The 72089-nt window shown below is 39.1% G+C and overlaps 1 protein-coding gene across 3 annotated transcripts; it reads left to right on the top strand.

The window, feature by feature from the left end:
* Positions 1-19454: 19454 nt before the first annotated feature.
* Positions 19455-65156, top strand: IWS1 (interacts with SUPT6H, CTD assembly factor 1). Of its 3 annotated transcripts, XM_057745666.1 has the most exons (15): positions 19455-19733; positions 21776-21891; positions 39087-40158; positions 41313-41505; positions 42053-42110; positions 46926-47023; positions 48190-48340; positions 49825-49907; positions 51258-51387; positions 52272-52389; positions 55111-55222; positions 55814-55870; positions 58590-58701; positions 59165-59322; positions 63529-63593. In XM_057745666.1, exons 1-14 carry the CDS (start codon positions 19700-19702, stop codon positions 59291-59293), a joined length of 2463 nt encoding a protein of 820 aa, XP_057601649.1. In that variant the 5' UTR covers positions 19455-19699; the 3' UTR covers positions 59294-59322; positions 63529-63593. The 3 variants fall into 3 exon arrangements, 2 of the variants coding, with proteins under 2 accessions (XP_057601649.1, XP_057601648.1); XR_009055105.1 differs by lacking the exon at positions 59165-59322 and having other exon boundaries at positions 55111-55236; positions 63529-63553; XM_057745665.1 differs by lacking the exon at positions 59165-59322 and having other exon boundaries at positions 63529-65156.
* Positions 65157-72089: the final 6933 nt, after the last annotated feature.

Here is a 72089-nt window from a genome sequence, read left to right as displayed (position 1 = left end):
TCAAGGAGCTCACATCCTGTGGCCTTGGGCAAAGGATTTTACTCTCCTTCATCTCAATGTCCTCTGTTGTGAAAAACATCCTACAATTCCTGCTGTTCCCCCCTGGAGGGCTTGTTGTGGGGACTGAGGATGTGGAAGCAAGAGCCTTCATAAGACAGGAAAAGCACCAAGTTACATGAATGCAGCCAGGAAACTGGGTGTCACCCCTGCAGGGAGTTGTACCCCCTTCCCCCACTGAGGGCCTGGTCATGATGAAGTGGGGGTGCAGCAGGATCCAAAACTCACACAGACAGCTTCCCTAGGAAGAGGCAGCGAGGGCCAGCTGCGCAGCTCCTGGCGGGTCCAGGGTAGGGGGGGTGAGTAGAGGGAGTGATACTGATCTGAATGGCTCTTTTTTTGGCCAGCAAGCCGGATCTTATTTCCCCAACCAGAGATCAAACCCATGCCCCCTGCAGCAGAAGCGGGGCATCTTAACCACTGGACTGCCAGGGAAGTCCCTGAGCTGAGTGGTTCTGAACAAAGATTCCTTGGGGGCTTGTGTTCCAGGCCCAGAGCGTCACACGGAGAGTTTTGGTTTTCTTTGAAATAAAATCCTGAATGGAGTTCAAGGGATTGAAGGGTTGGAACAAAATCCAAGTCCAGAGTTACAGCGGAGGCCGAGGGGGAGGCCTGGTTGTGGGGTCAGGAGGCTTCGGACGGGGTCCCACCCCTGCCCACTGCCAGAGCCTTCCTGTGTCTGTGTCCGATTCCCTCCCCTGGCAGGTGGGGACGGCTGCCCACTGTGCTGACAGCTTAAGGGAGGAGCCCACGGAGGTGTCCCTCCTCTCGGCCCCCCGGCCCCCCACAACCCAGCACCCCACCCAGGGGAGGCCTTGAGGCCTGACGGGCACGTTCCTTCCTCACCCTGAGGCCCAGGCCATCCAGAGGTGACTGACACACTTGTCCACAATTGTCCAAGAAGGTAGGTGGTGACTCAGATAAACCCAGGCCTTGGAGGCGAGGCCCCCTTGGCTTCTTCCTGCGGGCACTCAGCTCCCGTGGTCCTCAGTCTCCTTGTTGGTGAAACACCAGCGTGCAGTGAGATGGCACATGTGGCACAGCTGATGTTGCCAGGTGCCCAGTCCGCAGCGCCTAGGCTGTGCTTCACGCCCCATGGGGCCACCCTGAGGCCCTCCTGCTGGGACAAGGCAGCCCTGGCACCTGCCATCCCCCCCACTCTTGAGTCTGCCTTCCTACTGCAGAAGCCCGGGATACCTCGCTCTCCTCCTCTTCCAGCTTCTCCTGCTCAGCCCCCACAGGCCCTGCAGCTACCGAGGTGGATCTCTGGGCCAGGGTTCTGGTTTCCAGGCCTCTGCAGGGGCTCTCCAGCGCTCTCCTGGTCATGTGGACAAGGCTTTTCACACCTTGTTTCCTGCAGGGCTTCCCCAGGTTTTTCCCTCCCAACCCACCTCCTACCCAGAGACCTTCCTCCCGGGAGGTGCTTCCTCTCCCATCCCACTAGCTGGCAGAATGCAGGCCCCGGGCACCTGGCACACAGACAGGGCCCGGGAGCTCCCTTACCTTGTCGGGGTGGGGATCCCACTGACCACCTTCCCCTCCGCCCTTGGCACTGTGAAAGAGCAGGGCAAGGAGGCAGTGCCAGGGCTCTGGGTGTGTCGGAGAGCGTGAGAGAGCAAAGAGGCGGAAGGGCCCCAAGAGAAAATGGTAGAGTCCTCTGGGCCCACGTAATTTATTACAGGACTTTGTCCTTGGGCTCCAGGCACACCCACTGCCACATGGCTCCTGCCGCCCCACCTAGCAGAGCTTCACGGCAGCCTGATCTTTAACCCCAGCCTCTTCAGCAGAGAGTCCCCACGGGCCATTAGAGCCTGATTCCACACACCTGTTGCTGGCTGCCAGCCAAATCCCATGGTGACCATCTACCCAGGGAGCCGAGCATCTTTCTGAGCATCACAGGGACTCCAAGGCAGCCCATGCGGGAGCTCATCTCCCCAACACCCCATGTCTTAATTGGGGGCACACACAGGAGATGCCAGGAAGTCTTACATCAGAGCTAAAGGCCTTCGGGGCAACCAGATTCCCAGTAGGGTCCCTGGGAGCAGAGGGAATGGCTTGAGCTGGGACTTGAATGCAGAGGGTATTTTTGCTATGAGACAAATACAGATCCTTCTAAAGGAAAGGGCATCAGGCGATGTGTCCTGGGAGAGGACAGGCAATCCCTGGAGGTGAGGGTGAGGGGTTTGTAGGTGGGTCAAAAATGAGTCCACAGGAGATACCTGCTGGATTGCAACGCTTTCCCTGGGAGAGACGTCGGGGGTCCTCACCATTTGCCCAACTAGAGCCAGTCAGGTTCTTTCCCTTTCCCAGAACTTGGGAGGGGACCACGGGCAGAGGTGTGGGGACTAGCTGTCATCTTTTAGATAGAGTTGAGGCCACAGCAGGGCAGCAAGCCTGACCCTGGGCCTCTATGGGGTTCGGGAACCAAATGCTGGTGGGAGAGAGAAGGGTAAAACAGAAGAGCCACAGGAGTAGAGACCACTCGGCCCCGGAGAGAGGTGGCGGCCACTGCTGCCTGAGAGCTTTCAGTGCTTCCTGCATGGGCGCCGTGGAAGCTTCCTTCGGCTACACATTTCACTGTTGAGATAGCTTGATGGAGTTTCTGTTCCTTACAACCAACCAGCCCAGGACAAAAGTAGGGAAGCGAGTTGGGAGGTGACTTAAGGAAGGGCCATTTGGAGGGAGCGTGGGCTCTGAGGCTTTCAGCCATCTCCCCACCCACTCCTTGCAAGTGCTGTGTTCAAGTTCCACTCGGCTCCAACTAGCCTCCTGACCCCTGAAACCTCACCCAGTTTCTGGGTCAGTGCTTGCTTTTAGGGAGCTTCACACAGCAGGTGGCTTTTCTGGTTTAGAAAGATATCCTTTCTTTCCCACAGGACTGACACGACTGATCCTGGCAGCTCCTGGAGATGGCAGGCCCCCTACCTTGGGACTCCTGGGACCAGGCGAGGTCCTCTATGGCCCTTATTCCACTGTCCCCTTGCAAAAAAAATAGTGGAACAGAATATGTGTGTAGAACAAAATGACTCATAGGACATCTCTATCCCGATCCTGTCTTAAAATTTGATAGAAACACATTTTGGATACTTACAAACTTGTCTCCTGCTTTTTTTTTTTTTACATTTGACATTAAATCATAAACATTTTCTTGCACTGTACCAAACTTTAACCACTAGTCTTTAAAGACAGCATGGTGAGAGAGAGATAAATATCATATGATATTGCTTATACGTGGAATCTAAAAAAAATGGTACAAATGAACTTATTTACAAAACAGAAATAGTCACTGATATTGAAAACAAACTTGTGGTTACCGAGGAGGAGAACGTTGGTGGAATAAATTGGGAGGTTGGGATTGACTTATATACACAACTACATGTAAGATAGATAACAAATAAGGACCTACTGTATAGCACAGGGAACTCTGCTCAATACTCTGTAATTGCCTATATGGGAGAAGAATCTAAAAAAAGTGGATATATGTATACGTATAAATGAATCACTGTGCTATACAGCAGAAACTGACACAATATTGTAAATCAACTATACTCCAAAAAAATTAATTAAAAACAAAAAGACAGCATGGTGGTTCAGCCTCCAAGTGCTCCATCATTTGTGTAACCATCACCCCTGGATGGACATCGAGAGACAGCCTGTCCATTGCTATCACCCACAACACTGCACGGTATGAGTCTGTGCTCACAGCTTTGTTTGTATTATGTCATTACAGGGATATTCCAGAAGGGAATTTATTGAAACAAGGGGTTTGAATGTTTTGTTGCTAACCTTTCTCAAGAGGCACGTCAAGTCCTCCCTCCCAGCAAACAGTGTCCATGTAACTTCAAGGACCTGGCCTGACTGCTGTGTCAGCTGTCAGGGCTCAAAGGGGACACCTGAGGGGCAGTTCTCCAAGAGCCTCGGGTTTTCTGTTGCGGAGCTACCCCAAGCCCTGGAAATCAAGAAGAGTGGCTGGGAAGTCAGGGCAGCCTCTTCCCTGTCCCAAGTGTGGCCAGACTGGGCTCTCCCACAGCCTAGAGCTACTTCCACAATTCTCCTCAAGGTGCAAATAGTCTGCTAACCTTTAAGTATGTGTTTCTTACTTGAGCCAAAATGCCTCCATGCAACAACCTACTTTCATTCTGTTTCTGTCCAATGATCAGAACCCATTGTAGTGTCACCATAGCAACTAAAACAGAGCACAGCAAGTATTTCATTTCAGCTCTGCCAACACATCACAGAGCAACCTGAAGTGGCTTGTTTCCTGGTGGCCCCGATCTTCCCATCCAGCCTACAGCAACCAAGTTATCCATTAACACTATAAAATACCACAGCAGTAAGCATAGACCTTTGTGACTGAGTTACCGTTTAGAGGATTTTACAATTCTCAGTCTCCAAGAGAATGAGCATTTAATGAATGCTTTCTGTGTACCGGTTCATTGCATATGAACCCACTCAACCCTCATCAAAAACCCTACAAATCAGGGGTGTTTATCCTCATTTCACAGTAAGGAAATTAAAACAAAAGAAGTTAAGAAACTTCCTTAGGTCACATGGCTAAAAGTGGCGGGGGCAAGATTCGAGGCGAGGTCTACCTGACTCCAGGGCCATTGCTCACTGCACTACATCACATCTCACCAACCCTCAAAAAAACCTGGACTCCCTCTCCTCCCTCAAGCATGGATAAGACTTCCATTTTTAGAGATTTTTCAGGGAAGGTGCTTTTCCAACTTGCTTACCCTAGCCCAGGATCTGAAGGGCCTTTCCCCTTTCATTACTGTGATCTCCAAGGTGCTATGACAGAGAAATATCTGGGAAGAAGAAGGGTTTAAATACTTCCCTGGAAACACTTATGCACAGTACAGAGTGCATGTCACAGAAAACATTCTATCCGGGCAGTTCAGAGTTTCTCAGTCTTGGCACTCTTTTCACTTGGGACCAGATTACTCTTTATGGGGGTGTTGGGAGGAGCTGTCCTGTGCACTGTGGGATTTCTTAGCAGCATCCCTGGCCTCCACCCACTATATGCACTCCCCTGGTGGTGCAATCAGTTGTCTGCAAATATTTCCAAATGTCTCCTAGGGGGAAGAATCAGCCCCCATTGAGAACCAATATATAGCTCATAGGTCCAAGTGCAGTTAAGGCCGGAAAAATGAGGAGGCCTGCAAGGGCCAGAATGGAATGTATTCTTGGAAGAGGTGACACCCACATTGGCCTCTTTGAATGGCAAGAGGATATGGGTCAGAAGATATGGGGGGGAGGGGGACAGGGAAGGGGCTATTGTACTGGTGCTCCCTAGAGGATCTTGGTTCTGACACCAAGGAAATGCCTGTATCACCAGAGAAGCCTGAGTACTGCATCCTCCCTGGATAAGCAACTGGGAGGTAGACATTGCCAGACTGGGCAAAGCTCGGATCCAAAGTCCTGACAGGCCGGGGGGGGCGTCCACGATCTCTGTCCAGGAGGAACGACTCATTTCTGATTGTGTTTTATCATAACCCATCTGAGGGACCCACCCGGGGGTTTGTCCAAGGGTCAGGGTCAGGGTTAGGCAGCAGGAGGAGCACTGTGGAGCTGCACCCCGAGGCCTCTAAGGGCTGCCCTTGCCCAGCTTTACGACCAAAGGAAGAGCCCAGAGTCAGTGAAAGAGACATCAATGGTCTAACGGATTGTGGAGTCTGAAGCAAGCTCCTGGAGCAACACCCCACTGTGTGCCTTGAACGGTAGGCAGGACATGCTGGCCCGTTATAGGGGGAAATTGCTGTCAGTTTGGCTCATTAGTTACCAGGGAAACCAGCAAAGGGACACGCCCCTCACTGCCTTTTTGATAAGAACAATCACTAGCTGAGGCCTGGGGCAAGTATGTAGGAAGGTCAGTCAGGTGGCTAGGGTTTAGGTGAAGCAGGCACTGGTTGGGCAGGAGATGTACAGATAGCAAGAGAATAGCCGTCTTGAGTGGCCTGACCATACAGGCACAAAATATAAGAGTCATTTTCCCCTCTCTGGAGAACTGTGGGCCATCCAGTGAATAGATCTCAGTCTCGGGCCCTGGCACTTAAGCCCAGGTCACTGGTTGTACGTACACAGGGGGACCTCTGCCCCATGACCAGGATCAATAGCATCCTGGTGACTAACATGATTGCCCTGGGGAGGCTGAAGTAGTGGGAGGGGAAAGCAAAACCTGATTATGTGGCAGCTCAGTAACCAGCTAAATGATGCTGATGGTGCTGATTGTGATGAAGATAATACTTTGTCCAGCTCTTGGAAGAGGTTGAGGGTGAGCGGCCCACTGCTAAGAGCTTCATTTCTGAAAAGAGAAGCATTAGGACGCTGGCTGAAATGCTCTGTGTGCGCCAAGGTCGGCTTCTTTTCCTTCTGGTCCCACAGCTGGGGTACTCTTTTCAGCCTCACTCATAATCAGGATCAGCTACGGAATGAGAGTAAATAATCTGCTTCACTTCCAGGCCCGGCCCGTTAAAACCTCCTATGCCATCCTGCTCTGTCTCTCTTCTCCCCTCTGCTGGTGGTGTGCAGAGCACGCAGGAGTGGATTCTGAGGCCCTAGGGGATGGTGGAGCCACAGTGTGGAAAGAGCCTGGGTTTCTGAATGACTTCGGGATGCAGAGTACCACCACTGACTCCACTGCCCATTTGCAAGAGCAAGAAATAAACTTTTTGTTTCAAGCCACTAAAATTTGGTGTTGTTGTTGTAATGTTTAACCTACCATAATTAAAACATGATCCATCTCCCACCCAAATTGGTCTTTATATTTCAAATACCAGCACAAATACTCCTCTCCCAGGTAGTTGGCACTGACTGCTACAGTTCACTCTAGCTCCATCTTTTAATTTCTAAGGCACTCATTACTCAGATCACATAATTTACCTGTTACCATGTATTTTGTTTCAGAGTAGGACTTCCTGATGGATTGTAAGTTTCTCAAGGCAAGAATCATATGTTAGATTTTTTTTTGTATCTTCACAGTGCCTGATAATACTAATGATAATATCTGTGTGTGTATATATATATATACATATATATATGTATATATATATATAATGTCCCAGGAATCATTATTTATACATAAACATATTTAATCCTCATAACAACTCTGTGAGATAAATACTACTAACAGCTCCAACTTATATATGAGGACGTTTAAGCACAGAGAGGTTAAGCAATTTGTCCAAGGTCACAAGCTAGAAAGTGACAGAGCCAGGATTCACACCTAGAATGTTGAGTAATGACTGAGCTTCCAGTAATTATACGATCTTAACCATAGTTTTTTCAGGATTGTTAGCTTATACATCCAGTGAAACTGTAGCTGCCTTTGGGCAGGGAACAATGGTATTGATCTGATTTGTTCTAATACATGAAGCTGGAGAGGTACAGAGGAATTGTCACCCACCACCTGCTGGTTGAGGGAACTGCAGGCCATCTTGAAGCAAACTGACAAAGGATTAATCTCCAAAATAGATAAGCAGCTCGTGCAGCTCAATATCAAAAAAGCAAACAACCCAATCCAAAAATAGGTGGAAGACCTAAATAGACATTTCCCCAAAGAAGACATGCAGATAGCTAACAAACACATGAAAAGATGCTCAACATCACGAATCATTAGAGAAATGCAAGTCAAAGCCACAATGAGGTATCACCTCACACAGGTCAGAATGGCCATCATCAAAAAATTTAGAAAAAAATAAATGCTGGACAGGGTGCTGAGAAAAGAGAACCCTCTTGCACTGTTGATGGGAATGTAGATTGGTACAGCCTCTAAGGAAAACAGTGTGGAGGTTACTTAAAAAAACTAAAAATAGAATTGCCACATGACCCAGCAATCCCACTACTGGGCATATACCCTGAGAAAACCATAATCCCAAAAGATACATGTACCACAATGTTCATTGCAGCACTATTTACAATAGCCAGCACATGGAAGTAACCTAAATGCCCATCAACGGATGAATGGATTAATAGGACGTGGCACATATATACAATGGAATGTTACTCAGCCATAAAAAGGAATGAAATTTAATTATTTGTAGTGGGGTGGATGGACCTAGAGTCTGTCACACAGAGCGAAGTAATAAAGAGAAAAACAAATACCGTATGCGAATGCATATATGTGGAATCTAAAAAAATGGTACTGATGAACCCAGTGGTAGGGCAAGAATAAAGAAGCAGATGTAGAGAACTGACTTCAGGACACAGGGGCAGGGGGAAGCAAAGGGAAAGCTGGAATAAAGTGAGAGAGTAGCAATGACATATATACACTACCAAATGTAAAATAGCTAATGGGAACCTGCTGCATAACACAGGGAGATCAACTCGATGACTGGTGATGACTTAGAGCCGTGGGATAGGGAGGAGTTGGGAAGGAGTCGTGGGAGGGAGGAGATTTGGGGATACATATATAAATACAGCTGATTCACTTTGTTGTACAGCAGAAATTGGCACAACAGTGTAAAGCAATTATACTCCAATAAAGAGCTTAAAAAATATTATCGACACTCGGGTTATATTAAAACTTCTTTTGGCCACACTGTCTTAACACTTTCTGTTCAAGGCTACTGTCTTCCCAGTCACTGCTGTGCAGCTGTGAATGTGTTACATCATTCATTTGTAACTGCAGTGTGAGCAAAAATGGATGCCCCACTTGTGATTTGCAGGAAAGAAGAGCAGTGTGCAGTGATTTGTTTTTTGTGGTCTGAGGGTGAACATGGTGATGTTATTTATTGAAGATTTTGTGTGCAGAATGGAGAAAGTGTTTTGTCATGAAGTGTGTATGAATGGATAGAGAAGTTCAAGGAAGGTCGCACAAGTGTTAGCCATCAAGAAGGAGCTGGACACCTGTCCACATCCACAGCTGATGACAACATTGAGTGTACACGTGAAATGATTCTGTTGAACAGACAAGTGACAGTGGGTGTGGCAAATCATTTGCAAATCAGCCATGGCTCAAAGACTCAGCAATCAACAGTGCTCGTTACAGTGAGATGCTTATTGAAGAACTGAAGCCTAAACTTCAGATTAAACGCAGAGGACTGCTATCCAAGGGCGTTGTGATCTTGCATGACAATGCACGTCCACACACTTCCGCCCACACTGTCGACACTCTGAAAAAACTTTGTTTTGAGGTGTTAAAGCATCCTTCCTGTAGTCCTGATCCTGCTGCATTGGACTTTCACCTGTTTGTTCCCCTGAAAGCAGACCTACGAGACAGAGATTCACTTCTGATGAAGAAGTGAAGATAGCAGTACATTTGTGGCTTGCAGCTCAGCCTAAAACATTTTTTAATGAAGGAATATGAAAGGTGGTTGACAGATGGACAAAATGTATTGAAAAGCAAGGAGATTATATTGAAAAATTATGTATTTGTCTTTCCTAAAAGTTAATTAAAATAAATTCTACAGCCAGAGTGCGGATAATTTTTGACCCACTCTTGTACCAGCCAGAGCCCTGGAAAAGATGTCAAATAATCCAGGAAAATTCACTCACTGCTACTTTAAACTAGTTTAGGGAAAAGCAACTTTTTTTTTTCTGTATAGTCCCTAAAACTAGAGATTACAGGGCTTCCTAGGTGGCGCAGTGGTTAAGAATCCGCCTGCCAATGCAGAGGTCACGGGTTCGATCCCAGCTCCAGGAAGATCCCACATGCCGCGGAGCAACTAAGCCCGTGTGCCAAAAAAAAAAAAAAAAAAAAAAAAAACTAGAGATTACAACTCCTAGTAACTTCTCCTAAATCTTTTAATTTGCATTCCCTGTTAAATAAACTCAGACTACTAGAGCCAAAAGGAAGTCCAGGGTCTCCAGGTAGCCCATAGTGAAAGTGTATTTGGAGATAGGACTTTTAAGGAAGGTTAAACAAGGTCATTAGGGTAGAGCCCTATTCCAATCTGACTGATGCCTGTATGAGATTAGGACACAGACATGAAGAGGGGCATGGCAGAGACAGAGGGAAAAGGAGGCCATCTACAAGCCAGGGAGAGAATCCTTAGAAGGATCCAACCTTGCTGCCATGTTGATCTTGAACTTCCTGCAGCCAGAACTGTGAGAAAATAAATCCCTGTTGTTTCAGCTGCCCAGTCTGTAGTATTTGTTACAGCATCCCTAGCAGACTAATACACCAAGTGATCAAGTTTAACATCTGTGATAGGTCATATTCACATGCTGTGATGAGAAGGGTATTTCACCTCTGTGGTATTTTCCCCCCAAACCCATAACTCCAGTCTAATCATGAGAAAAACATCAGACAAACCAAATCAAGCGACATTCTACACAATATTTTTCCAGGATGCCTCAAAACTGTCAAGATCATGAAAAACAAGGGAAGTCTGAGAAACTGTCATAGACCAGTGGAAACAAAGGAGACAGTTAAATGCAAAGTGGTATCCTGGTTGGGATCTTAGGACAAAGAAAGGACATTGGTAGAGAAACTGTCAAAATCTAAATCAAGTTTGGAGTTTAGTTAATAGTATGTATCAGTGTTGGTTTCTAGCTTTTGACAAAAGTAAAGACAAATAGTAAAGTAAGTTGTTAATATTAGGGGAAAATGGATGAGGGATAGATGGAAATTAAACTATCTTTGCAAATTTTCTGTAAGTCTAAAATTATTGCAAAATTAGAAATGTATTTTTTAAATTTATTTATTTATTAATGAATTTATTTATTTATTGGCTGCATTGGGTCTTTTTTGCTGCATGCAGGCTTTCTCTAGCTGTGGTGAGTGGGGGTTACTCTTTACTGCGATGTGTGGGCTTCTCATTGCGGTGGCTTCTCCTGTTGCAGAGCACAGGCTCTAGGCACTCAGGCTTCAGTAGCTGTGGTGCACAGGCTTAGCTGCTCTGCAGCATGTGGGATCTTCCCGGACCAGGGATCGAACCGTGTAATCTGCATCGGCAGGCCAATTCTTAACTACTGCACCACCAGGGAAATCCCTAGAAATGTATTTTTTATTTTTTTTCTTCATTTTATTTATTTATTTATTTATTTTGAGGTACACCAAGTTCAATCATCTGTATTTTTTAAAAAGGAATCCATTTGAGCCCCTGCTTTCAATTCTTTGGGATCCACACCAAGAAGTAGACTTGTTGGGTTATATTGTAATCCTATGTTTAACTTTTTTGAGGAATAGCCAGACTTTTTCACAGTGACTGCACAGTTTTATATCCCCACTGGCAACTGTATAAAGGTTTCAATTTCTCTATATCCTTACCAACACTTGTTTCTATTATTTTGATTACAGCCATCCTAAGTGGTGTGATATGATATCCACTGTGGTTTTGATTTGCACTTTTCTAATGACTGATGATGCTGAGCATCTTTTCACATGCTTATTGGCCACTTGTATTTATATCTTCTTTGGAGAAATGTCTATTCAAGTCCCTTGCCCATTTTAGAATTGGGCTATTTGTTCTCTTGTTACTGAATTATAGGAGTTATTCATCTATCCTAGATACTAAGGTCTTATTAGATGTATGATTTGCAAAAATGCTCCCCTATTCTGTGGGTTGTCTTTTCACTCTCTTGATAGGGCTCCTTTGATGTACAGAAGTTTTCAGTCTGAACGAAGTCCACTTTTTTGTTGTTGTCATAGCCTATGCTTTTGGTGTCATATTTAAGAAACTATCACTAAATCTAAGGTCACATAGATTTGCTTGTATGTTTTCTTCTAAAAGTTTTACAGCTTTAGCTCTTACATTTAAAATTAAGCTAAATCTAAAATTTGATCCATTTTGAATTAATTTTTGTGTATGGTATAAGATAAGGGTCCAACATCATTTTTTTTGGTATGTTGATGTCCAGTTTTACTGTCTCCATTTGTTGAAGAGACTGTTCTCTATCCACTGAACAGTCTTGGCACCCTTGTCAAAAATCAGTTGGCCATAGATGTGATGATGTATTTTTGGATTCTCAATTCTATTCAGTTGATCTATATGTCTATCCTTATGCCAGTGCCACAGTTTGATTAATGACGCTTTGTAATAAGTTTTGAAATCAGGAAGTGAAAGTCCCCCAACTTTGCTCTTCAAAATTGTTTTGACTCTTCAGGAGTTCCTTGCAACTGCATATGAGTTTTAGGACAGGCTTTTCCATTTCTGAAAAAAAACAAAAACAGAAACCAAAAACCACCATTGGGATTATAATAGGGATTGCACTGAATCTGTAGATCATTTTGGGTAGTATTACCATCTTAACAATGTTGTCTTCCAATCCATGAACATGAGAAAGATTTTTATTTATTTATATCTTCTTTAATGTTTTTTAGCAATATTTTGTATTTTCAGTTCACAAGTCTTCTACTTCCTTGGTTAACTTTATTCCTCAGCATTTTATTTTTTTTATGCTCTTAAAAATAGAAATGTTCTCTTAATTTTCTTTTCAGATTGTTCATTACTAGTGTATAGAAAATAATTAATCTTTGAGTATTGATTTTGAACTGCAATTTTGCTCTTTCTAGCAGCATTATTCACAGCAGCCAGAAGGTGTCAACTATTCAAATGTGCATTAACAGAAGAATGGATAAACAAAATGTGATATATACATACAATTGCATATTATTTAGCCATAAAAAATGAAGTCCTGACACATTCTACAACATGGGTGAACCTTGAAAATATGCTAAGTGAAATAAGCTAGTTACAAAAGGGCAAATATTGTATGGAATATCTAGAATAGGCAAGTTCATTGAGAAAGAAGGTAGATTAGAAGTTATTAGGGGCTGTGGGTAAGGGAAAATGGGGAGTTATTGCTTAATGGGTATAGAATTTCTGTTTAGGATGATGAAAATTTTTGAAAATAGTGGTGATGGTTACATAACCTTATGGATGTTATTAATGCCAGTGAATTGTACACTTAAAAATAGCTAAAATGACGTCTTATGTGATATATATATATATATAAATATATATATTTTACAGGTTAAAAAAAGTCTGTGAAGGTCATTTGTCCAAACATGGTTCCAAAGCTGAACCACTTTATGACACACTGGCAGTCTCTGCTCCCACACTTCCAGTGATGTGGTGCTTACCACAAACCAAAAGCAAAACAAACTAAAACAAAAAAACAAAGAGTCCTTTTGTAACTCAAATAATTATTCAGACACACACACATAACTGTGTGTTGAAAAGGCTTTGCTCAGGACAGGGCACACATCTACGGTTTCTATACAAGGCGAGACCAGAATCCATGAAGATAGATAGCTCTGCCTGGATCATTGGGCCTGGAGATGGGGTCCAATCATAGCAGATCAGTCTGGGTAACTTCCACACCATTGGCAACTGGAGACTGGCACTTATGGTTTTCAATTTATGAGCTGTGAGCCCATCAGTGGGCTGTGAAGTTAATTTGATATGCTGACCTAAAATAATAAAACAACCAGTTATTTTACCAGCAAAATGGGTTTACTTAGGAACAACAAAGAATTGCAGTTCATGAACTGCAATAGATCTATGCAATCTATACAACAAACTGCATAGGTTGCACCATGCAATCTATAGTGAACTGCAGGCACGTTCAGAGAACAAAGGAGAGGACCATTTTCTTTATAGAGAAGGGGGCGTTGGGAGGGGCTGTTAAACAGAGTCCATTGGAGGAAACTGCGGGTTTGAAGTGTAGTGGCTTTTCATTGGCTAAGTTGTGACCCTTTCTCATTGGCTGGCTGTTGCCAGGCAGGGAAAAATTCTTCCTTCCTCCTGCTGGGTAGTAAAGCAGTAATCTTCCTGTTGGAGATGCAAAGCTACTTCTTTCTGTTGGGTCTGTAACTGACGTGGAGCAGTAGGGCATGAGAGCTCCCCTTTCTAACCTTATTTTTTAAAGTTAACTAACTAATTAATTAATTTATTTGACTGTGTTGGGTCTAAGTTGCAGTGTACATGGGCTTTTTGTTGCAGTGTGCCAGCCTCCCTCTAGTTGTGGCACGTGGGCTACAGAGCACTGTGGGCTTATTTGCCCTGCAGTGTGTGGGATCTTAGTTCCCGGACCAGGGATTGAACCCACATCCCCAGTATTGGAAAGCAGATTCTTAACCACTGGATCACCAGGGAAGTCCCTGATCTCATTTTAAATGAGGCTTCTGCTTATCAATTTTCACAGATATGACATGACAAAATTAAATACAGTTGTATGAGTTATCACGTGGAGCAAGAGTAAATGTTTTGTGTTTATTAAAAACCTTAAAAGCTTATTCCCACCCTCTTTCCTTGTCCTCTCTTCCCCCACAGACCACCAATATTTTTTCATGCAATTTTCAAATTTAAAAAATATAGTTACAAGCAACAACAAATATATGTTCTCCTCCCCTTTTCACAAAAGATGGCATAATCTGTTCTGCACTTTGCATTTTTTTCACAGCTTAGAAATCTTTTTATATATCAGTACATAAGAGTTTTCTTGTTTTTTGTTATAGCTACATGGTACAGATGTATCATAATTTTGTGATCATTCCTGCTTGGACATTTAGGTTATTTCCAGTATTTTGAAAATAGTGCAATGAATCGTTTTGTAGATACATTATTTGTACACAGTAAAGTATATTTGTAGGATACATTTTCTGAAGTGCAATTGCTAGGCTAAAGGGCATATGCATTTGTAATTTTTATAAACACTGTTGACTGCTTTCTGTAGAGGGGTGCACTAATATACTCCCACCAGCACCCTGTGAGAGGGCCTCTTCCTCCATAGCCTCATCAATGGAATGTTATCAGATTTTTGCAACCCGAGAAGTAAAAAATAGTATGCCAATATATTTTATTCAATATATTTTAATTTGTTTTTATCTTATTTTAGGATATCTTTTCATGTATCTTAGAGCCATTAAAATTTTCTCCTTTGTGAATTGTCCTATCCTTTGCCCATTTTTCTATTGCGTTATTAGTCATTGATTTCTAGGAGCTCTATATTCATTAGGGAGATTAGCCCTTTAGTCTATGAGTTGAAAAAAAATTCTTTTACTTCATAATCATTTTTCTTTTGTTTTTGATAATGGTGCTTTGTTTTTGCCATGCATGTTTTTGAACTTATTTTATTATTAAGTTTTTATTTTTTATTTTATTTTTAAAAAATATTTATTTTATTTTTGGCTGCGTTGGGTCTTAGTTGTGGCACTTAGGATCTTCATTGAGATCTTAGTTGTGGCCTGCGGGCTTCTCTCTAGTTTGTGGCACTCGGGCTCAGCAGTTGTGGTCCACGTGCTCAGTAGTTGAGGTGCATGGGCTTAGGTGCCCTGCGGCATCTGGGATCTTAGTTCCCTGACCAGGGATTGAACCCGAATTCTCTGCATTGCCAAGGTGGATTCTTAAACACTGGACCACCAGGGAAGTCTCAAGTTTTTATTTTTATGTAGTCAAAATTTTCAGCCTTTTGTGGCTTTTGGCTTTTCAATCTTTGTTGGAAAGTTCTTTTCCCTCTTTTTTTATTACGGAATTCTTGGGGTTTTGTTTGCTGTTTTGGTTATTCACATCAATAAAGTTATAACATTTATATTATTCTATGACTTTTAAAATTTTATTTTATTTTTCAATCTTTATTGGAGTATAATAGCTTTACACTGTTGTACCAGTTTCCACTGTACAGCAAAGCAAATCAACTGTATTTATACATATATCCCCATATCCCCTTCCTCTTGAGCCTCTCTCCCAAGCATCCCTCCCACCCTCCCTATCCCACCCCTCTAGGTCATCAGCAATCATTGAGTTGATCTCCCTGTGTTAGGCAGTTGCTTCCCACTAGCTATCTACTTTACGTTTGGTAGTATATAAATGTCAATACTACTCTTTCACTTTGTTCCAGCTTCTCCTTCCCCACCTCCCCAAGTCTTCAAGTCTGTTCTCTACATCTGCATCTTTATTCTTCCTCTATCACTGAGTTCATCAATACCATTTTTTTAGATTCCATATATATGAGTTAGCATACGGTATTTGTTCTCTTTCTGACTTACTTCACTCTGTATGACAGACTCTAGGTCTATCCACCTCACTACAAATAACTCAATTTCATTCCTTTTTATGGCTGAGTAATATTCCATTGTATATATGTGTCTATGACTGTTTTGTTCACTTCATATATTCTGGACATCCTTGCATGGGAGAGCTAAAAGTTCAATTCAATCGTGTTAGTGGCGGTGTGTTGTGCCATGGTACTGATGTTTAGTGATTCATTACCCATTATTAATGGGCTTTCAAGAGAGTCCCACTTTTCAATATTACATATGACCTGGCAAGACAAATCTTGCATGTGTCCTAGTGAGTGGTGAGGCTGGAATGTGAGAACAGTGCACAGAGCTGGGGAACAGGCTTAGAACACACTTGTTTCATTCGTTTCTTCACCAGCAGGGCTCTCTAGTGGCTCAAGCACAAGAAGGCGGGTCAGACTTGGAGACTTGTTTCCTCTGACATAGAATAACGAAACTAAAGGACCTTGAAATCTTCTGATTCAACTGCCTCATTTGACACAATAAGCTCAGAGCTTGACCCAGAACCTGGATCTCTGAACCCCCAATTTGAAACTCTGCCAGTGCCAGGCTGTTCTTTATATTGTGTGACATTTCACTCCCAGACGTGTTCAGCAAGTTACAGTGTCTCAAAAGCCTGGCTGGATAAATCTTGCATGTCTCTGGGTTATCAGTCAAGGGAAAGAGGTTCTGGACTGCTGCAAGCTCACTTCTCCCTTCCTCTCTTCTCTGTCCTTAGTATCCTTGGTGGGAAAAACAGCCTCCCCTCTGAGTGGCTCTCTACCACCACCAGCGTGGACCAGATGTGCTGGGACTGGAGTGAGGAATGAGGATTGGAGAGATGGTGGTCTCCAAAATGCAAGGCAGCCAAGGCTCAGAAACGCACATCTGTGCTGCTCCAGGATTTCTCCACTGGGGGCTCTGAAGGACAGCCAGCTGGTGAAAAGTGGCTGGAAAACTTTCCTGGAGCTGTGTTTGCATGTACAAACACAATGCTCTAAGACTCTATATTCATTTCAAAAAGTGTGTCCTGTCTCACTAAGTTAATGGCTTCTTGAGTACAAAAAAAAAAAAAAAAAAAAAAAAGATCTGACACTTCCTTATAGCCTTCTGGGGCTCCGGATATTTCTGTGTGTTCAGTCTGCTTCTATTTCTCCATTCTCCAAACCTCCAGGACTGTTAGAATCTTTAGGTTAAAATTCAGTAATTATCCTCTTGTAGTTGCACTGCTTAGCCCAATTACATTCATGGCTGTTGGTCTTAAACATTGGTGAAATTACAAGATCTTTATTGGCAGGATTTGCACTGGGTTCCCTTCCACTGAACCTCTTCCTGGACTTCTGCCAAATTTACCTTGCCTTATTACCCAGGTACATTACCTTACTCATCCACTCTCTTTAGAAGAGAGCTTAGATCCCGGGGCATCTTCTATTAAATGGAAGGAAATGAATATTTTAATTTTGCATCTTTGGTTCCAGGCACCATTAATCCCTTTCTCTTATAATTCTCACAACAGCCTGCGAAGATATTCTTACAGCTGAAGGAGCAGACTTGGATTTCAAAGCTGGTCTCCACTATACAGGGCAAAGAATGTCTATGAACTCTCTCCCAAGAAAATGACAATTTTCCAGAGAAACCATCCCTCTCTCTTCCTTCCCTTTTCACATCCTTTTCTGGAGCCTAGAACTGGGTTCTGCAGCATATTCTGACTGGCTAACAAAGGGTTCCAGGATTAACAAGGCTGGAATCTGGGTTCACTTAAGGACATTTTGAGAATTCTTAGCATAGCCAGCATCAGAGAATTCACTTATCTCAACTCCAAGGTAGGAGATGGACCTTTCAGGGCACCACGTGAGACCTTACAGCAGGCTAGGCAAGCCCAGAAATCCAGTTCAAGATGTATGCTTCGTCAACTAACAAAAGGCCCTATTTCTGCAAATCTATACCTGCTGGGCAACATCTGCATAAACCTCATCTGGCCCTACTCCAATCAAAAGTTACTTACATTGGTCCTTTTTTTTTTTTAATAAATGTATTTGTTTATGTATTTTTATTTATTTTTTGGCTGCATTGGGTCTTCGTAGCTGTGCAAAGGTGCTCTCTAGTTGCAGATAGCAGGGACTACTCTTCAATGTGGTGCACGGGCTTCTCATTGCAGCATCTTCTCTTGTTGCAGAGCACGGGCCCAGGCGCACACTTCAGTAGTTGTGGCATGTGGGCTCAGCAGTTGTGGTGCTTGGGCTTAGCTGCTCTGCAGCATGTGGGATCTTCCCAGACCAGGGATCAAACCCATGTCCCCTGCATTGGCAGGCGGATTCTTAATCACTGCATCACCAGGGAAGTGCTGTCCTCTTTATTTAAGACAAAAGCAAACAAGCAAGGAAATGGACTTTATTTGGGGTATTGCAATAGGGAAAGCACACCAGACATGAAGATCAGAGTGTCCAGGCAGGGTGGTTTTGCCTTAGGCTTTCACAGGGAGGAAGGTGGGATGATTTACAGTTGGGATTGATTTGCGATGAGAAGTTTGAATCAGTCAAGAGAACAGAAAATCTTTATCTCTGTATCTAGCTAGTTTAGGGGGCAAAGACTTCAATAGGAAGTTGGAGGATCTGAGTCCGCACTTATGAGCAGGCTCAGAAAAATGGGGAAAGGTCTTTGGCCTTGTCACAGGTCAACAAAGGGGTTTTCTGTAAGTCTTACAGTATTCAGGAAAAAGAGTGGAGAGTGAGTTTTACCTAAGAGTTCTTTATAGTGAGACGTTCTGGGAACACTGACAGGTCAGGAAGTTTCTTAGTCCTTGTTGTTTCTGGGGAGCATATAGTGCTCAAGTGAAGTTTAACAGTGTCACTTCCTCTAGATTTCAAGGGGGGAGGGACGGGCGACTCCTCTGGAAGCAAAAACCTGTAATTCGTATTGCTGACCAAATGGTTTTCTAAAATTAAAGTTAAGTCGTCATTTTAAAAAAGAAAGGAAGAAAAATGCCTTGAAAAGAGGCCCCTTTGATCATGCCACTTGGTAACGCATCACAGCTCGCTAGGCTTCGAACTACAAATCCCAGAGGGCAACGGGCCACTTCCTTCCCCACCTAAGGGCGGGAATCAAGTGCCTCGCTGCGTGATGGGAACGATAGTTAATTTCCGTATGATGGAAAATTTAATTTTAGCTCCTCTTCATTTTTCGGAAGAGTAACTCAGAAAGTCCTCAAACAAGGCGCGGACGGAGAACCCACACAGCAACATTACCATCTCCATGGGAAACGGACCTGGTTCCTCCAAGGGAGGGTTTTAACTGCAGCCGGGGCTCCCGCTCAATTTTCCCAGTAGTCACCTTTCCGGTCGTGTCGTGCGTTATTACCGTTGCGTCTTCTCATTGGCCGGGCGACAGGTGACGGCGCCTGCGCACTGAATTCTTTTGAGGGTCGTGGGCAGACGCCATTTTGGCCCCAGAGGTGCTTCTGGGAAGTAGACCGCAGACCCGCACGCTTTGCCTGCGTGCCGGTTACGGCCTCTTATTCTGCCGGGGCTTCTAGGTCGCGTCTGCCTCTGTTGCTACTTTACTCTCCGCATCCTCCGAACCCTCTAGTTGGGCGTGAGCCTCTGAGCCCCGGGCCGTGCCGTCGGTGGTCACAGCGCCGGGAAGGAGGTGACGGGGGCGGCGCGGGGCGCAGACACTCCCCGCGGAGAGCCGCCTGCCATGGACTCGGAATATTACAGAGGCGACCAGTCAGGTGGGGCCGGGACCTAGGGGACAGGGCTCGGGGGCGGAGCGGTTACTCGGCCGGGCTTGGCCTCGCATCCCCGCGGGGGAGGGGAGGGACGCCCTGGAGACGTTTCCTCCCCGGACTGGGCCTGAAGGTGGACTGAGGCAGAGCGCGGAGAGCCCGCCGACCGACTGCGGTCCCGAAGTTAGAACCTGGGAGAGGGGATTCTAGAGGGAAAGCCGTCTTCTGAATCGGCGGAAGATGTTGCTGAAATAGGGTTCACTTCCATATAGCAAACGTTTACTGTGTGCAAAGTACTAGGGAAGGTCTCTCCTGGTAGGGGATTTTTTTTTTCAGTAGTTGAGAGTGATTTTCGAGAATCCAGGGGAGTTAGCCGTTGAGTGGGGGTGCAGGATCTTACCTAGACTTTTCACTCGGAGTTGGGGCTAGTTTGATCTCGCCTGCAAACTCTTTTCTCCCATTAAAGAAAACGTAGGACTCGTATTCGAGTTGTATACGTATTTTAGAATTAGGTGTGTACCTCTGGGGCTTACTAGTGATTTTTGTACCTTTCGTTCACCTTGAGGTCTTTCCACTTTCTCCTCACTGAAGTTCTCCTTTCTTTTCCTGTTTCATCTGTAAACACGAGACCCCACTCTGCTAACACCGTGCTAGGTACCGGCGATCCAAAGGCGAATAAGGCAGAATAAAAACGTGGAGAATAAAAACGTTGCTTTTGCTGTCTTCTTGTGTCCTAGTTCCATTAAGTAGTCTGTACCTAAAGTGCTTAAATAATTTTCTAAGCATTAACTACCGTCTTTTTTTGAGTTTACTTCGATTCCTTATTGTATGACAGTGAATAGTAGCGACTGCAAACACGTTTCCAAACATATACTGCTGTTTTGCTTTAAACGTTTTCCTAATGTTCTCAAAATAGTTGTCAGTTCATTTGTGTTTTTAAATTACTTTTAAATAAGTAATCATATGTGGTTTGTGTATATAATGTGCTGAGAGATATGAAAAGTTAGCAATTCCCTAACTTTTCATTTTTTTTAGCCGTCTTTGGATGTTTATCCATGTATTCCTTATTTATGCGATCTTGTTGCATCATTTTTAGGCATTCTGTAATGAGTTCCTATTATGCTAGGACAGGGTTTTAGCCTTTTCTGTGCCTTCTTCTCCCCCCCATTCTAACCATTGAAGCATAATTTTTCGTTACACTTCAAAATTTTTTATTATGACTATATAATAAGAATATTAAATACATATATGCTTTACTCCTTAGCTAAGTAGAGTAGCTCATTAGTATGATAGTGATTTCATTCTTACACTTTTTTTTTTGGTTTTCCTGTAATTGGTTCATTTTTAAAAACTTACTTTTATTGAACTTCTAACCAAGGCTTCCCATATCCTCCAGCAGCTCTAAATTCCTCTCAGTACAATTTTACTTTGTATTTTTAAAGTATTGGTAAAGGATAGGTAGCAGTTCGTTTTATAATAGTACAGTAGTATATGCTTTACTTTAAGTAGTTTACACTACTGCTGGACAGGAGTTCCTTGTGCTCTTCATTCATAAACAAATACTATACCAGACAGCTTTCTGGGCTCCAGGGATTCAGCACTGAACCAAAATCCCTGCTCTTTTGGCAATTTTCATTCAAGTGAGGAAGGAACCACGTTAAACCAAAACTAACTTGGAAGGTCACATAGTACATTAGAAGGTGGTAAGTAAGTGCTGTGGAGAAAATAGACACAGTTATTTTAACATAAAGTTGAAATAAAGTGCACACTATTAGAGTTTGTTGACTTGGTCCTTAGTGATGCTTCTTAAGCTTCACATTCCTTTAATGATGTATTTTCGCTGCCACATGTGTCAACAATACAAGTTATGATTGTTGGTATTTATGTAAGTATTATACTGTTGTCATGTTCACAAATTAGCATCGTTAGTTATGCTTCATCAGTGGTAACCTTTGCTCTTACATTAGTCTTGATTCATTGTGTTCATTTCAGTTGTAGATGTCATCCATCTTACGCCTTAAGTGGGTTTTTGTTTTATTTTTAAGCAGATGATGGTGGCGCTACCCCAGTACAGGATGAACGGGATTCAGGGTCAGACGTTGAGGATGATGTAAATGAGCAGCACTCTGGATCAGACACTGGAAGTGTAGAACGTCATTCAGAGGTATTGGCTAAACAACATCTTTGGGGAGGCTTTTCCCTTGCATATTCTGAGACCTGTTTTATTTAGGAGTTGTAGAGACCCTGTTACAGGGTCTAAGCTTCAAATCCTTCAAAGATAAGAGAGAACTGCTTTAAAAATAAATAAATAGGGATAGTCTGGTTACTTATAAAATCACAGGGAAATAAGTATTGACTGAGTCCCATTTTGGATAGTAGGCAGTCTCAACTGTGCTTATGAATTCAGAAAATAGGCCAGGCCTTTGATATTTGACTAGGCTTCCCCATTCCCAGAATGATGTCATAGTGGGGCAGTGAAGATTTGCAGTCTGAGGAAATATCAGTTGAAATAGAAAGTTATGGTGGTTATCACCATAATTTGCTTCACTGGTTGTACAGTTTGTACTGCACAATGTTAGCAAAATAAAATTGGGACTTTTTCAATAATTCAGCTGTAAGTTTTTGGTAAACAAAAACTGAAACATAGGAATGATAAAGATGGCCAGTATGCCATATATTTTGCTTGACTACACATGCACAGAAAATTGTCCAAGTTTAAGGGTTAGATGCCGTTGTTAGAGATTGTATTATTGACTTTGTCCTTTGATGTATCACTAGTATATTCATATATCCAACAAATATTCACTGAGCACCTGCTGTGTATCAGGCTCTTTTGACACATCAGTGACTAAATGAGGGTCCACTGCCACGAAAATCCTTCTCTTCTTGGATTTATGTCCCAGTACGGGGAGAAAGACATTAAACAATATACATTTTTTAATAAAAATTGTGTAGTTTGTTAGAAGGTGAGATAAATACTATGGAGAAAGAAGGAAGTTAGAACAGAGTGAAGGGTGCCAGGATGGAGGGCAGGCTTTGGTGTTAAATAGAGAGCTACACAAAGCCCTTATTAAGAAAGTGACATTTGAATCAAGACGTGAAAGGAGGTGAAGGAATAGCGCGTGTCTATGTAGGGGATGACATTCCTAACAAAGATCTAAAGTGGGAGCCATTGTGGCTAGAGTAAATAGGAGGCAGGTGAGATCAGAAGTGGGCGGGAGGCTTATCTTTTAGTTATTTTGACATCATTCAGTTTTTTGTACACTTGTACGCATTTAGACTAAATTCTAATTAATATATAATTGATAGGTAGAAATTATTTGATAATGTAAACATTGTTACGGTGTATTTAGTGTGTAATATCTTACTTTCCATTTTGGAAAATAGCATTAGTAGATTGACTCATGGCTTCATGCTTCAGTTATAAATGTAAAAATGTATTATAAATGTAGTGTTGACTTTCTTGTTTTCAACTATTTCTTTTAATGAGATGGATTCTAAATAAATAAATGCTCATGTTGAAAATTTGGAAATCATATAAAAGTTTAATGAAGAAAATTAAAGTCAACATACTCCTGTCACAGAAACGACTATTAACTTTTTTACATTATTTCTCCTGCATTTTTATTGTCCTTATATAGAACGTATGTATACATTTTAAGTTACTTGCAATTTTACTATATATGTTACATATCTACATAACATTTTTACCCCTTCACTTAAGATTATACTTAAGTTTTTCCCCATGTCATTAAAATTCTCACTAAGTATAATTTTTAATGATTGCATAATATTTCATGGATGGACTATTACATTTTCAACAGTTTCCTAATTATTAACATTTAGACTGTTTAGCTATTATAAATGAAGTCTGCCTGAACATATTTTTATGGTTTTCATAGATTTTCCCCTCCAGGAGGGTTATCCTAATTTGCTAAGCTTCTAGTAGTTTGAGTTCCAGTTGTACCCTTGAAAAAGTACAGTTATATTAAATGGAGCAATGCAGATTATAGCCCCAAAACTTAAAAGATGTGTGTTAGTTTCATGTTGCTGCCATAAGAACCTGGTACAAATTTGGTGGCTTAAAAAAACAGAGATTTGTTTCTTAAAATTCTGGAGGTCAGAAGTCCAAAGTGGATCTCACTGGGATAAAATCAGGGTGTCACCAGGGCTTGCTTTAAGGGAGAATCTGCTTCCTCGCCTTCTCCAGCTCTACAGACCACTTGTACTCATTGGCATATGGCTTCTTTCTCCATCTTCAAAGCTAGAACTATAGCATCTTCACATCACTCAGACCTTTGCTTGTGTCCTCACATATCTCTTACTCTGACCCTCCTGCCTGCCTCCCATAAGGACCCTTGGGCCTACTCAGGTAATTCAGGATAATCGTCCTATCCCTAATTATATCTGCACATCCCTTTTGTGTATTTACAGGTTCTGGGGATTAGGATGTGTACATCTTTTGTGGAGGCATTGTTCTGCCTGCTGCAGGATGGCACTTACAACGTGATTTTTCCAAATAATGTTTTTCCCATTTGCATTTTGGAGTTCAGGGTAGTTGGGGGGGGGGGGATGTTTTTTTTTTTTTAATTCATTTTATCTATAGTGCTCACTCTGCAGGTGTTTCTTGATCTCTAAGGAAAGTATTGAAAAAGGTCAAGATAATATTTTAAAATGTAAAATTAATATCAAAATCTTAACGTCAGGATCAGTAACTGTGCTTTACTGGTCCATATTGAACCTGAAACAAAAGGAAAAATCAGTAATATGTATCCTAGTACTTAAATTTTGATATTTGTTCATCATGGATTTTTGTGTGTCAGATTTGACCTTTAAAAAATCACCTTTTTTTTTGAACAGCTTTATTGAGGTAAAGTTACATACCATACAATTCACCCATTTAAAGTGCAATTCACTGGTCTTTAGTATATTCACAGTAGTACAGCCATCACCATAGTCAATTTTAGAATATTTTCATCACATCGAAAAGAAACCCTTTAGCTATTACCTCCTTATCACCCCTACCCCTCAACCCCTCCTTGTTCTGAACATTTTATATGAATGGAATTATATACCTTGTGGTCTTTTGTGACTGGCTTCTTTCACTTAACGCTTTCAGTGTTTATCCAAGTTGTAGCATGTATCAGTACTTCATTCCTTTTTGTGATCAGTAATATTCCATTCTTTGGATATACCACATTTTGTTTATCCATTTGTCAGTTGATGGACATTTAAGTTGTTTCTGCTGTTTTTCACAGTTGCTGCAACAGTTTACATTCCCACCAACAGTGCACAAGTGTTCCCTTCCACATCCTCACCAACACTTGCTATTTCTTATCTTTTTGATAAGAGCCATTCAGACAGTTGTGAGGTGATATTGTGGTTTTGATGTGCATTTCCTTGTTGATGTGTGATCTTTTCATGTGTTTGTTGGCAATCTGTATGTCTTCTTTGGACAAATGTCTATTCAGATCCTCTGTGCATTTTGTTATTGGGTTATTTGTTTTTTTAATGTTGAGTTGTATGAATTTTTTGTGTATTTTGGATATTAACACCTTATCAGATATATTTTTTGCAAATATTTTATCCCATTAAGTAGGCAGCCTTTTTGTTCTGTTGATAATTTCCTTTGGTGTGCAAAAGCTTTTTAGTTTGATACAGTTCTGTTACCGAGTCTAAGCTCGCTCTGCTCACCACACGACAGGCCAGTGAATTGGAGACAAGGTGTTGAGGCGAGGAATATAACTTTATTTGGAAAGCCGGCAGACAGAAAAGATGGCAGACTAGTGTCTCTGAAAAAACCATCTTATTGGGGTCTGGATGCCAGTTTCTTTTATAGAATCAGAGAGAGGCGGCGAGGAAGTAAAGTAGAAGGGTAGAATAGAGAGGGAGGGGCTGTGAGGAAGTAAAGTAAAACGGGAGAATAGAGAGGGAGAGGTGGCAGGGAAGTAAAGTAAAAGGGCCATCAGTCTTGCAAGACATCTCTGGGAATGACCAGCCTTGGTGAGGGGATGTGTTAATTTCTTCTTGCAGCCACTCACAGGTGGGCAGGGCAGATTGCCTGCCTCTGAGCTGAACAGAGGCACTTTAGTTTAACACTAGGCAGAGGGGCAGGGTTCCCTGAGGCAGGCCATCATGTATGATTATAATAACAAAAGCAGTGAAAAGCAAAGGTTAAAGTCAAAGAAACAGATTGAACATGGAGTCCTATTTAACTCTTCCCTGTTACCTACAGTCCCCTTGGTTTATTTTAGCTTTTGTCTCCCTTCCCTGAGGAGACATACCCCCCAAAATATTGCTAAGACCAGTGTCAAATAGTGGACTGCCTATGTTTTCTTCTAGGAGTTTTATGGTTTTAGGCCTTACATATAAGTTTCTAACCCATTTTGAGTGTATTGTATATGGTGTAAAAGTAATCCAGTGTGATTCTTTTGCATGCAGCTGTCCAATTTTCCCAACACCATTTATTGAAGATACTGTTCTTTCTCATTGTATATTCTTGGCTCCTTTGTTGTAGATTATTTGACCATATATGCATGGGTTTGTTTCTGGGCTCTCTATTCTGTTTTGTTGATCTATGTGTCTTTTTTTAATGCCAACACTATACTGTTTTGACTACTGTAGCTTTGTAACATAGTTTTTGATCAGGGCATATGATGCCTCCTGCTTTGTTCTTTCTCAAGATTGTTTTGGCTATTCAGGACCTTTTGTGGTTCCATACAAATTTTAGGATTTTTTTTTCTAGTTCTGTGAAAAATGCTATTGTAATTTTGAAATGGATTGCATTGAATCTGTAATTTGCCTTGGGTAATATGGTCATTTTACAGTATCAATTATTCTAATCCATAAGCACATAATAGCTTTCTTATTTACTTGTGTGTTGTTTCTTTCATCGATGTCACAGTTTTCACTGTACTCTCCTTGTTGGTTAAATTTACACCTAGATTTTTTACTCTTTTTGATGCATTTATGAATGGGATTTTTTCCTTAATTGCTCTGTTTAATAATTCATTGTTAGTGTAAAGAAGTGCAACAGATTTTTGTATATTGATTTGTATCCTCCAGCTTTACTGAATTCATTGATTAGTTCTGTCAGTTTTCTGGTGGTGTCTTTAGGGTTTTCTCTCTATATTATGTCATCTGCAAATAATGACAATGTTATTTCTTCCTTTTTGATTTGGATACCTTTTATTTCTCTTTCTTGCCTAATTGCTAAGACTTCTAATACTACGTTGTATAAAAGTGGTGAGAGTGGACATTCTTGTCTTATTCCAAATCTTAGAGGAAAAGCTTACAGCTTTGTGCCATCGATGTGATGTTGGCTGTGGGCTTGTCATATGGCCTTTATTTTGTTGAGATGTATTCTCTCTTTTGAATTACTTTTCTTTTTTGCATCTATTGAGATGATCATGTGATTTTTTTAGCTTTCATTTTATTAATATGGTATATCACATTGATTGATTTGTGGATGTTGAACCATTCTTGTATCCCTGGAAGAAATCCCATTTGACCATGGTATATGATTCTTTTAATGTGTTGCAGAATTTGGTTTGCTTATAATTTGTCAAGGTTTTTTGCATCTGTGTCCATCAAGGATATTGGCTTGTAATTTTCTTTTCTTGTGTTCATGTCTGGTTTTGGTATCATGGTAATGCTGGCTTCATAAAATGAGTTTGGAAGTGTTCCCTTCTCTTCAGTTTTTTGGCACTGTTTGAGAAGGACTGGTATTAATTCTTCTTTAAATGTTTGGTAGAATTCACCAGTGAAGCCATCTGGTCTTGAACTTTTCTATGTTGGGAAGTTTTTGATTACTGACTCAATCTCTTCACAGTAATCAGTCTATTTAGATTTTCTGTTTCTTCATGATTCAATCTTGGTAGCTTGTATGTTTCTAGGAATTTATCCATTTCTTATAGATTGTCCAATTTCTTGGCGTACAGTTGTTCTTAGTTTTTATGATTCTTTGTATTTGTGTGGTATCAATTGTAATGTCTCCTCTTCCCTTTATAGTTTTATTTTTTTCTGTCCCCCCTTTTTTTTTCTTGGTAAGTCTAGCTAAAGGTTTGTCTATTTAATATTTTGTAAAAAAACAGATCTTAATTTTATTGACTTTTCTATTCTTTTTAGTCTCTGTTTCATTTATTTCAGCTCTGATCTTTGTTTTTTCTTCTAATAACTTTCAGCTTAGTTTATTCTTTTTTCTAGTTCCTTGAGGTGTAAAGTTGTTATTTGAGATATTTCTTTTTTCTTAATGTAGGTATTTATTAGTATAAGCTTCCCTCCTAGAACTGCTGTGCTGTTTTCCATAAGGTTTTGGTATGTTGTATCAATATTTCCATTTTCATTTATCTCAAGATATTTTAATTCTTCTTTGACTCATTGATTATTTAGTAACATGATGTTCAAGCTCCACAGATTTGTGAAATTTTCAGTTTTCTTCTCATACTTCTCATACTCATAGTCATTTCTACTTTCATACTATTGTCAGAAAAGATGTTTGGTATGATTTCAGTCTTCTTAAGTTTATTAGGACTTACTTTATGGTCTAACATATGATCTGTACTGAAGATTGTTCCATGTGCACTTGAGAAGAATGTGTACTCTGCTCTGTTGGGTGGAATGTTCTGTAAATGTTCAGTCCATTTGGTCTAACGTGTGGTTTAAGCCCACCATTTCCTTATTGATTTTCTGTCTGAATGATCTGTCCATTATTGAAAGTGAGCTATTGAAGTTCCCTACTATTATTATGTTGATATCTTATTTCTTTCTTCCTTCAAGTCTGTTAATATTTAGGTGCTCTGATATTGGGTGCATAAATTTTTACAAATGTTAAGTTCTCTTGTTGGATTAACTTTTTTATCCGTATACAATATAATGACTTTCTTTGTATCTTATTATAGTTTTTGGGTAAAAGTCTGTTTTCTCTAATTATAAATATAGGTACCTCTGCTTTTATTTGGTTTCCATTTGCATGGAATATTTTTTTCTATCCCTTTTTTTTCAGTCTGCATGTGTCCTAAAAGCTGAAGTGAGTCTCTTGTAGACAGCATATAGTTCAGTCTTTTTTTTTCCTATCCATTTAACCATTCTGTGTTTTGGTTGAAGAATTGAGTTCATTTGTATTTAAAGTAAATATTTATAGGTAGGGACTTATTGCCATTTTGTTTGTATGTTGTATTGTGACTATTTTGTTATTCCTTTTTTCCTTTTCCTGCTCTTTTCCTTTGTGGTTTGATGATTTTCTGTTAGTGGTATGCTTAGATTACTTTAAAAATTTTTTTTCCTATATCTGGTATACCTTTTTGCTTTGTGGGTTACTGTGAGGCTTTCTTAAAATGTCTTATACCAGTCTATTTTAAGCTGATAACTTCGAGTACATGCTACAGTGACACATTTTTGCTCTCTCCTTCTCCACATTTCATGTTTTTGATGTCACACTTTGTCTTTTTCCCTAGTGTACCCATTAACAAATTATTGTAGTTATAATTATTTTTAAGACTGTGTGCATTTTAATTTCTTTAATAATATTTTCACTGTTTTTGTGGTTTGGTTTTGTTTTTTTTTTAGTGGTTGCTCTAGGGTTTACCACATATATTAACTTAATCAGAATCAACTTCAGATTTAGGGTAGCTTAATTCCAATGATATGTAGTAAGATTAGTGCTATGTAGCTCTATTCTTTTTCTCTTTTTGTAATATTATTGTTACACATATTATGTTTATTAATGCTAAAAATCCAACAATGCATTGTTATAAAAGTTATTTCCTTAGTGTAATACAGCTTTGTTCCCACCCATCTTCTTTGTACCATTATTGGCAATATACACATATTATTATCCTTATGTATTATAGGTCCAACAATACAGTATATACATATTACTTTATGCAACTGTTATTTAAATCAGTTAAATTAAGAAAGGAGACAATATGCATTTATCCTGTGTTTCATAATTACACAGTTACCTTTACTGGTGCTCATTGTTTTTTCATGTGGATTCACTGAGGTCACTTGCTTTCAGCCTGAAGAAATTCCTTTAGCAGTTCTTGTGTGGTGGGTCTGCTCAACAAATTCTTTCCTCTTTTTGGTTGTCTAGAAAAGTTTTCATTTGTTTTTTGTTAATTCTTTACTTTTGAAGGATAGCTTTGTTGGATATAGGATTCTTAGTTGACAATTTTTCTTTGAGCAATTTGAATATGTTATCCCACTGCTTTCTGGCATCCATTGTTTCCATTGAGGAGTCAGCTGTTAATCTTACTGGGTTACTCTTATAAGCGATGAGTCAAATTTTTGTTTCTATGTATATTCTCTATTTGATGTGATATTGTCATCATGCCTTTATTTCTTTAAACATGTTTACAGATGGCCACTTTGAAGTCTTTCTGATAAATCTGATATCTGATTGTTCTCACAGGCAGTTTCTGTTGCTTGCTTTTTTCCTGGTTATGGGTCATACTTTCCAGTTTTTTTGCATGGCTTTTAATTTATTGTTGGAAACTGGACGTTTTAGAGTAATTGTTTAGTGACTAGCTGGATTATTTAGTGAATACTGTTTCTTCACCCACAATTTTAAATCTCTGATGTTGCATCCTCAGAAATGTGCGATTTGGGACATGCTCACAGTCACCTGGGATGACAGTGGTATTAGTAGGGCTCTTTTTTCCTCTTTCGCTGACCACAATGAGCTGATGGCTGTGTTATTGTCAACAATGCCCTATGGCATAAATTGCTCAACAAGTTAATCTAATCAAATTCTGGCTCCTTTGAAGAAATAGTTTCTGACGTCTGTGCTTTGCTCTGATCCCAGGATGGCTCCGCCCAGCTGTCTTATTACCTGGTTATCTCGTGCAAACTAGGTGGCCTACAGTTGGTCCTGTATTTTGAATCTCCTTCTAAGTGCCTGCCACCACAGTTTCCATTGTTAGTAAAAGTGCCTTAGGCAGAACTTCCCCAAGGTTGGTTACAGATGAAGTTGGTTTTGTTGGGGAAAAATTTGAAGCTATCTGGTTTACTGCCTACTTTTTCCCCAAGCAGAATCTCTGAGCCAGGGCTCTGGAGTTTGGGGTGGGGGTTGGGGAGAGGGTGATGGCAGGTTTCTCTCTGAGTGACATCCTAGTTCTAGAAGCAGAGCTCTCAGTGTGGGATGGGGATTGGATAGCAGCTTGAGGTGCTTCTGGCTTGCCTCTCTTGGCATGGAACCACCGGCATACAAATTGGGGTAAGGATGATCAGGGCCCTGGTATTCTCAGTGTGCTGTGCCCAAAGTAGAGCCTTCTTACTGTGATTGGGGGCTGGGCAGAAGATGGGAGCCCCCACTTTCAACTATAATTGCCTGGAACCTATCTTCAGCAACAGGTAGCCGGAGGCAGAATGAGACATGCTGACATTGGGCTCTTTCTGGGAAGAAACCCCACCCCCGGAAACTAGAGAGAGAGAGTACTGTTTGGCTTTGGCTGTAGCAGTCTAGAGTAGAGTCTGTTTCTTGCTGAGCTGTGAAGTTGGAAGTGACGAGCAGTCTTGGTTCATATACCAGATACTTTTGCCTCTCTTACCAAATTTTTGTAGATCTTCTTGGATAGATGCTTCTTTGTTCACTCTTTTTTTAGGACCATTTCCAGGGACGTTAAGTGGTTGTTTTTAAATACTTTTAACCACTTTCACTGGAGATTGGGTCAGCAGAGCTTTTCATTTTCATACCAAAAGCCCTCATTTGGCTTCATTTTTATCTCTTTTACTAATTGGTCAAAACTCTCTGTATTCCCCAATTCACATTCCAGGAGAACCCAGGATACTTTACTTGTTTGTCTATTACCACAGTCTCTACTGGCCCTTTGGCTCTTTCATCTCATTGGGTCTCCTGCCTGTGTGTGGGTGGATCCTGTCTGTGGCTTCCCCTGCACAGGGAGCAGCCCAGTTTTGCTTTCCTAAACAGGTGATTCTGAGTAAGCCAGCTGTTGGTATTTGGAGACAGGCTTGTATATTATAGGACATTTAGTATCTTGGTTCCCGGCAGTAAATAAAATGGTAGTAACATATTCTCTCCAGTCATTGGCAACCAGAAATGGCCCCTTGCATTCACAAATGCCCCCTTAGGGGAGAACCCAGAACCATCCTTCTAACACTGAAATGGACAAATGAGGTATAGAAAGCATAAGAAAGGAAACAAAAAGTATCCAACGATATAAGAAATTAGTGAATAAAATACAAATAGAACATTTGTAAGAATGGCAATACTGGCAATACAGCCATTAAAATTGTTTTCAAAGACTATTTTGTGATATAGGAGAATTCCATGTGTTACTTGAAAGATACCAGCCATTAAATTAATTGTGATTCTAGATCCTTGTTTACTTTTTTAAAGTAAATTCACACAAAGAAGAGATTGGGAAGAAATTCCTTGTAAAAAATGTAAATGATGGTGATCTTTGGGTTAAAGGTGATTTTAATTTTCTTTATACTTTCTTGTGTTTGCACATTAATATTTAAAATCAAAGGGAGAGGGACTTTCCTGGTGGCACAGTGGTTAAGACTCCGCACTTCCAATGCAGGGGGCCCAGGTTTGATCCCTGGTCAAGAAACTAGATCCGCATGCATGCCGTAACTAAGAGCCTGTATGTCACAATGAAGATCCCCCCAGTGCAGCCAAATAAATAAGTAAATAAATAAATGAATAAAACATTAAAAATAAATACTTAAATAAAATCAAAGGGAGAATAGAGTAACTGTCCCATCATTTTATATGGTTGCCTATTTTTAGTAACATATCAAATAATTTTAAATATATTTAAAAATTACATAAAGGACATGTAGAAAGGACAATGGAAGGATGGGAGGGTGGGCTAAGTGGACTCTGAGGAATGAGTATGACATTGCCAGATGGAGAAGCTGGTTAGGGGTGCATGGTTCAGAAGCCTAGAATTGAGAAGGACTTGTTGTATTTCAAGAACAAGTATTGTGATTGGAAAGTGGCATAGCTTAATGGAAGATCATACTGAAGAATTAAGTTTGGGTTAGATGGTATAATAGCAAATCTCTCTTGGGTGATGATGATACAATTTTGTATTTGCATAGCTCTTTAGAGTGAAAGGCATTGTGGTGACCAAAGTATAATTTCATATATTGGCTTTGCCACTTAATAACCGTAATAACTGTCAGCTCCTAGAAAAGTTATTTCATCCCTCTGAGCCTTCGCTTCGCCATCTTGACAGTGGGCTAAAACAGTTATTGCGAGGATTAAATAAAACTTATGTAACAACTCTAAAAACTGTAATACCAGTTACATTATATAGGGAAGGCAACATTTTACCCTTAGCCATCTTAGGTTTTCAGCTGGAATTCTTTAACAAAAAGACACTAACAAGTGAAAAAAGAAATGAGTTTATTAACATGTGCAGCCTTCATCACACAGGAGAAAACTCAACAGAGAGTAACTCAAAGCAGTAGCTTAGAATTCTCGCTTATATAGCATCTTCAACAAAGAATAATAATTTTTTGGAGAAATGACAGGACAAGGGAAAGCAGTTCTAGACTTCCAAGGGTGACAAACTGGGAAGATAAATATATGGGAAGAAACTAATGTGGTAAAGTTTGTTTGCTGATTCCTCTGCTGGTGTCTTTAGGCTGATGACTGTCTGTCTCCAGTAAAGGGAATATCCTGCCTTTTGGAAGAAAAGGGGAAGATAGAGCTACTCTTGTGTTTACTGCTTATTAATTGCCTTCAGATCAAAATTTTTATGTCAGAGAGGCATATTTTGAGGTGACATAATCTGATTTCCTTTAACTATCTTAAAACTGTCCTCAATAGTAACTAGGCAGATTATTTCTTAAACGGTTAGTCCAGAGTTCATCTTTATGAAGTTGAGGCCACACTGTTTTAAAGCAAAAGAGCCTTACCATATGAAATAAAATTTTAAAATAATATTCTTAAGCTTAGGACTGGTTTTTTAAAGAAATCTATATATAAGCAATTGCAGTAATAAGTTGATTACATACTTAAATTATTTGTTTCTAGGTTATTAACATCTTTTTGGCTAGGTTTCTAAAAGGGGTATGAATATCAGTGGAATTTTCAAATGTATTTAGTCTGTGTAGAGCACTTTGGAAACTCAGAATTTTCACACAACTTTGACATTAGGGCAGATAGGGAAAAGACTTTTTTTTTAATGCTTTTGAATAGCCATCGCTGGAAACATATTTGTTAACAAAGCAATTCAAGAGTGAATGGTACCTAGTTATAACTAGTTGTCAGTTCTAATTTTTATTGTTTTACTTGAATGTTCTCTTGGAAACTTCCTTGGTGGTCCAATGGTTAAGACTCCAAGCTTCCAACGCAGGGGGAATGGGTTTGATCCCTGGTCTGGGAACTAAGATCCCCTGTGCCACACAGTGCGGCAAAAAAAAAAAAAAATTCTCTTCAACAGCGTGAAATTAGTTGTGGATTGTGGTCAGCTGGTTTTTATTCCACAGAAAATATATGGAAGGTAATATGCATTTTAAAATACAGCTTATAGATTTCATCTGCATAGAAAAGTAGGGTTCCCCTCCTGAGGCTCTCACAAGAAAAACAGCATGTGGGACAATTGAGGAAGAGGTTGTTTAGAAATGGCACATAGCTTCTCTGACTGTAGGCAGAGCCTAGTGGGCACTACCATCCATGTGTCTTGAAGTTGATGACAGCCCCCTTAGCTCCAACCTTACTTTGAATTGAGTAAAGACGGCAGTCTGCGGTAATTTGGGTCTTTCCACAGAGAGGTTGTGCTAGCATAAGGAAAGCATTCCTATGGGGAGTACATCAAAGCCCCTAGAAGATGCTTGTTGGCCTTTGCTGTCTTTCTTCACCCTGTTTCTTACCAGTTCTTTTGATTCCATCTATACTTTCTTTCTTTGTGTAAGATTTCAGCCTTTGTCTTTGAGTCTACCAAATTGAGGAGAAAAACATTATTTTGCTTTGATTTTGTTGTTGTTAAGCATTTTCTTGTGGGGTTTGTTTTGTTTCAGTGAATTTAATCTGAGTGTCTTTTGTATCATGAAGGTAAAAGTGGTTTTTTTAGGTGGTCTCTGATCTTAAGGTCATTTATTCATTCATATTATGAAGATAAATGTGTAAAAAATCACCTTTCAGTGAGGTTAGAGATACAAGATGCTACAGCGACATGAAAGAAGGAATGACTGACCAGCTCAGCCTTCACTGATGATGTATTTGAGTTGAGTCTTGAAGGGTGAATGTTTTGTACTTAATTAGTAATTAATAAGATAGATATCTTGTTATGAGTGATTAACAACATGTATTGAATGCTCACAGGCACGTGCTAACTGCTTTACATGCATTTGGTCCTCTGAACAGCCCTGTAAGTTATAGGTACTATTTCTGACTCTGTCAGATTGAGGACATTGAGGCTTTGAGGAGTTAAGAAAATTTCCGTAGGTTACACAGTAGAAGGTGGCCTTGAGCTAGGGCTTGGACACCAGATCTTATTGACTCTAAAGCCAGCGTGGTGAAGTGTCACATTATATTGCACAAAGTCCATTCTACCTGGAGAGAAGGATGGGAGAGGCTTCAGGAAGGGGGTATTTCTGCCTGGTGTTGAGGTATGAAAAGGACAAGGTGAGGTAAAAACATGGAGGTAACATAGTGAAGTTAGTAGTTCTGTGCATCTGTAGTGGTATTTTACTGTGCGGTTAGAATCATTTGGATTAGATGTAAAATGCAGATTCTGTGACTCTTTCCCCATGCTTACTTACTGTATTAGTATCTGGAGGTGAGAAGCACAAAAATATGTATGTTTTTCACCAAAGCTCCCTAAGTGATTCTCATGCAGAAGTTCGGGAACTGCTGGTGCAGTGCACATGGTTGATGTTGGTGAGAGGGCAGAAATGAGTCTGGAGAGGTAGGCAAGAGTTTGCTTCATCATTATAACTCTTAAGCTTTGTGTAGACATTTTCTTTTTCTAGTACTCTTTAGCAGGAGTGCTTCTGTTTTTGACTGATTCTAAGATCAGCCAGCTTTTGACAAAGGACACTCTGGTGTATATCTTTATTTTATTATGTATATGCTTGCTGTAAAGCTGGAGTTTTTCAAAGTCAAAGCCTTGCAGCACTCCAGGAGCTACACTGGATTAACAGCATTGTGTAATAAAAACTGGATTTCCCAGATTCTTCCTTTTGCTCTTAAGATGATATGTATTGACAGACTGCAAGATGAGGATTTCAGATATATCTTCTGGAACTAAGGTCCATTGAAACATGTTTTTGAAAATGCTCCTGTAGATATTTCCTCATAGAATTTACTGTGTGGCTTGGTGTTGAATGTTTTACCAATTTATGATGGAAGGTTAGTATGCAAGTTCAACAGTTTTGAGTTTAATTCTTTTAGTGGATAAGGAAGAAACAGGTGTCCTGAGTTATTTGGTTCTTTACAAGGACTTCTATTTGACATTCTTATACTACTTTGAAATTTACAAATTGATGTTTGCTTTACAGTAGTTTTATTTATTTTGTAATTTTAAAATGTTAATTATCTCTGAGCATGTGTATTGTGGCACTGGTCATAAGGAGTATGTTACTATTTGTATGCTGAAATAAATGACCAGATCATTATGGGTAACCAGAAGTTATTTATAACTACAATGTAAGTGATCGTAAGAGGAAAGTGTGAGGCACCATAGATATTTCTAAAGCCTTGTAAGGACCCTTAGAGTGCACAATTTCTCTAACAGTTAAAATTAGGGATTTTGTAATATCATTAAGAAATAGCATTTAAATGGCAGTTTCTATTTATTTGTTGTACTCATATTTGACTTTCTAAAAACTGTATTTTGGATTTTTGTTTTTAAGTTTGCAATTTAAACTAATAGCTGAAACGAGTCTTAAGTTTTTGAATATTGTTTTGATAACTTTTCAGTTTAACTTTTTCCCAAATCCTATGATGTCTTCACCTAAGTGCATTCTCTAACTTGAGTCTATTGACCAGTACTTTCTTACTGCAGTGATTTTCCACTTTTTCCCCACTGCGCCATACATAGTGGATAAATACCCAGGTCTTTATGAAACTCCTCAAAAATTGATGGGAATTTGTAAGTTTCACAATCATTATTATATGTGATGTCCTTGTAATGGTTGCTTGTTTGGAGTGCATACACCATGTGTTAGGAAGTCCAGGGTAGAGCATAACAGCTGAATTTTGGAGTGACTGCAAAGTTCATGGTACCTCTCCTTTCTTTGGGAGTGGCTCCCAGTGCTGTGCCCCTGTTCTGGTATTGAGTCACAGAGTCACTGACAGCCTCTGTTGCCAGGGCCAGTTAGATTGTGTCTCCTGGGAATTTAAAATGTAGACTTATTCAGTTATCGCAAACTAATTCCAAATACCTGTTGTCTACACACCTTTTATAGCTTAGTCTCATATAGATCACTTCCTGTAGGCTTTCAGAATATCACACATATTTTCATAATAGTGCATTTTATACCATATTGTTTGATAATATACTTGACTGGCTCAGTAGACAACATTTCCTTAAGGTCAGGCACTGAGACACGTTCAGCCTTGATTCCTAGCACCTTGCACATAGTAGCCATTAAACAAATACTTATTGAGTTAGTTATTCCTCACTTTAAATTATTCTCACTTAACTTTTATTATTCATTTCAGCAAATTCTTACTGTAATTTTGTATATCCCAAGCACCATTCTGTGCTCTGAAGCACAGAGTGTGCCTTCTCGGTGAAGAAAACAGACCAAAAACTGCCTGCCTTCTTAGGGCCTACATTCTAGATAGTTTTTTCATCTATATTCTTTTAAAATATAAAGAATTAAATTATGAAGTATGGCCAAAAGTAAGCTTCTAGCAATATATGGAGTACTGTGTCTTGTACTGTATTAAAAGATTCTATGTTATTTCTCCTGTCCTAATTTAATAGATAAATGCCTGTTTTATTGGGGTAATAGGATGTATGACTGACAAGGAATATAGTGCCATGCTGTAAGTATCCCGTGATAATAAGAGAAAAATGCCTTGGGAAATTTGAAAAGTTTATGATTTTAGAAAGTTTCCTGAGTATGTTATACTTGAGTGAATATGTATAGCAGTTACTGTATCTTTGAAACTCTGTGTTGTCAAGATGGCAATGAAATGTGGAGGGGAAGAAAACCTTCAAACTTTTACTTTATAAACTTATACTTTTTTGTACTCTTTCTGATGTTGTAGACACAGCATACTTAATCATCTTTAAATGAGCCTGAAGCAAGTTAAAGTACAGGTTTTGTGAAAACATTTTAATGCCTTTTATCTTGTCACTATTTTACTGCTTAATTATTTCATTGCATGATATGCTGGGTGTATACTTTATTAAAGGCTCTTTGCTCCTTGAAAATTGATCTGTGGTAAGTTCAGGTAATGTCCATCATGTATTCGAAAGAAAAATATTTGCCTCAGTACATTTTTAAGGGGGAAAACTCAAACACAGAAGTACTTTACTTTTTTAAGCCAGAATGTTAATTACCGTGTTACTGAAAGTTCAGATACTAGAAGGGAAAAAATTCCCCACTTCTTAGTATTTTGGTATGTTTAATTTTGTATATTTTTTTCTGCATTTTAAAAAACATAGCTATAATATGCTTATATCAAATTTGTATCCTAGAGTTTTCAGATTACTTCATGTAACATTATATGTTAGTATAGTTGGATTAGTCAGTGTTTTCCCTAAAACTTAAAACTTTTGTGCCAGGGTTCCTGGATGTGTGTCCAAGACTGCTCTAAGCCTCAGTTCTCTTATCATGAAAAATACTGTTGTGAGGAGTAAACTAGCAGGAGAGACCCTAACACCATATTTGGTCTATTGATTGCTCCTCTCCTTATTTGTTCAAATTCACTTGGGAGAATGTGCCCTATGTATAATTCAGCCCTTTAAATAAAGTAAAGTTTTATAGTTCTTTTCCTTACAGTAATTTTAACCTTATAAAACCCAAGAACGTTCCTTTTTTAAAAGAACCTGGGTACATGTTTGCTTATATTTACTTAAAGAATATATTTAGGAGCTAGAATTATATGAGAAAGTTAAGGTTTATTTTTTGTTGTTTTTTAATCTAGCTTTTCAAAATATAAGTGTACTGTAGAGTATTCTGGGGGTATTGCTTTACAGATTTTGTGAAGGCAGGTTATCTTTCCTCGTTTTGGGATCTCTAAACCATGTTAGCCATTTCACAGATGAATGGCCTTTGTAAAAGTGGGATGTTTCTATATACATATAGAATGAGATTCTGCATTTAAGCATGCATATTCCTACGTTTTTTTAAAAGTTGAAAATTTTTAACATTTTTATTACAAAACTTTTTTTTGCACTTTTCTAATTTTTTTCCCTTGATTTTCAGAATGAACCTAGTGATCGAGAAGATGGCCTCAACAAAAGACATCATGTGACAGACTCTGACAATGATGACCCCTCAAATCTTAATGCCAGTGACTCTGAAAGTGAGGAGCTTCAAAGGCAAAAGGACAGTGACTCTGAATCTGAAGAGCACGTAGAGCCTCCTGCGAGTGACTCTGAAAATGAGGATGTCAATCACCATGGCAGCGACTCAGAGAGTGAGGAGCCCAGGAAGTTACCTGTGAGTGACTCTGAAAATGAGGAGCTGCTTAATGGGCATGCAAGTGACTCAGAAAATGAAGATGTTAGGAAGCCTCCTGCCAGTGATTCCGAGGTTGAAGAGCTCCCCAAAAGTCCTGCCAGTGACTCGGAGACAGATGACGCTCTAAAACCTCATGTCAGTGACTCTGAGAGTGAGGAACCTCCACGGCACCAAGCCAGTGACTCTGAAAATGAGGCGCTTCCCAAACCTCCAGTTAGTGATTCTGAAAGTGAGGAACTTCCCAAGCCTCGGATCAGTGACTCAGAAAGTGAGGAGCCTCAGAGGACTCAGGCCAGTGACTCTGAAAATGAGGAGCTTCCCAAACCCCGTATCAGTGACTCAGAAAGTGAGGACCCTCCAAGGCAACAAGCCAGTGACTCAGAAAACGAAGAGCTCCCCAAACCCCGCGTTAGCGATTCAGAAAGTGAGGACCCCCCAAGGAACCAGGCCAGCGATTCCGAAAATGAGGAGCTTCCTAAACCCCGAGTCAGTGACTCTGAGAGCGAAGAGCCTCAGAAGGGACCTGCCAGTGATTCAGAAGCTGAGGATGCATCCAGACACAAACAGAAGCCAGAGTCTGATGAGGACAGTGATGGGGAGAATAAGGGAGAGGATACAGAAACGCAGAATGACTCCTTTCATTCAGGTGCCCATGTAGACAGGAAGCGATTCAACAGTTCTGACAGCGAGGAGGAAGAACCTAAAAAGCCCAAAATCGACAGTGATGAGGATGAAGAAAAAGAGGGGGAGGAAGAGAAAGCAGCCAAGCGAAAAGCTGCCGTGCTCTCGGATAGTGACGATGAAGGGCAAGCGTGTAAGGGATTATTTTGGGCTGTTTATCGATAGCTTTACTTATTAGCTAAGCTTATAACTGAAGCATTTTTTCTTTTCCGGGAATGTTAGGTCTATATTCTCTCATTCAACTTCATGTTCTAAACTATCACCAGGACACTGGTTTTCATTGGCAAGTGTGTTTTTCTTTGTATTTTTGTTTTGTTTGGCCACATCACGTGACTTATGGAATCTTAGTTCCCCGACTAGGGATTGAACCCGTGTGCTCGGCATTGAAAACCTGGAGTCCTAACCACTGGACCACCAGGGAATTCCCTCATTGGCAAGTCTTAATATTAAATTCCCTTTGAGTTTTTCTAAAGGCATTTGTTAAGTTCTGGCTGCCTCAAGATGATAAACTAGACTGCATTGCAATAGGAGTGTGAAAGATTTATACGACAATATGATTTTTTTTTTTACTGGAAAGGGTAATGTTTCAAAAGAATATGTTTACATAAAAACCCAACCGTATCCAAAGTTAACTGTCGGTGTCTTGGACAGCTAATGCACTACATCCCATCCAGACAGTGACTGAGCTCCCATGGGTACCTGTCTTCATTTGTTATGTTGAATGGCCAAATTCAAGGAAGTTTGTGAGGGACTCTATTTAGAGACTCCATGTCTCTGCAGAGTATTCCAATCTTTACTACTTGATTACTTTTTTATGAGGCATCTTTTTGGGAAAAGGCACTCCCTTATAACCTGACAGTTGTTAAAGGAGAAGGAAAAAGAGCACCACATGTACAGTTTACTAAGGGAGATGAGAGATTGGAGCCGTGATGGATGATTGAGGAACATGGGGATTCCAGAAAAGAATATCCAAGCCTTTGCAGATCTGCTGATATTTGGCAGCATAAAAGGGATTCTGGTCTTATTTTCTTTGTTCCCCAAAAGGAAAGGTAGCTGTTGATGCCCACTTTTACGTTTATGAAAATTTTCCTCTTTTGGCCACTTTTTCCTAAATAACAGATAATTGTAAGACTGAATGAATCTTTTAGTTTTTTTTTTTTTTTAATTCTAAACTGTGTATCATAGGGCCTTTGGTTTTTGCCACGTACTGCCATTTTAGAGCACGTGTTGTACTTAGTAATACAGTGACCATGATGGAGTAAGATTAATGATTTTTTTTTTTTTCAGCAATAGCAAAGAAGAGTCGTGTTGTCTCTGATGCAGATGACTCTGACAGTGATGTAATATCAGACAAATCAGGCAAAAGAGAGAAGACAATAGCATCTGACAGTGAAGAAGAAGTGGGGAAAGAATTGTCTGATAAGAAAAATGAAGAGAAGGACCTGTTTGGGAGTGATAGTGAGTCAGGGAATGAAGAAGAGTAAGTGACAGTGTAACCTGAACTTCCAGGGTTCATGTAAGGTAGTAGAGAGGGGTTTGTCTTTCGAGTTTTTTAAACTTGTATTAAAATTCTGTGTGGAGGTGTAATACAATATACCCTGCCTAATTGCATGACTTTAGAGGATTCAAGATTTTACTTTTTGAACTAGTGCTACAGCATAGATGAATCTCAAAAATATCTTAAATGAAAGAAGCAAAGAGGACCTGTTATCTGATTCCATTTATGTGAAGTTCAAGAATAGGCAGAACTAATCTGTGGTGATGTAAATGAGAGTGGTGGTTGCCTCTGGGATGCTGATACGGGGGACTGGCTAGAAAGGTCCACAGGGGAACTTTCTGGGGAGATGGCATTGTTCTATTAAGGTAATGGTTACATGAATGTGTACTTTTGTCAAAATCCATTGAAATGGACACTTGAGATCTGTGTATTTTACTGTACATGAACTATACCATATTAGAAGAATATTTCGTGGTTCCTGTGCAAATGAGAAGAAAGCAAATGAAAGTTTTTTATATTTCTTTTCTAGAAATCTTATTGCAGACATATTTGGAGAATCTGGTGATGAGGAAGAGGAAGAATTTACAGTAAGTATAAGATGGAAATATTTCCTCTTTGACTATGCTTTTTTTGTTTGTTTTTATGGCCATGGTTCTCTAGTACGAGATTCTAATAAGTAGAAATAAACAACCATGACATATCCAGTAGAAAAATCTAGAACAAAGGTATTCAGAAAGTGAAATAAAAGTGTCTACAAAGACATAAGAGGAAAATAACAAGCAAAATTGAATTAAGGGGAAAAAGGAGCACATTAAGAGACAATGAAAGGCACTTTATATTGCTGAAGAGAGAGTCGCAGTAGTTATGGAACTTCTGATTATAGCAATGGCACGTGAGGTCATTTGGACCAACCCTTCTATTAAGGACAACTACAAAAACTGGACAGAATGTTTAAAAAATCTGCTCATCATCGTAAGACAAGATAACAAAGAATTACTAAGCCGAAAACCAGCAAAAGATAGAAACCTAAAGAGATAGGCTCAGCATTTAGAACTGTTTTTTTCTGGGATGTTCATCTATTCAGGCTAAGAGGCTAAATTTATTTTTAATTGCCTCAAGACTTAAGAGGTAAAACGTGGAGGTCAGGGCCTGCTGAGGTTAGGGGACCCTGAAAACCCCATGCTCTGAATAGAAATTCCTAGGATTAAGGGTGAACTGGAAGTTAGCCTTTGCTCAGATTTTAGGCCACCTTTGAGGCACCTAGCAACATAAAGAACGTTGATTTCAGAAGTTTGATTACAGTGATTCTTAAAAATTGGCTGGCTGCTGACATATGCCATGGCAGGGACCTGACATTTGCAAACAGAAATCCTTTTATGACAAAGTAACATCATCATAGACCTCAAATTATTTCTACAGTTTTTCAAATACACAGTACACACTTATTGATAACATTTAAAAGGAAACAGTAGTAACAGCAGATAATAGAAATAGACCTAGGGGCTCTAGATATAGGAATTTTAGTTATTGCCTTTAAAAATATATATATATATGTTCAGCAAGATAAAAGATTAAGAAGTTTCTTAGAGCAAACAGTTTTTTGTTTTTGTTTTTTTTAATACTTGGTAAAGAACCAAGTAGAAATTCTGGGATTGTGAAAATATAGTAACTGGAATTAAAAACTTGGTGGATGAGTTTAACAACAGATTAGACATATTTGAAAAGAAAATGAGTGAACTGGAAGGTAAGTTAGAAGGAATTATGTAGATTGAAGTATTGATATTAGTGTAGAAAATGTAAAACATAAAATATAACTCATACTTGAGAACGTTTAACAGTGACTTGGAATCCTAGAAGGAGAGGGGAAAAATATATATGTGTGTATATATCAGAAGCAGTATTTAAAGAAATGATTCATAAAGCCATAGAGTCTAGAAGTTCTACAAGTTACAAGCAGGACAAATACAAAGCAATCTACACCTAAATATTAACACACCACAAGAAAATTGCAAGAAACCAAAGAAAATAGGAAAGTCTTAAAAGCAGCCAAAGGGAAAAAATTAACATTCAGAGAGGCAACAATTATTTTAACAACTAACTTCTCAACAGAAGTAACAGAATCCAGTAACTGCAAACTTAAAGTTCTTTTATATTTAGCAAAAATTCTTTTCAGGAATGAAGATTCCCTCCTTATTTCATCTTACCAAAATGCCAACTGAAGGAAGTACCAAAAGCAGAAAGAAAATCTTAGGTGGAAGGTCAGAGATGCAAGAAGAAAAAAAAAAGAGCAACAAAAGCATGTGGCTAGGTCTAAATGGGTAGTGACCATCCAAAACAAAGTCACGTTGTCTGATGTGGTTTAAAATGCGTACAAAATGAAAACGTATGATGGCAGTAAAAAAACTGGGCATTTATATGGAATTGAAATGTTCACGGGTCTTTGCAAATGTATGTAAAAGTACATTAGTAGTCTTTGGTAAGTTAGGATGCATGTTGTAATCCCTAAAAAGACTAATGGAATGTGTAACTTCCAGCCTAATAGAGGGAAAAATGAAGTAATAGAAGCTAGTCAATCCAAAAGAAGGCAAGAAAAGAGAAAATTAAAAGAAATATAAAACAAGAATAATCAGAAAGTAGTACATAGTAAGATGGCAGATACAAACTTTGATAATATCAGAAATCACACTGAAATGTGTGAAGTGCTCCAATTAAAGAACAAATTAAAGACTGGATTTTAAAAACCAGCTATGTAGTAATTTCAAAATTCATCTGAAACAGAAGATAAAAGTTGGGAGGCCTCCCTGGTGGCGCAGTGGTTTAAGAATCTGCGTGCCAATGCAGGGGACATGGGTTCGATCCCTGATCTGGGAAGATCCCACATGCCTGTGGAGCAACTAAGCCCATGCCACAAGTGCTGAGCTTATGCTATAGAGCCCGAGAGTCACGGCTAATCACGACTACTGAGCCCGTGCTCCACAGCAAGAGAAGCCAGCGCAGTGAGAAGCCCACGCGCTGCAATGAAGAGTAGCCCCTGCTCGCCGCGAATAGAGAAAGCCCATGCGTAGCCACAAAGACCCAACGTAGCCAAAAAAGAAAGAAAGAAAAGAAAGAAAGAAGAGAAAGGTTGAAAAAAGAATGGAAAAAGATACTCTCTGAACGCTAACCAAAAGAAAACCAGTGTAGCTATATGAATATCAAAGAGGTAGACTTTAAATCAAAAACCATTGTTTGAGATAAAGAGGGTCACTTTATATTGAAAAAAAAAGGTTTTAAAATTGTACCTAGTAATATGGCTTTAAATATGTATATGCAAAACAAAAATCAACAGAACTGCAAGGAGAATGGACAAATCTGTAATCTCAGTGGAATGTAAACAACAGGATAATCAGACCAAAAGACCACGAAAGGTAGAAGAGTCTCTTTTTATGTAATCCGGATATAAAAGATATAAATATCTTTGGAGATTATAAAAGATAAAAATATCTTCTATTCACTGGCTTGCCTTTTAACTTTCTTATTGGAGTCTTTGAGCAAAAGTTCTTAATTTTAGTGTAAATCAACTTTACCACTCTTTTCCTTTATGTTGAAAGTTTTTTGAATTGCAAGAAATTTTTGCCTATTCCCAAGATTATAAAAATACTCTCCTGAGTTATTCTTTCAAAGCTTGATTATTTTATCTTTTTCATGTAGTTATATAGTCCCCCTGGAATGGGATTTTGTATGCAGTATGTATGAGATAGTCAATTTCCGCCCCCTATTTGTAGTATCCAATTGACCCAGACTATCCTTTTCCACTATACGTATTGCCATGTTTGTCATAAATCAAGTTTGTATATATATTTTCTAATCTGTTTCTAAAGTATCTTTTCTGTTCCATTGGTCTGTCCTCGCACCTTTAATGTGTAACTCTTGATATTTGGCTATTTATGTCCTTTAAGGTTGTTATTCTCTAAGATTGCATTGCCTTTTCTTGGTTCTTTGCATTTCCATATAAAATTTAAACCAAGCTTTTGCTAAATGTACAAACTATAGACGTTTTCTTAATGCAGTGAAATTCAAAATTAGTAACAAAATTAGCAAATAAAATACCCTTGCCACCTCAAAATTTAAAACTTACTTGTTAAACAGTTCTTGTGTTAAAAAAAAAAAAGTCGTCAGTACTTCCATTACTCAAGCAAGAGAGAATGAAAGAAGATGGATTTAGAGTCTAATTCAAGATGGTAGAAAAATAGTAAATAAACCTAAAGAAAATAGAAAAGAATTTATTCAGCAAATATTTGAGAGCCTGTATGCCAGATATTGTTTGGAAATTGCCCTTGTGGGGCTCATACTCAGTTAAGCAACATTTTACAAGCATAAGATATGTTTCTCTAGTGTGGAGAATGTACATGAGCTTGATTATGGATTCAGTTCAGTGTGAAGAACAGCATAGTAGGGGAACCGTTGGGAAGGCCTAAGTATAACATGAAAGTTACAAGCTATAAAGAAAAGACTATTTAAATTACAAAAAAGATGAAAAATTATGCCTGGAAAACATTACCATAAACAAAAACAAACTGTAGAGATGTGAGGATTGTGTAGTTCTTGTCATGTAACGAGGACTAATTTCCCTAATTTTTAAAGAGATTTTCCATACCAGTAAGACAAAGATCCATCAGAAAAATGGGCATAGGATATTGAGTTCACAGAGAAGTAATAATAGATGGCTTTGAAACATGAAAAAAATGCCCAGCCTTACTCTTAATAAGAGGATGCAAAGAAAGCTAGAGATGGCTTTTGTATTTTTCAGTCCAGAGATTGCAAATATCTATTTTTGACAACATGCTGTAGTATTGAGAAGGTGAGAAACAGGTGCATTTGTGCTTTGCTGGAAGGAGAGTTAATATGTATAATCTCTGTAGAAGACAGTTTGCAGATACTTCTCAAAATTTCCAGTACACATACCTAAATGTCAGTAGGGAAGTGTTTAAAGTTAAAGTGGTTGCAGTTATTTGATGAAATCGTCTAAAGCCTTAAAAATTGAAGATACTTTATGACAATATGAATTTGACTCCAGATTCTATTGTTAAGATGTGGAAAATGTAAAACAGTATACCATACTCAGTGTGTATAGTATGATGCCTTTTGTATAATAAAAGGGTAAGTAGGTATGTATAGAAGTGCTTCTGTAAATATAAGTATATATAAGTAAATATAAGTATTTCTGGAAGGAGATAGGAAAACTAGTAACACTAATGGCTAGGGTGGGAGGGAGCTTTTTTGCTATATATCTTTTGCTATCTACTTAATTTTTATTCTTTACGAATGTATTACTTAAAAAATGCAAAAACTTAAGAACAGTTACACAGAAGAGAGTCTGTAATGAGGTTATGGTAACTCCAGCTAACTTATCCTGTCTTTAGGGTTTTAACCAAGAAGATTTGGAAGAAGAAAAAAGTGAAACACAGCTAAAAGAAGCAGAAGATTCAGATTCTGATGATAACATAAAGAGAGGAAAACAGTAAGTTTGTGTTATTTTTTTAAGAAGGACTTTGTTAAAGAGAATCTTAAAAATGAAGGTAGAGACTAACTTTCTTTTTCTTATTTTGGTTCCTTATTAAGTGTAGGAAAGAATCTTCCATTTTTGTTCTCCTGTCTTCTTCTCTGTATACAGTGCTGTCTGAAAAGTATTTTCTCTTGTTTTTCTTTCATTTGCCCTGTGCTCAGTTGTCTTAATTTTTGGAGCTATGTGGTTGCCAGGCTTTTAATTTATATCCCACCAAGTAACTTCTTCTGAAAAATAACCTAATAACTTTTTTTTTGAGAGAGAGAAGCTGATATAGGGGTCCCGGGGGGAAAGTTTTGGATACAAAATATTACTTGATTGTATTTCACATACTTTTGTTGAGATGATTGGAATCTATGTTCAGAAAAATCTGGTGTCTTGAGAAGTGCCAAACATAGAATGATTTGTTAGTTACTGTTTATGTAGTTTTAAAGATGATGCTTTAAATAATAGTTTCCTTCTTATTTCCTAGTGACATGCCAGAATTAGGCTGAATGAGTTTGGCAGTACCTTTGGAAATTAAATTATATAAACCACATCATCTTATGTCTATGCTCGTGGCAGAGAGCATATTAGCTCCCTCGTTAACTGTAAAGACTCAGGTGAAAGCGCTTAAGTCTTTTTGAGGCTCTTAGCACATGTGTAGAGTTCCATCTTTATCTCAGGTGCATTATGTTTTGAGTCGTACTTATCACTAAAAAACAGCAGGGTTTTTTTTTTTTCTACTTATTCTGTATAAGACAAAAATATGCAGATAATTGAACACCACTCTTTTCCCCCAGAAAAGGCAATGCAACTAAAACTGAACCTTGGAGCGGCAGGCAAGACTTGAAATTGGAAATGTTCCTTCTCAGGCTAATACATGCAAGTGTGAACATAGTGTATGAAAGTGTCAGGCTCTTAGTATTCAGTGTGTAACAGTTGGGGGTAGTAGAGAAGTTGAGCATAAAATTTATGTTCACTTGCTCTTTTAAAAGCAATTTTAAAAGTACTTGAACTTTAAGAGAAAGTAGCACTTCGTTAAGTTAGAATTAAGAAAGTTGGTAGTTCTTAAACTATCTAAAAGGAAGTGTCAATTTAAAAGGGAATTTATATATCACTTGATTTTGTGTTCTGCTTAGCATGGACTTTCTGTCAGACTTTGAGATGATGTTGCAGCGGAAAAAGAGCATGAGTGGCAAGCGCAGACGTAACCGTGATGGAGGTACTTTTATTAGTGACGCTGACGATGTTGTGAGCGCCATGATTGTGAAGATGAATGAGGCTGCTGAGGTGAGATGGGTCACTTCTAGTTTCACCTTTCTTTCTCCCACAGAATTGATTTTGTGGCCTTGTTTGTTTTGTTTTGTTTGTTTGCACCGCATGTGGGATCTTAGTTTCCAGACCTGGAATGAAACCCTCGAACCCCACATTGTAAGTGCGGAGTCTTAACCACTGGACTGCCAGGGAAGTCCCTGTTTTGTTTTATTTTTTGGCTGCACCTCACAGCTTGTGGGATCTTAGTTCCCCAGCCAGGGATTGAACCTGGACCCTTGGCATTGAAAGAGTGGAGACCTAGCTACTGGACCACCGGGGAATTCCCACCGCCTGCGCCCTCCCCCCCTTTTTTTAAAGCTTAATTCTTGCTTAAACTACATTGAAGATAGTTTGTTTTTTTATAATAAGCATTTACTGTTCTAAATTTCAAGCATGGAAATAGTTTTAATTTTTTAGTAGTGTGTTTTAGGAAAAAAGTGAGAAGTCTAAGTATTAAGTAAAATGAGTCTTTTTAGCTGATTTGATTTGCTGGTTTTATGGGGGAATGATTTTGTTCTCAGCTTTGGCTGCTTTACCACAAAGTGGTGTTTCTTCACATACAAAAAATTATAAACTCATATTTACTATGTTATAAACCCATGTGTCATTCTTTTGCCTCTGATCAAATGATTGCATTTAACTCACTGCGTTTAAAAATTCTGCTCAAATTGTAAAAATTGGTCAAATATTATGTTTAAAAACAAGTCTTGCTGTTTTAGAGACACTTGCAAAGTATTTATGAATCCAATATGTGTCTAGGATTTGTTCTAAAATAATTCAGGGGTGAAGGGAAAAGTAGCTAGAGAAATAGCTAAGTACGACTGGCCATATGTGTTTAATTGTTGAAATGTACATGACAGGAGTGTATTATTTTGTTTTGTATATTTGTAAAATTTAAGATTTTCTATAATAAAAAAAGTAGGGGCAATTCCCTGGCCACCCAGTGGTTAGGACTCTGTGCTTTCATTGCCTAGGGCCTGGGTTCAATCCCTGGTCAGGGAACTAAGATCCCATAAGCTGTGTGGCATGGCCAACAAAAAAAAAGTAGGAAAAAAATACCCAGCAAATATTTAGTCTTCTTTAACAGCATATTCTTTTATCTTTCTTACAAGCCTCATAGCTGGAAAATTATTCCTGATGATAAACCAAATTTTTCATGTGTAATTTTTACCTTGAATGAATTCTTTGAAAACCTGACAGTTGTGCCAATATTTTAAATTAAAATTGTTCCTGAATTTGTAGTTGTTAAAACTGATTATTCTAATAGTTTTGTGGGTTTTAACTCTATAAAAAGTCAATTCTTTATGTAGTTCTTTCTTCTAGGAAAAACTGTAGTTTCTCAGAGAAATTCCTGCTTTATTATATTCAAAGTTTAGAATTATAGTGGTTATAATTCACTATTAATAATTGTGCTTTTTTTCCTTTTTTTTTTTTTTTTTAATCTTTTTCTTCCTGGATAGGAAGACAGACAGTTGAATAATCAAAAAAAGCCAGCACTGAAAAAATTAACATTATTACCTACTGTGGTCATGCACCTTAAGAAGTAAGTATTCTGTTTTCTTGAAAAAGTGTTTCCTTTTAGTGGAATGGTATTCAAGCTGTGTACTGGTATTCTAGAGATATTAAAGAATGATAGCCTTCTATCAATTTACAGAAAAATAATAATGAATAGAATTTCCTAAATTATCACTTCATCACAAATGTTTCTTAAAACTTTGATGCCTGATGCAAACAGAACAGATATTAATGAAAGAAAAACTTGGAAACCACTAATTTTGTTCTTTATAAACTGTCTAGAGTCTGGTAAAATTGCATCTATTTTCCCAATGTGATTGAGAAACAGAGCAGAATCCTGGGAGACTACTTGAAGCACATATTGGACAAGACTTGTGTGTCCTGTTACATCATGAATTATGTCACTGGTCCTTCTGCAGGTTCTTTCATTGGTTTGCTCACATTCCTGAGCAGCTTTGATTTCTCCTTGAACCTAGCCATAGCCTACTTTTGATGGCGAAAGAGATGCATTAGTACATCAATGAGCCAGCCATACGGTCTAGGTCTTTCTACTAGAAAATTGCTACCTCTATCCCAGCAGACAAAATTATCTGTGCCAGATTTTCATATGTATAATGTCATGTTCCCTTTTAACATAATTGATTCTAGTGCCTAAAATGGAATTTGAATGGTATCAGTATTTCATTGGGATTTTTTTCCGCTAGGAGAATGGTATTCTCCCTGGTGTCCTGCAGAGAATAGCGCAATTCTAGGTTCTCTATTACTTGAAACAGTTTGAGGATCACTATTCTCATAGATTAAACATTTTTTTTATGTAATAATTAAAGCTCCGTATTCTTACTGTCTGTATCATTCATATCAGCATTAGCCTACCTTGTGTAATTTTTAAAAAAATATTTATTTGGCCACGTTGGGTCTTAGTTGCGGCACATGGAATCTTTGTTGCTGTGTGCGGGATCTTAGTTGTGGCACACGGAATCTTTAATTGCAGCATGTGAACTCTTAGTTGTGGCATGTGGAATCTAGTTCCCTGACCAGGGATCAAACCCGGGCCCCCTGCATTGGGAGTGCAGAGTCTTAATCACTGGACAACCAGGAAAGTCCCTATCTTGTGTAATTTGGTGTGGTTTGTTGTTGTTTTTTCCTCTAACACATCATCTTTACCTATCAAGTCTATTTCTTGAAAATAGGAACTGAAGTTCATACTGCTATTGAAACCTGTGAATAGGTGCTCAGTAAATAATGTATATGAGTAATTTTTTAAAAGCAGTTTTTGGAAACATCACTAAATATGTAAGGAAATCGAAAGGAAGCTACAATAGAATCAACATTCACAGACTTGACTTTTTTTTTTTTTTTGAAATTCTTATTGTTACAGGCAGGACCTTAAAGAAACATTTATTGACAGTGGTGTGATGTCTGCCATCAAAGAATGGCTCTCTCCTCTACCAGATAGGAGTTTGCCAGCACTAAAGATTCGAGAAGAGCTGTTGAAGATTCTGCAAGAGGTTAGAGGCAGATAATCTGACTTGTTTGCTCTTCATTAATTGTCTACTGTGGTTTGTATGATCATAACCTCTGTATTTTACCATATATTTATATAGTCTTTCTGCCATAGCCTATCAGAAGAGGAGTTTTATTAGTTATGTTTATTAGGAACATACCAAATAAGCACAAAAGGAAGGGCTTTTAAAACTTCATGTGACTGTGGTAGTGAAGGAAAAAAGATCTTGGAGTAGCTGTAGTTTATGTGGGAAGAGTAGTGCAGTAGTGGGCATATTCTGCAGAGGCATTTGAAGTAGAAGGAGCACCAACTGCAACATCAGATAAATGTGCATTTGAATCTTGATCTGGGCCACCTGTATGTGGCTGTGACACCTTGGGCAAGCTACTTAACTTCTGAAGGAATTCCTGAGGAACCTGCTATATGCTCGGTGTTTTTGAAATATATAGGTTCATTTATTCCTCACCACAAACCTGCAAGGGAGGTGTATTATCTCGATTTTACAGATGAGGAAATTAAGACTCAGAGAAGTTAAATGACTTGTCCAAGGTCACACAGCTAGCAGATGGCTGTGGTTGGGTTCAGACTTAGGTCTGTTTGGTTCAGAGGCCTGAAAGGACCCTTGATTTAAGCTGCTAACCTCTGAGGGTGCTTAGTTTACACTTTCTCACATTGTTAAGTTTTACTTCAACTCTGTGGTAGTATGGAACTCTCAACTCCTGAAGTGAACACAGAGTATCTTTGTGTTCAGTGTAGATCCTGAAAATAGAACTTTTTCGTTATTTGTTCTGTTGTGGATGAACCAGGTCTGGAGGCCCTCTAGAGTAGATTGGCAGGACTCCCAGCTTCTGAATGATTAATATGTGTGTATGTGTTTATGTTCCCCAGCTACCTAGTGTGAGCCAGGAGACCCTGAAGCATAGTGGGATTGGACGAGCAGTGATGTATCTCTATAAGCACCCCAAGGAATCAAGGTCCAACAAGGACATGGCAGGGAAATTAATCAGTATGTACATTTTGCTTTTTGTTTGTTGTGTTTATGTATGTAGAGAGACATTTATATATAAAAGCTAACTCTATTTTTACCAATATTCATTTCAAATGAGTCAATGAAATGGAGTAGAAAAGTTTTTTGATACCTTCTTATAGGTACCAAGCTTTTTTCCCTTAGACTTAAAATGCTTCTCAGTATATTTAAGTATGCTATCCAGTATGTAACAAGTAAAATTATGCATTTTCTGATCATGGATCAAGAGCATATATAGAGAGAGGGATTAGAATGTAGGCCCTAGAGTTGGTCGTACCTGGGTTCAAATCCTAGATTCACCACCTACCTTACTGCATATCCTTGGGCTAGTAATTTAAGCTCTAAGCCTTGGTTTCCTCCTCTGTAAAACAGAATTACGTGTTTAGTTTGTGTTGCCTTAAAGATTAAGTGAAAAGATGTATATAAAGCATGGTGCCTAGAATATAGTAACTCCTCAAGAAATGTTAGCCACTACTGCTATTGTTGTTACCTTTATAACAGAGTCTTTGTGTGTTGTTACTTAATGATAACAAAGAAATCCAGAGAGGAATCTACCTGAAACTCATTTAATCAGTTGCCATATTGTTTATGAACACCACATGTGTCATCATCCTCCTTAACTCTTCCTGTGCTTTGTGTTGGAAAGAAATTTTTAAACTTCAAGACTAGATTGAAATAGTAACTACTTTTGTATCTGAATACAGTAGTTATTTTTCTGTTGACTTTTTAAGATTATCAAAAGCTTTTAGAGAAATTTTTTATAAAGTAGAGAAGTATTACATCTTTGATCTTTTTAATTTGCAGTTTATTGCCTATTGAATAATAAGCTTTTGATGCTTTGATGCAGTGGTTCTCGACTTTCTTTTTGCTCTAGGCAGAGAGAAGCAGACTGTTCCCACTGTACCCCTGATGTATGATGTACTACAAGTGATTCTGAATCTAGGGGTGGGGACAGTGGGTCAGTTTTTAAAGAGATATAGACTCCCCTGAGACTCCTTTCTTCCTTCTTAGTTTGACAACACCTGTGTACTGTCTGTAAAGGTCCTTTCTTGTTTTGATACAGTGCAGTAGTAAGAACAAAGACATCAGCTGGCACCTCTGAACTTTTACTGGGTAAACAGTGTGCAGGTGGTACTTTTTTGTGTGTTCACCGTAGCAGCTTTCTTAGACTTAATGAAGTAGCCCCTACACCTGCACTATCAAAATGTAATTTTTAAAGATTTAGACCATTTTGACAATTAAGTAATAAGGGAGCTTTTTTTGGTTTAGAGTAAGAAAGTAGAGGAATTTCAAGATTTTCTGTTTTCAATATTTGCAAATGATGTGACTGACAAGGGGCTGACATCCAAAATATACGAACAGCTCATGCAACTTAATATCAAAACAAACAAACAAAAACATTCAAAATATGGGCAGAAGACCTAAATAGACATTTCTCCAAAGAAAACATACAGGTGACTAACAGGCACATGAAAAAGATGCTCAGCATCGCTAATTATTAGAGAAATGCAAATCAAAAACCACAGTGAGGTATCACCTCACACCAGTCAGAGTGGCTATCATCAAAAAGTCTGCAATAATAAATGCTAGAGAGTTCGCGAAGAAAAGGGAACCCTCCTGCACTGTTTTTGGGAATGTAAATTGGTGCAGCCACTATGGAAAACAGTATGGAGATTCCTTAAAAAACTAAAAATAGAACTTTCATATGATCCAGCAATTCTACTCCTGGATCTATATCCGGAAAAAAATGAAAACTCCAATTCAAAAAGGTATATAGACCCCGATATTCATAGCAGCATTATTTACAATAGCCAAGACGTGGAAGCAACCCAGATGCCCATCAACAGACAATTGGCTTAAGAAGATGTGGTACATACATACAATAAATATTACTCAGCCTTAAAAAAAGAATGAAATATTGCCATTCGCAGGAACTTTGGTGGACCTAGAGAATGTTGTGCTTAGTGAAGTATATGTTCCACATATAAGCGATATCACATAGTACTTGTCTTTCTCTGACAAGTACTGTGTGATATCGCTTATACGTGGAATCTAAAAAGTAACACAAATAGGTCTGTACACAAAACAGAAACAGACATACGTAGAAAACAAATTTATGCTTCCCAAAGGGGGAAGGGAAGGGGGAAGGAACAAATTAGGAGTATGGGATTAACAAAGTACTACACATAAAATAGATAAGCAATAAAGATACACTGTATAGCGAAGGGGATTATACCCAATATACTATAATAACCTATGACAGAATATAATCTGCCAGAAAAAGAATCACTGTGCTGTATACTTAAACTAACACAATATTGCAAATCAACTATACTTCAGTTAAAAAAACAAAAGATTTTCTTTTTTCAAGAGATTAAATTTAGAAACTAGACTGTCTTTATGAAGTAACACAGCTAGTTGATGACTATCAGAGTTAGATATTACTTTCTTTAAGTCTCTGTGGTGATTATAGGTTTAAGTGATCTTTTGATATTAAATTTTCTGAATCAGCTGGAGCTGGTTGTGATGCTGATATGATGCTGTGTTTATTCTATAAATGGTCCTGAAGTGATTATATCTTTAAGGAAAGAATGTTCTCAATGCCTAGAATATGGCATTACACTAGGGTATGATTATTTCAAGGAATGGTAGTAGAAATGCTACTTTATGGACTAAATAGTTAACTTTTCTCTGTTACAGATGAATGGTCTCGGCCTATATTTGGTCTTACCTCAAACTACAAAGGAATGACAAGAGAAGAAAGGGAGCAGAGAGACCTAGAACAGATGCCTCAGCGGCGAAGAATGAACAGGTATGAGGGAACAGGTATGAGTAAGTGGAGTAAATATTATTGTTGTGGTAACTCGGGGGTGGGGGTGGGGTTGGTAAATAAGATCATTAAGAAACCTACAAGATGATAGGGTTTTGTCTTTCCTCTCCACTTGACATGTTTCATAGTTCATAATGCCATTGTAGTGTAAATGTGGTAGTGTGTAGTGAATCTCCACACCCCTCCCCTCCCAGGCTTTCTGCTTGGGTCTGGTCTCTGCCGCCATTCTGGAGGTTGCTTATGTTGTTGCAGCCACTTGCAGAAAAAACTTTCTCCTTCTCAGTCCCATTTCCAAATTCTTAAGGGAAAAAAAAATTATTGTTACCGGTTCAATTTGCATTAATAAACTGGATGCAGTTGCGTCTAGGATGGCAAGGTCATTACAGGTGAGTGAAACCTGGTGTACAAATGATCACTGAGATAAATAGTACTTTTACAAGATTGGGGATTATTTTCCCTGATCCAGTGTAAAGGACCTAATTGTGGTCCAAGTTTGATATTTCGCTTTGCTCTTTTTTTTTCTTTAGTTATAAGATTTTAACATTTCTAACATCTCAATTACTTTTTTCCCAGCACTGGTGGCCAGACACCCCGAAGAGATCTGGAAAAGGTGCTGACAGGAGAGGAAAAGTAAGATTTTTGTATTGATTTTCTACTTAGGCTATATTGTGAATGTTCTGCTTGCTGCTGTTTTTAAGAAAAAATAGCAAGTGATGCTCTGTTCACATCGGCAGGGGATGATCCCTAGTGTGATATTTATTGAATATTCACGTTGTATCGGTGCTCGGAAGGATATAAGAAGACTGAGAAACAGTTCATTCAGTAAAGATTTTGTTGCCGTTTGCTATGTACTAGACTCTCGGGTAAACTCTAAAAATATAGAATCAAATTAAAAGTAGTCCATTCTCTCAGAAAGTCTTTAGAGGGTTTATAGACAAAGGCGGGAGCTTAAGCAAAGATGTGGGGTCAGCACACCAGGCCTAATGTGGTTGGGCATAAGTATGGTGCCTGAGGTGGTTGAAGGTAAGGTTGCAGATGAAGATGTTGACCAAATTCTGAAGCGCTTTAAGGTGAGGAATTCTCACTTCTCTCTGTGGCTTCCTAGCAAGCTTTTGAGTGTGGACTTGAAGTCATCAGATTGGTTTGGAATGCTGCTGCTGGTGGCACAACATAGGATGGGCTGCAGGGCAGAGTGGCCGAAGGCAGTGAGACAGCTAAACTGAGGCTGTAGTGGAGAAGCAGAAGGTGGAGGAGACCTCGCCAGGTGCACAACTGCCAGGAATTGGTGGCTTGGTGGGTGAAGAGTTGGCTAGAGTTGAAGATACCAACCAAAATTTTAACTTAAGTAACTGAGATGATGGATTACCCTTCATTAGAGTGGAGAGGAGTAGATGTGAAGACATGGGTGAGTTCTGTTTGGAGCGTCTTAAATGTGACTGAGATAGTCCTATACATATCCTGGGTCTAGAACTGGAATTTGGACTAGAGACATACATTGATAGTTATCTCCGTAGAAAAGATTGTTGAATCAAGAAAGTACAGAGTAAAACATAAATGGAACACTTTGAAAAGGGGTGTAGCCAGTGAAGGGCCGTGAGCAGATGTGGTCCTGTAGTTTGGAAGAGAACCCAGAGGAGAATGAGGCCACACTGGCGGGGGCCGGGGAAGAGGGTACGCTTCAGGAGGGTTCGTGCAGTGAGTGCTGGCAGAACCCAGATCGCAAAAGGAGAACGAGAAACGAGCTAGAGGGAGCAAGGGTCGTTCGCTTGTGGATAGGTGTGCTGATAGTGGCTTCAGGGGAGAACAGGAGTTGTGGGAAATTTTCTAGTTAGTTAATCTATTCATGCATATGGAAGTTATAGAAGCTTGATATTAAGAATGGAGTAAACCATACAAGGGAATAAGAAACAAGTTAGAAGTTTTTAGTCTTCTCTTCCTCCCCATCCCCTCCCCGCCAGATACCCATTCCATTTACTGCTAGGGGGGATAGTCACCTAAAGGTTGAATGATTCGAATTCCCAGATATCAAATAGGCTTTACTTGTGAGGGATGGTAGTCTTACTTTAGTCTAGCATGCTAGTTCTCAGATTCGTACATGATAGTTACTATAATTGGCCCCATCCAGTGCTGGCAAGGACGCAGAGAAGCTACATCACTCATCCATTGCTGCGGGTAGAATGGTACAGCTACTTTGGAAAATAGCTTGGCAGTTTCTTACAAGGTTGAACATGCAACCACCACGCAACCCAGCGCTTGCACAAGAATCTCAGGCCTTTATCCCAGAGAAATGAAAACTTATGTTTGTGCAAAAGCCTATTAGTACAGCTTTATTCATAATAGTCCAAAACTGGAAACAACCCAGATGTCGTTCAGCAGGTGAATGGTTCAACAAGCTATAGTGTATTCATACCACTGAGTACTGCTCAGCAATTAAGTGGAACACTTAATTGATAGATGTGACAACTTGGATGGATCCTCAAGGGCATTATGTTGAGTGGATAAAGCCAACTTCTGAAGGTTATGTGGTGTATTATTCCATTTATATGACATTCTTCAAATGCCAGAATTACAGAAATCAATAGAGTCGTGGTCACCAGGGGCTAGGGACTGGGCAATTGGGATAGGGAGGTGGACATGTTTACTAAAGGGCAATAGGAGGGATCCTGTGGTGGATACACGAACCTATACATGTGATAAAATTGCATAGAGCTAAATACACACACACACGAGTGCAGGTAAAACTGGGGAAAATGTAAATAAAAATTGATGGATTATAGCAACATCAGTATCCTGGTTGTGATATTGTACTGTAGTTTTTGTGTGTTGTTACCTTTGGGAAAGAGACTGGATCTCTCTGTATTAACTCTTACAACTGCATGTGAATCTATAATTATCTCAAATTTTTTAAAAAACAAGAAACAGACAAAAATTACTGTATGAGTTGCGTATGCAAAACCACGTAAACTACTTTATGGGCATACTCAGTTTGGGGGGTCATTTTAACTACCTGATTTTTCACCTCACAAGTGAGCACATGAGTGACTCCATTAGACCAGGGAAATTGGGGTTCAGAGTCCTGATGGAGGAACCAGCCTTAGAAAGAAGAGAGGCGTGATTATATCTGAAGCTGAGGAGAGGTGAAAAGGAGTCCTGAAAATGTAGCGGAAGTTGGCCTTGGGAACGAAGTTGAGCAGTTGATACAGCAGTATGCGTGATGACGAGGCCATCTAAGGCAGACAGCAGGACGGCCGAGCGGGTGACCTCGGAGGGCAGAGGAGGTTTGACACAGATGTGCAGATGGGCCTGGGTGTGGTCAGCTACATAAGCAGCGTGCTCTTCCCATTCTCAGGGCTCTTAGACCTGGAGATCCTGGATTCTGTGCCCGGGCAAGGGTCCCCATGCCTTCGAACAAGGACTATGTTGTCAGGCCCAAGTGGAATGTGGAGATGGAGTCGTCCAGGGTAAGCGTGCGGGGGGACGGCAGGGTGGATCTGAGGTGCAGATTACCATTTGTCTTTTACTGCGTGTTTAATAACACTTAACAGCTCTTAAGGTTTATCTGATTTGGCGAGAGCTATTTTCTGGTCACTTATCTAGCCAGATCACTTATTGCTGATGAGCTTTACTTCAGACCTAAAGAAACATCATGAAGTTGGGAAGTTTCTTCTTACTAATCCCTGATTTCAACTGAATCTTGAAGCCTAGAGTATTTTGATCCAGTCATTTTTTTTAAGAACCCTAAGAAACAAAACTCATCTGCTTCTGCAACCTATCCCTCCCTTTCTGTTCAGCTGTTTTAAGTAATTCTGTTGTGAAGTGTTTAGGGTAGACACTTCCTCTGCCATCACTGTAAATACTGCTTGGTGATCTTCATTGCTTCTCAGTAATCTTTTTTTTATTCTCCATTCAAACTGCTCTTTCTAGCCTGGTATTCTTAAAAAGGGCCTAAGCCGATTGGAAAAGCATAAGAGGCGATTTGCAGAACAGAAACGACTCAGCAAAGTGCACCGTGCTGTCAAGTTCAGCATTGAAGGCAACAGGATGCCCCTGTAGCCCTGGCCCTACCAGAGCATATCCGGGAGGTATCCCCAAGGAAGCATGCTCTGTGCATGGGCTTGAGTCGTCAGCAGCTAGAGTGACAACAAGTGTGTGTGTGTGCTTTCTTAACCAGAAAAGGCCAGAACCACTTTTAGTTTCTGAAATAATGACCCTAACAGGCACTTAGTGACATTCTAGTCCTCTTGAATATTGAGAAATTGATACGGGATTCCTCTCCTTTGTCAGTACCCTGAAGACTAATAGATAATTACCTCACTGCTAGGCATTTTGGTCTTTCTGACTGGTACCATTTTATTAAAAAGGTGTTAGGGCCTGGAATCCTTGTGGTCTGCCTTATAGGCATGTAAATTGGTTAGTAACGTCTTGGAAGGAAGGTGGCTGCTTTTCCTGTTTCAGTGCCTCAGTAATCTGCATTTGAGGGCTCATTGCATAAAGCCTGACACTGAATATTTAGGAGATAAATTTAACTAATACATATTCAGTACGTGGTCGGAAATGAAAAAGACTTTGAAACATTTCATGAAGGCAGACTCATTGACCTGCTGTGCTTGGAGGCTGACAGTGGTGCCTTTGCAGCAGTGCACTCTGGAGGGTCTGTCTGAGTGTGTTGCCTGCCTTCTGTGACTCCGCCATGACCCCTCTTTGGTAGCTGTTTCCACGGACACACTCACCTTCCTGCCGGTTCACTTGCTATTAAGCTGCTATCAAAACAAAGTGTACAGTCTTACTTATTGAGAATAAATAAAGGGTAGAAAAGCACTGGTTCAGTGCTAAGAATTTCTTCATGTCTACTTCCTCTCCCCCCCCCCCCCCCCCCCCTTTTTGGGCTACACCTTGCGGCTTGTGGGATCTCAGTTCTCCAACCAGGGATTGAATCTAGGCCATGGCAGTGAAAACCTGAAATCCTAACCAGTAGGCCACCAGGAAGTCCCCTTATATTTCCTTTCCTTTTTTCTTCTCTCCATTTCCATGTCCCTTGATATCGCTCCTTCCCCCCAACTTCCCCTTACCTTTACTTTACTCACTGTCTCTTCCCTCCTTTTACTGCTCTCTTTCTTAATACATTTTCTTCCCCAGCACACTTATTTTTGAGAATCGAGAACCACAGTTGGGCAGAGAAAAACGTAGTAAAAGATCTTAGTGGCGAGTCTTTAGAAGGGCATGTGCCTGTCCGCTGGTGTTGCTGGCTCTGATCCCACCATCCCTGTAGGTGATAGGGAGGTAGGAAGAGGTGGCCCAACCTCCTGCTAGAGCGAGAGGTGACCAGCACAAGGAGAGGGGAATTCAAGCAGTTCTTCTGCTTCATCCCCAACACTCCCCAGATCATAGTGGGCTGGTATTTATCTTGGCCTGTGTCTGGCTTGTAGAGCTCTGACAAAAAAAAAATAATAATAAGGCATGTTTTGGGGGCTGGTAGTCCCATGTTACATTTCAGTAAATTGTGCTTAAACCACCTGACACTCTTTCCCTGTTCAAGAAGATTCCTTACATATTCACTCAAGGCTTTCACATTGCACAGACACTAATGAGTGTAACTAGAAAACATGTTTCCCAAGAAGAAAATTGGAGTGAGTAACTGGCTTTCAAATGAAACACTTTTTGTTTTAAATGTAATTTTTATTTTTGAAATTACATGAGTAAATATATTGTAGAATAAACTCCATTCCCAAAGTCCTACTCTTCTCCTATGTAAGTCACCACTGTTAATAATTTTGATGTGTTAAATGTATTTTCAGTAATGGTTTAAACTTAGTTTTTTCTGCTTATAATTGTAGACAGTTTTGAGATTATAGAGAAAAATCACTCACCACTCAAAAGCAGTTTTGATACAATTTTTGCTTTGTTTTCTATTGATACTTTAATATAATTAAAATTATATTGTATATAATTTTTATCACTTCCCCTCGTTAAACACCGTATAAATTTATCATTTGCAATGGCTGTCTAATAGTCTATCATGTGAATATATAATTTGTTTATTCATTCCTCTGTGGTTTCTGATTTTTCACTTCTAAATAATACATTTACCTGTGCTACATTGTATGTTATATGCTAATTTATTCCATGGAATGCTTTTAAAATGACAAAAGCAGTGCATGTTTTTATATAAACTTTCAAATACAAAAAGCACAAATAAAATTAATGTCACTTGTAATCTCACTACACCTTAATATTAACACTTTGGCTTATTTCTTTCTAGTCTTTTATATATGTATACATAAACATTATTACTGGGGATTTTTTGGGTGGGGGGGTTGGTGGTGGTGTATTTTTTGTTCGTTTTTTAACTTTTAAGCAAAATTGTGCTCATACTCTTTTATACCTTGTTGTGTTTGTTTTACTTAACATGGTGAAAATTCATTTGAGTAAACATTCTCCAGTGACTTAATATTGTAATATGATTGTACCATATTTTTTTAAGCAAACTCATCTTGCTAATCTTTTAGGCTACTTGTGGTTTTTCTCTGATAAAGCAGTGCAGCATACAGTTTTACTGCCCTTAGGAAGTGGTGTAGGGTTGACAAATCAAGAGAGAAGTCATTGAATTGGGTGTGCTTGGTACTCAGTTCTGTGTGTCTTCAGACTTGGGGTAACCAGGCATCTATCTGCTGGCTACAGGTCTTATGAGCTGTAACTAGGAGTAGATCAGCGCAGCCTGGGCAAATCCCAGCTTCTGAGGTTAGAGGGCTCAGATTATTAGAGAAGGTCCTGAGAGTGGACAAAGGGAAGTCCAGGCTGATGGGTAGAGCTGCTGGGAGTTGGGCAGTTGGCAGAGATCTGAGCAGGTAAGGCTTCCAGTGTGGACTGAGTGCAAGTACTAAAAATCAGGGCACATTGTCTGAAAGGAAGTCAGGTATTTGGGACTTCGAAATCTGGGGTGTTGCATAGGGTAGTAGTCGCACAGCTCTTTCTCGTCTGCTAATGAATTTTTATGCTCCCTCAGAGTACCAGTGCCCAGTATTAAAATTGATATAACATAGTATTTGGAGTTGGGATGTACATAGAAAATCTAGGATGGTGATCAATGTAGTTTTTGTTCAGGAATGAGGTCCTTGCTTATATCTGAGATGGAAGCCGAATCCAGAGGTGAGATAAGCCTTGGGGGGGTCTCCCTAACTCAGAAGAACTTCACCACACTGGTATCGACCCTAGAGTAACTCCTAGTCTCTACCTTATTTTAGCATTCTTTGAATTGAGCTTCACAGGTGATTCAGTAGTAAACATCTGGGGAGAAGGATGAGAAAATCTCATCTCTTTTTAACCACTCAACATTTGTGAAGACTGGAACTGTTAACATTACTGTAGCCAGCAAGAAGATTTTGCCCTAATCTGACATAAATGGCAGACCTTTTCAACGTTTCTGAAAGGTGTCAATTTCTTGGAGACCACACCTTTTCAAGACATACGATCTTTTTAAAATAGAGGAGAAATTGCCTAACAAGCAAACCTTTAAACATAAGGGCAAACAGAAAGAGATGTAAGAGGTAGTAAGCCCCCTGGCTCAAGAGACTTGCTTTTCCTTTTTGTGTCAAACTGATTGCAAAGTAGTAGTAATAGTGCTAATAGCTGATGCTTGTTTTGAGCACTGATTGTGTGCTCGCCTCTGCTTGTATTTGATATTATCTCATTCACTTCTCCCAGCAGTCCTGGAAGTCATCCAGACAAGGGCCATCATTTGCACAGGGTTACAGAACCCTGACTAGTTCCTAATCTGAAACTAGAGCCCCAGCAGGCACCTGGCAGTTCTAACCTCACTTGCTATGCTTAGGGCTTTTTCTCAGTGACTTTTCTTCTTGCCTTAGAAGATCATTATTTTTTATGCCAGCCCTGTTTGAAGGTGTATATGTCAAGTGGCTACCTGCACATTTGGTCTTTGAAAGGGAAAATCATACAGTCAAAATGTAATCTGATGGAATTAGGGGGATCATAGTTTCAGTTTTAACCCCCCTTTCTCTCTTCTAGCAAATATCCGTGGACTATTGAGGCAAAATTTGAAAATAAGGCACAGATAACAACAAGATCATTCTTCACTGAGAGAGTTTAATATGCTTTTCTAACACTGCTGTGTATACTTGCTCTGTTGTTCCTGAGGTCACCAAAGCTTATTCTGGTTATTCCAGAGCTGGGAGCTCTTCTGTCTGCTGACTTTCAGATAAAAGAAGATGAAAGACAAAACTAAATGTATGTGTTTCAATAATCTGCTCTTTAATTTTTTACCCCACTCTTAGTTTCAGGGGACCTCCAAGAAGGGTATCAGTCGGCTGGATAAACAGATGAGAAAGTTCACAGACATCAGGAAAAAAAGCAGATCTGCACATGCAGTAAAAATCAGCATCGAGGGCAATAAAATGCCCTTGTGACTGCCTGGGAGGTTCCCCATCTCTGCTCTTAAGACATGCGCAGTGGACTCTTTGGAGGAAGATGATGTTTTAAAAACTTTTTTAGCCTACCTGTAAATGATTCCGCTTGTAACAAATGTTGTCATAGGACTCGCGTTTCTCTCAGTTATATTTAAAACCATTTGTTGTGCACTTTGTACAGAAGAATACTAGTCATACTTCTATAAACTTTACACAATAAAATTCCATTCTGGTTTTGGGGGGCTGTCTCTTCATTGTCTTCGAGGATGCATTCTCCATGGGGGTGAAAATTAGTTCTTGATGAGTGAAGAAAAATTTTAGATGTGACAGTGGTTTGTGACCCTTCAGAGTTGAGCTTACCCAACTGTGGTATGGTTTGTCTGGTCTCCATCATTGGTTCTTGTCAATGAGCTTCTAAAACCCTTGGGATTTCCTGGGTGCTAGGAATGTCTTTGTGATGCTAATGAGGTGAGTCATGGTAGAACCCTAGATAGCTCTAGGATGGGGGGGCTGGTCACCAGAAAGGACCTACCACATAATTGGCGGGTTGGGGCTTTGTGCAGGCCTCATGGGGTGGGGGGATGCTGGAGATTGACTTGGTTGTGTGCCCAGTGATGTAATCAGTTGTGCCCAAATAGTGAAGCCCCAGTTAGAAACTGGACACTGAGGCTCAGTGGAGCTTCCTGATTGGTGAACACACTGATGTGCTGAAATGATGATGTGCCTTGATTCCACAAAGAAAGGGTGCGGAAGCTCTGCGGTTCCTCCCAAACCTCACCTCACCCTGTGTGTGTCTTCATTTGGCTGATCTGCCTCGTTTGACTCCTTTATAATAAAGCTAATTACAAGTGCAGTGTTTTCCTGAGTTCTGTGAATAGTTTTAGCAGATTCTTGAATGTGAGGGGATTGTGGGAACCCCCAAATTTGTAACCAGTCAGAAGTGGGGGTGGACTCTCCTTGGAGCCATCGTCTCAAATGGGGGCAGCTCGTGGAGGACTGAGCCCTGAAACCTGCGGAGTCTGAGACTGAGTCCAGGTGGTCAACATCAGAACTGAATTGCAGTATCCTACTGGAGGTTGAAGCAGAATACTGACAAAATCTTAATTCTTAGTATTTCTCTTGTTAGGGACATTTTAAATTATTTAATTTTTAATTTGTTTTCTCCTTGGGGTCCTACAATTTGAAAAAAAGATTGAGAAATACTGTTTTGGAAGAAACATGGACATAATTGAAAATCACTGTAATTGCTGATAAGCAGCTGGGCAATTGGGATAGAGAATAATGTTGCTTATGGCTGTATTCTATTTTTGTGATACTTCAAAGTCATTTTAAGAGTCTCTGCAGACTTAAGAGAAATCTCATGTTAGTCAAAATGACTAAATTCAAGAATAGGTAATTGATTTTCATTATAGAAATGATATCAGTTGGGGAAGGGTTATCTGGCAATGTTGATTTTCAAAAACACATGAGAGTCTTATTGGTAATAAAAGCCTTTGTACAACCAAAATATGAAGTTTGTGCACTTTACTCAAAAGAATGAATCTCTCAGGATCTCTTTACCCTTACTCTCAGCAAATTTAAAAGGATAAATGTGATAGTTAATAAAAAGCAGGTACACAAAGATAGCAGGTAATAGCTAACCACTAGATGGAGATGGAAAAACAACTATTTTCTGCAGTGTCATTTTTGCTTTATATTAATACCCTCAAAGCACTTGTGAGAACAAAACAAAAAAACACAGCCATCTAGTAAAGCAGATGTTGATGACCCTGATCATTAAAAACTCTCAACAGGGGCTTCCCTGGTGGCGCAGTGGTTAAAAATCTGCCCACCAGTGCAGGGGGACACGGGTTCGATCCCTGGTCCAGGAAGATCACACATGCCGAGAAACAACTAAGCCTGTGTGCCACAACTACTGAGCCCACGTGCCACAACTACTGAAGCCCGCAAGCCTAGAGCCTGTGCCCAGGAACAAGAGAAGCCACGGCAATGAGAAGCCTGTGCACCACAACTAAAAGTAGCCCCCACTCGCTGCAACTAGAGAAAGCTCACACGCAGCAATGAAGACCCAATGCAGCCAATTAAGGAAATTCTCAACAAGGAAAGTAAAGTAGTACTTTTAAAAAGACTTGAAAGTTGTTAACACACCATTCTGGCATTTGATGCAGTAAGCTCCAGTCTGAAAATTTCACCTATGTCGTGTAAAATTGATGGTGCCAGCTGTAAAATGATAATCCTACCAGAGGAATTCAAAATGTTAAAAAATTACTAGGTCTGTATAAAAGCCCATTGTTGCATGGTTCATTTTAGTCTCAAAACTGGCTGAGAATAGCCTTAAAAAAAAAAAGGAAATATTTCCAACTCACAACAATGTTGCAAGAATGGTAAAATAAGCCCCCACATATGCTTCACCTATATACATGAAATGTTCACCTTTTTTCACATCTGATGCTTGCCTCTGATCCCCAAATACTTAAGCATATTTCTCCCCAAAACAAGGACCATTAGTTCATCCCGGTATTGCTGGTGTTAACTTTGGCCACTTCTTTGTAGTAATGCAGAATCACATCTTTTTTCAATTAAAAAGTTTTAATTGATTAATTTTACTTTGGGGAAATTAATTGTATGTGAATATGTAAAATACACAAAATTTGCCATCTTAAAGGACAGTTTTTAAGTATCCAGTTAGTGGCAATACAAGCATTCACTTTGTTGTGCAACAATCACTACCTTCCATCTCTGAAAGTCTTTTCAGCTTGCAAAATTAAAACTACTGATCCGACAACAACTCCTTATTTCCCTCTTCCCCTAGCCTGGCAAGCACCATGCTACTTTGTCTCAGATTTTGACTACTCTAGATGCCTCATAGAGGTGGAATCACACATTATCCTTTTTTGACTGGACCCTTTGTTCATTCATTTAGCATAAATGTCCTTAAGGTTGGCCTATGTGTAGTGTGAAAGAATTTCCTTTCATTTTAAGGTTGGATAATATTCTATCGTATGTGTATACCACATTTTGTCTATCCATTCTGTTGATAGACGCTTGGGTTGCTTCCACCTTTTGGCTATTGTGAATAATGCTGCCATGAACATGGGTATAAAAATATTTCTTTGAGACTCTGCTTTAAATTCTTTCAAGTATATACCAGAAGTGGAATTGCTGGATCATATGGTAATTCTACTTTTAATATTTTTAAGAACTGCCATGCTGTTTTCCATAATGGCTGCACCGTTTTACATTCTCACCAGCAGTGCGAAAGGGTTCCGGCTTGTCCACATCCTCACCAACACATTTTCTGGTTTTTTGATCGTAGCCATCCTAATGGATGTGAGATAGTATTTCATTGTGGTTCTGATTTGCATTTCCCTAATAATTAGTGATATTGAGCATCATTTTGCATTATTGGTGCATTGGATACCTTCTTTGAAGAAATATCTATTCAAATCCCTTGCCCACTTTAAAGTAAGTTTTTCCTTGTTGAATTGTCAGATTTCTTTATGTATTCTGGATAACTCTTTATCAGGTATATGATTTGCAATTTTTTTTTCCCATTCCCTGGGTTGCATTTTCACTGTTTATTGTACCCTCTGACACACAGTTGATTTAAATTTTGATGTAGTTCAGTTTATGTTTTCTCTTTGATCTGTGCTTTTGTGGTATCCAAGAAATTATTGTCAAATCCAATGTCAGGAAGCTTTTCTTTTTCCCTTTTTCATGCACAGTTTTGGGGTTTTTTTTTAACCTTTTCCAACAAATGTTGGTTTTTTAAAATTTTTATTGGAGTATAGTTGACTTACAGTGTTGTGTTAGTTGTACAGCAAAGTGAATCAGTTATACATATACATATATCCACTCTTTTTTAGATTCTTTTACCATATATGCCATTACAGAGTATTGCGTATAGTTCCCTGTGCTACACAGTAGGTTCTTATTAGTTATCTATTTTATATATAGTAGTATGTATATATCCATCCCAATCTCCCAATTTATCCCTCCCCCTCCCCTTACCCCGTGGTTACCATGTTTGTTTTCTACATCTGTAACTCTATTTCTGTTTCGTAGATAAGTTCACTTGTAGCCTTTTTTTAAGATTCCACATCTAAGCGATGTCATATTTGTCTTTCTCTGTCTGACTTCACTCAGAATGACAATCTCTAGGTCCATCCATGTTACTGCAAGTGACATTATTTCATTCTTTTTTATCACTGATTTTCCATTGTATATATGTACCACCTCTTCTTTATCCATTCCTCTGTTGATGGGCACTTTGGTTGCTTCCATGTCCTGACTATTGTAAGTAGTGCTGCAATGAACATTGGGGCGCATGTATCCTTTCAAACTATGGTTTTCTCCAGATATATGCCCAGGAGTGGGATTGTTGGATCATATAGTAGCTCTATTTTCAGTTTCTTAAGGAACCTCCATACTGTTCTCCATAACAGCTGTACCAATTTTATTCCTACCAATAGTGTAGGAGGGTTCCCTTTTCTCCACATCCATTCCAGCATTATTGTTAGATTTTTTTTGATGATTCATGAAGCTTTTCTTATGTTTTCTTATAAGAGTTTTATCTCATATTTAGGTCTTTAATCCATTTTGAGTTAACTGGCATTTGATTTAAGGTAAGCATACAACTTTTTTTTTTTTTTTTTGCATGTGGATATCTAGTTTGTTGAAAAGATTGTCCCTTCCCATTTAATGGTCTTGGCACCCTTGTCAAAAATTATTTGACCATATATGTCTGCTTCTGAACTCTACTCCATCAGTCTATGTCTGTCTTTGTGCCAGGCTGATAATTGTTTTGACTACTGTATTAACATTTGAAATCAGAAAGTGTGAGTCCTCATAATTCATTCTTTTCCAAGACTGTTTTTGCTATTTGGGGTCATTTGAGATGTCATATGAATTTTAGGATGAATTATACTGTTCCTGCAATAAACATCATTGGGATTTTGATAGGGATCATGTTGGTTCGTTAAATCACTTTGGGTAGTATTGACATTTTAAGAATTTTCCAATCTATGAACACAGGATGTCTTTCCATATATTGTTTTCTTTAACTTCTTTCAGCAACATTTTGTAGTTTTCAGTGCACAAGTCTTTCACCTCCTTGGTTATGTTTAGTTCTAAGTATTTTATTCTTTCTTATGCTGTTGTAAATGGAATTGTTTTCTTAATTCCCTTTTAGGATTTTTCATTGTTAATATATGGAAATGCAACAGATTTTTGCATATTTTATATCATTCAACTTTGCTGAATTTTTTTATTCTAACAGATGTGTATGGGTGTGTGAGTGTAGAATCTTTTGGCATGTCTACATGTAAGATATGTCTGCAAACAGTTTATTTTTCTTCTTCCTTTCCAATTTGGTTGAATTATTTATTTTCTTGCCTAATTGCACTAGCTAGAACTTCCAGTAGTTTGATTAGAAGTCTCAAAAGTGGGCATCCTTATTTTTTCCTGATCTTAGAGGAAAAGGTTTCAGTCTTTCACCATTGAGTATGGTGTTATCTGTGGGCTTGTCATGTATGGCCTCTATTATGTTGTTATAGTTTCCCTCTATTCAGTTTGTTGAATATTTTTTATCATGAAAAGATGTTGAATTATGTCAAATGATTTTTCTGCATCAGTTGAGAAGGTCATGTGGTTTTTGTCCTTTATTCTGTTAATGTGATGTGTTACACATTGATTTTTGTGTTTTGAACCATACTTGATTTCCAAGAATAAATCTCTCCAAGAATAAATCCCTCTTGATCATGGCTAAAGTTTTGTTGAAGATGTTTTTAAAAACACTTCCTAGAAAAAAAGCCATTTCTTTGATCATCTTCAATTTCTTTCATCAGTGTCTTAAATTTTTCTGAGTACAGGTCTTTTACTTCCTTAGTTAGATTTATTCCTAGGTATTTTATTCTTTTTGATATAATTGTAAATGGGATTGTTGATAGTTTGTTGTTAGTGTATAGAAGTGCAGGAGATTTTATATAAACTTTGTATCCTGCAACTTTAGCAAATTCATTGATGAGTTTCAGTAGTTTTTTGGTGGTGTCTTGAGGGTTTTCTATGTATAGTATCATGTCATCTGCAAACAGTAATAGTTATACTTCTTCCTTTCCAGTTTGGATTCTTTTTATTTCTTTTTCTTGTCTAATTGCTGTGGCTAGGACTTCCAACACTATGTTAAAAAAAGGTGGTGAGACTGGGCATCCTTGTCTTGTTCCTGATCTTAGAGAAAATGATTTCAGCTTTTCACTGTTGAATATGATGTTAGCTTTGGGCTTATCATATGGCCTATGCTATGTTGAGATATGTTCCCTCTATACCCACTTTTTGGAGACTTTATCATACATGGATATTGAATTTTGTCAAAAGTTTTTTCTGGGGCTCCCTAGGTAGTGCAGTGGTTAAGAATCCACCTGCCAGTGCAGGGGAAACTGGTTCAATCCCTGCTCCAGGAAGATCCCACATGCCGTGGAGCAACTAAGCCTGTGCGCCACAACTATTGAGCCTGCACTTTAGAGCCCGTGAGCCACAACTATTGAGCCCATGTGCTGCAACTACTGAAGCCCACGCGCCTAGAGCCTGTACTCTGCAACAAAAGAAGCCACAGCAGTGAGGAGCCTGTGCACCACAACGAAGAGTAGGCCCCACTCACCACAACTAAAGAAAGCCCGCGCACAGCAAAAAAAGACCCAGCAAGCCAATAAAATAAATATATAAATTTATTAAAAAAGAAAAAATTTTTTCTGCATTTAGATGATCATATTATTTTTATTCTTCAATTTGTTAATGTGATGTATCACACTGATTTGCGGATATTGAACCATCCTCACATCCCTGGAATTTATCCCGCTTGATTATTGTGTATAATCCTTTTAATGTACTGTTGAATTTGGTTTGGTAATATTTTGTTGATTAATTTTACATCCATGTTCATCATTGGCATATAATTTTTCATAGTAATTTCTTATGATCTTTTGTATTTCTGTGGTGTCAGTTGTAACTTCTCCTTTTTCATTTCTGATTTTATTGATTTTGGCCCTCTCTTTTTTTTCTTAATGAGTCTAGCTAAAGACCTCAATTTTGTTAATTTTTTTCAAAGAACCAGCTCTTAGTTTCGTTAATCTTTTCTAGCATTTTTTTTATTGGAATATAATTGCATTACACTCTTGTTTTTCTAGTATTTTTTAGTCTCTGTTTTATTTATATCTGCTCTGATATTTATGATTTCTTTGTTTCTACTAACATTAGGTTTTGTTTATTCTTTTTCTAGTTCTTTAGGTGTAAGGTTAGGTTGTTTATTTGAGATTTTTCTTGTTTCTTGAGGTCAAGGCTTGTACTGCTATAAACTTCCCTCTTAGAACCACTTCTACTGCATCCTATAAATTATGGGTCATTTTGTTTTCATTTTCATTTGTTTCCAGGTATTTTTTTGATTCCATCATTGATTTCTTTAATGCTCCATGGTTGTTTAGTAGCATATTGTTTAGTCTCCACATGTATGTGATTTTTGCAGTTTTTTTCTTATAGTTGATTTCTAGTCTCATGGCATTGTGGTTGGAAAAGATGCTTTGCATCTTTTCAGTGTTCTTAAATTTACTGAGACTTGTTTAGTTGGCCTGGCATGTGACCTATCCTGGAGAATATTCTATGTGTACTTGAAAAGAATGTATTCTGCTACTTTTGGATGGAATGTTTTACGTATATACATATATATATATGTGTGTGTGTGTATATATATATATTCCATCTGGAATATGTGTTATAAGGCCCATGTTTCCTTATTGATTTTCTGTCTGGTGATCTGTCCATTGATGTAAGTGTGGGGGTTTTTTGGGCTGCGCCACATGGTTTGCAGGATGTCAATTCCCTGACCAGGGATTGAACCTGGGCCACAGTAGTGAAAGCCCAGAATCTTAACCACTAGTTCCCTACCAGGGAATTCCTGTAAGTGGGGTTTTAAAGTCCCCCTACATTATTGTGTTACTGTCAGTTTTTCCCTTTATGTGTGTTAATATTTGCTTTATGTGTTCAGATGCTCCTATGTTGGGTTCATATATATTTGCGGTTGTTATATCTTCTTCTTGGATTGATCCCTTGAGCATTACATAATGTCCTTCTTTTCCTCTTGTTACAGTTTTTGTCTATTTTGTCTGATACAAGTATTGCTACCCTAGCTTTCTTTTTATTACCATTTATGTGGAATACCTTTTTCCATCCCCCCACTTTCAGTCTTTGTGTGTCTTTAGCTCTGAAGTGAATCTCTTACAGGCAGCATATGTATAGCTCTTGTTTTTGTATTCATTCAGCCACTCTATGTCTTTTGATTGGAGGATTTAGTCCATTTACATTTAGAGTAATTATTGGTAGGTACGTATGTATTGCCATTTTGTAAATTGTTTTGAGGTTGTTTTTGTAGTTATTTTTGT

The sequence above is a fragment of the Hippopotamus amphibius genome, chromosome 8, assembly GCF_030028045.1.
Source record: "Hippopotamus amphibius kiboko isolate mHipAmp2 chromosome 8, mHipAmp2.hap2, whole genome shotgun sequence".
Taxonomy (NCBI): domain Eukaryota; kingdom Metazoa; phylum Chordata; class Mammalia; order Artiodactyla; family Hippopotamidae; genus Hippopotamus; species Hippopotamus amphibius.
Note: the sequence above shows the minus strand (reverse complement) of the source record. Positions and strands in the feature narration are given on the sequence as shown.

Coding starts and splice junctions, on each gene's coding strand:
- IWS1 (XM_057745665.1), top strand. CDS start 19,700: ATGGACTCGGAATATTACAGAGGCGACCAGTCAG. Junction 47,024..48,189: donor AACATAAAGAGAGGAAAACA/GTAAGTTTGTGT, acceptor TGTTCTGCTTAG/CATGGACTTTCTGTCAGACT. Junction 55,871..58,589: donor GTGCTGACAGGAGAGGAAAA/GTAAGATTTTTG, acceptor TCCCATTCTCAG/GGCTCTTAGACCTGGAGATC.